The sequence below is a fragment of the Coenobita brevimanus genome, chromosome 107 (assembly GCF_032717465.1).
Source record: "Coenobita brevimanus isolate Jiangsu-jjx chromosome 107, ASM3271746v2, whole genome shotgun sequence".
Lineage (NCBI taxonomy): Eukaryota > Metazoa > Arthropoda > Malacostraca > Decapoda > Coenobitidae > Coenobita > Coenobita brevimanus.
This window is the reverse complement of record NC_137060.1, coordinates 8,599,997-8,669,552: the sequence shown is the minus strand read 5'-3', so window position 1 is coordinate 8,669,552 and position 69,556 is coordinate 8,599,997. Positions and strand designations below refer to the sequence as shown.

Here is a 69,556-nt window from a genome sequence, read left to right as displayed (position 1 = left end):
TCATACCTGCAGAAAATTTCTTCAAAAATTCAGTTTTAAATTCATCATATGTCCTAGCTTTCAGGAGCTTGTCTGATCTCAATAAATTGCTTGTTGGACATCTTTCCTGGCTTATGCAAGATGAAAAAATGGCAATTTTCTCTTGTTCATGTAGTATGTGGCACTTGATGAATATTTGTTCGCACTGACTGACTAATGAAATAATATCAATGCGATCATTTACTGTGCCAGAGAATTTTGGGGCAGTTTTATCTTCCTGGTACACGTACACATGAGGTGGGGTTGTTCAATCCGTGGTATTTGTTTCGTGATTCATTTTCACTGTTTGCTCTGTTGATTTAACTTGGACTTGTTTATCGTTGTGTGAGGGAATGGTGGAATAGGATTCACCTGTACGTTGCACTATATCAAGTATATTCTGATAGGTATGCAAGGCAGAAATTAAGTCCACACTTGCTACGTCAGGGGGGATTTCCCACTCATCATCTGGAACTGACGTATTTGTTTCTTGGTCTTTAGTTTGTGGTGAGGTTTGTAAAACGGGTGTGTTGCCTTGGTGCTCTCCTAATTGTGAACCTGTTGTTGTGGCTAATTGTGTGTCATCTGGTATTAATGTGGGTGGTGGCGAAAATATCCCTGTCATTAAGATATGGTGTTATGAAATACGCCTTTTGTTTATTTATGTCCTAACAAAATAGATGAGTAAATGAGTTGAAATAAATGATAGATAGTGAATGTATAAGTATATATATATATATATATATATATATATATATATATATATATATATAATTACAAAGAAGAATGACCCATGATATAGAAGTATGGCATACCAGTACCATTATCTTTAAATGAAATAATAATTCTTACCATAATCTTAATTTTAAACTATTTTTTTTCTTGCATGTATGCATTTCACTACAATAACCCAAGTACATACTGTATTACAGTTTCATAGTTTACCTTTAATGCATTTATTCAAATATGTATACAACTTGTTTAAAATGTAATATTCCTGAATCATTGCAATTTACTATGAATATTATATGTATACAATATTATAATCAATATTATGTTCTAATAGATTAGCATATGTCAATGATGCCATCAGAGGACCTTCAGCGGCGTGGCTGAGCAATGTTACGAGTCCATATTATAATTACAAATCATAATAGATAGATAGATAAATAGACAGATAGACAGCTCCATGCGAGCCTGGGAAAGGGAAATGATCTTGCAAGTTAACTGAGGAAATGTTGACGACAGATAGGAAGTAGCAAAGTCAGGGGATGATGTAGGTAGTGTGTCAGCGAGATAGCAGGCGAACAAAGCCCTAGTGACATACACACATACTCACACACAGGTTTCTGGAACTTTCCAACCACAGTGTAACACACGTGACACGACCCCTGTTTCACCAGAATTTAGGAAAGAAAGCTCAGAAGGAGGCTAGCATTTGAACCGACAGGTAGTGGAGAGAGTGAACAAGAAAGAGGGGCTCAACTGGACTTACTTATTATATTGTCTCTGTAAGACATACCCTGCTCAACTTAGATTTCTCTGAAGATAATAAATTAAGATCAACTCCTGTATTCATCTTTAATTCCTACTACAAGAAATCGAGAGTGACAACTAAACCACAAAACTTCTCTACAAGTAACTACAAAGTCTTTTATGACATTATTTCTAAGTCACCAAATAATGTCATGAAAGACTTAGAAATAATGTCATAAATGACTTTGTAGTTACTTGTAGAGAAGTTTTGTGGTTTAGTTGTCACTCTCGATTTCTATAGTAGGAATTAAAGATGAATACAGGAGTTGATCTTAATTTATTATCTTCAGAGAAATCTAAGTTGAGCAGGGTATGTCTTACAGAGACAATATAATAAGTAAGTCCAGTTGAGCCCTTCTTTCTTGTTCACTCTTTCCACTACCTGTCGGTTCAAATGCTAGCCTCCTTCTGAGCTCTCTTTCCTAAATTCTGGTGAAACAGGGGTCGTGTCACGTGTGTTACACTGTGGCTGGAAAGTTCCAGAAACCTGTGTGTGAGTGTGTGTGTATGTCACTAGGGCTTTGTTCGCCTGCTATCTCGCTGACACACTACCTACATCATCCCCTGACTTTGCTACTTCCTATCTGTCATCAACATTTCCTCAGTTAACTTGCAAGATCATTTCCATTTCCCAGGCTCGCATGGAGCTGTCTATTTGTCTATTTATCTGTCTATCTATTATGATTTGTAATTATAATATGGACTCATAACAATTAAACTAATGTTATTTTTGCATTAGTCACAAGATATGAGAAAGGAATGTATGATTCCATGTCCAAGAGAATAACCTCCATAATGCGTAAGGCACACGCAGATGGCTGTCGTCCAGGGAAGCAATAATCCTTCCAGGGGAAATCAAAGAAATACTGCCTGAGGGCCTCCTAATCAGCAATTCCAAAGTGCGTAAAATATACGTAAAACATGCGGGGAAGTGCATTATGCATATCATAACACTTAATTACGGTATTTGCAAAGGCTATACTGAAATATTATAATGTTATGAAAAATGGTCAAAGCTTTTTAGTTACGGTGTTTAGAAAAGGATATGGTTCAACAACCCTAAGGAATTATTCTGTCGATTTTCTGTCAGCAACCAGATCTTCACACAGGTTATTTAAGCGTTTCTGAAGGTCCACATAGTTTCTTTTTACTTTCTTCAATGGAAGTTAGCCTTTTCCATATTAAATTTCATTGCGGCTCATTCTGGTTTCGAGTGTTGGATAAGAAGGACCAACCGCCTTCTGGAATGAGGAATTCGAGCATATCTGGTGAGATTTTCTCCTCATTACTGTTTGATTGGCGAGTTGTTGTCCGATGAGTTTTACAGGTGAGTTTTTGTTCAGTGAGATGGGATTTTGTCCAATGAGGTTTTGACCTGTGAGTTTTTGTAGGATGAGTTTTTGTCCAGTGAGGTTTTGTGGGGCAAGTTTTTGTCAAATGAGATTTTGCCCGATGAGTTTTTGTCCATGCTGTGATGTGGGATCCAATGGTGTGATGTAATGTGTGATGGGGCGGGGTGATGTGATGTGATGTAAGATATGGTGAGGTGCGATGATGTGAAATTATGTGGAGTAGAGTCCGTTGATGTGATGCAGTGTGATGTAATGTGAGGCAGGACGATGTGAGGAAGTGAAGGGATGCACAGTGAAATGATGTGGTAATGGTGGGGTGACGTGAGTGATGTAATGTGATGCAAGGTGGGTCGATGTGTGATGATGTGATGTATGGTGGAGTGAGGTGTTATATGATGCTGTATGGGGTGAGGTGATGGTGGTATAATGTGATATGGTGTGAGGCTGGATGATGCGATGTGATGTAGGCTATGGTGGAGAGATGTGATGTGTGGTGGATGATGCGATGTGATGTGATGTGTGGGAGGGTGAGTGATGTATGTGGTGATGTTATGCGTGGATGGGTAGGTGGTATGATGTTATGTGTGGTGGGGTGAGATGAAATTGCGGGGTTGGGTGAAATGAGGTGATGCGATGTGATATGATGTGTGGCTGAGTGATGTGATGTGATATGTGTGGTAGATTATGTTAAGTGATGAGAAGTGGGGTGATGTGATGAGTGGTGGGATGATGTGATGTGTACTGGAGTGATGTGGTATGTGGTGGGTTGAGGTGATGTATGTTGGAGTGATGTGACATGTGGTGAGGTGAGGTGATACGGTGTGATGTATGAGTTGGTGATGTAATGTGACGTGTGTTATGCTGATGTGATATGTAGTGTGGTCATGTGTGATGGGGAGATGTAATGCGATATGATGTGTGGTAGGTGATGTTATGTGATATGTACTGGGGTGATGTGCTGTTACGTTATGTGCAATGCGTGAGGCAGCGTGATATGTTGTTCGAGTGATAAATCTGTGTTGAGGCGGAGTGATGTATCACAAACAGCAACAGACATAATAAGCCCTATTTAATGGACTGAGGTGATGTGATGTTATATGTGATGGGGTGATGTGATGTGATATGTGAAGGTGTGATGTGATGGGGCGATGTGATGTGATGTGATGGGGTGATGCGATGTGAATGGATGATGTGCTGTGATTTGTGGTGGGGTGATGGGATATGTGATGGGATGATGTGATATATGGTGTGGTGATATGTAATGGGTGTTGTGATATGTGATGGGACGGTGTGATATGGGGTGATGTGATGTAATATGTGATGGGGTGATGTGATGTGATTGGGTGATGTGATATGATGGGGTGATGTGATGTGATATGAGGGGGTGATGTGATGTGCTGTGTGATAGGCTGATGTGATGTGATCTATGATGGGGCAATGTGTGATATGTGATGGCATTATGTGATGTGATGGGGTGATGTGATATGTGATGGGGCGATGTGATGTGATATGTGATGGGGCGATGTGATGTGATATGTGTTGGGGTGATTTGATGTGATGTGTTGGGGTGATTTGATGTGATGTGATGGAGTGATTTGATGTAATGTGATGGGGTGATGTGATGTGGTGTGTGATGGGGTGATGTGATGTGATATGTGAGGGGGTGATATGTGATTGTGATGGGTTGAGGTGATGGGATATATGATGGCGTGATGTGATGTGATGGGGTGATGTATTATGTGATGGGGTGATGTGATGTGATATGTGATGGGGTGATGTGATAGGTGATGGGGCGATGTGATGTGATAGGTGATGGGGTGATGTGATAGGTGATGGGGTGATGTGGTGATGTGATAGGTGATGGGGTGATGTGATATGTGATGGAATGGTGTGATATGTGTTGGGGTGATGTTATGTGATATGTGATGGGGTGATGTGATGTGATGTAAGATATGGTGAGGTGCGATGATTTGAAATTATGTGGAGTAGAGTCCGTTGCTGTGATGCAGTGTGATGTGGTGTGATGTAATGTAGTATGGGACGAAATGAGAAGGGATGCGCAGTGAAATGATGTGGTAATGGTGGGGTGACGTGAGTGATGTGATGCAAGGTGGGTCGATGTGTGATGATGTGATGTATGGAGTAAGGTGTTATATGATGTTGTATGGGGTGAGGTGATGATGGCATAATGTGATATGGTGTGAGGTTGGATGATGCGATGTGATGTAAGCTGTGGTGGAGAGATGTGATGTGTTTGTGGATGATGTGATGTGTTGTAGGTGATGTGATGTGTGGGAGGGTGAGTGATGTATGTGGTGATGTTATTTGTCGATGAGTAGATGGTGTGATGTTATGTGTGATGGGGTGAGATGAAATGCGAGTATGGGTGAGGTGAGGTGATGCGATGTGATATGTAGCTGAGTGATGTGCTGTGATATGTGGTAATTTATGTTAAGTGATGAGAAGTGGGGTGATGTGATGTGTGTGGTGGGATGAGGTGATGTGATGTATGCTGGAGTGATGTGGTATATGGTGGGTTGAGGTGATGTATGCTGGAGTAATGTGATATATGGTGAGGTGAGGTGATGCGGTGTGATGTATGAGTTGGTGATGTAATGTGATGTGTGTTATGGTGATGTGATTTGTAGTGTGGTCATGTGTGATGGGGAGATGTGATGCGATATGATGTGTGGTAGGTGATGTTGTGTGATGTGTACTGGGGTGATGTGATGTTACTTTATGTGCAGTGCTTGAGATAGTGTGATGTGTTATTCGAGTGATAAATCTGTGTCGAGGTGGTGAGAAGTATCACAAACAGCAACAGGCATAATGAGCCCTATTTGATGGATTGAGGTGATGTGATGTGATATGATGTGATATGCAATGGGATGATGTGATATGCGAAGGGATGATGTGATATGTTAAAGGGTGATGTGGTTGGGCGATGTGATGTGATGGGGCGATGTGATGTGATATGTGATGGGGTGATGCGATATGTGAAGGGATGATGTGATGTGATTTGTGGTGGGGTGATGGGATGTGATGGGGTAGTGTGATATATGGTGTGGTGATATGTGATGGGTGATGTGATGTGATGGGTGATGTGATATGTGATGGGATGATGTGATATGTTATGGGGTGATGTGATGTGATATGTGATTGGATGATGTGATATGATGGGGTGATGTGATGTGATATGAGGGGGTGATGTGATGTGATGGCATCATGTGATGTGATGGGGTGATGTGATGGGATGATGTGATATGTGATGGGATATATGATGGGGTGATGTAATTTGTGATGAGGTGATGTAATATGTGATATGTGATGGGGTGATGTGATGTGATAGGTGATGGGGTGGTGTGATGATATGTGATGGGGTGATGTGATACGTGATGGGGTGATGTGAGGTGATAAATGTGATGGGGTGATGTGATATGATGCGATATGTGATTGGGTGATGTGATGTGATGCGATGTGGTGATGGGGTGATGTGATGCGATATGTGATGGGGTGATGTGATGCGATACGTGATGGGGTGATGTAATGGGTGATGTGGTATGTGATGGGGCGATGTGATGCGATATCATGGGGTGAAGTGATGTGATATGTGATGGGGCGATGTAATATGTGATCGGGTGATATGATGCAATATGTGATGAGCTGATGCAATGTGATGTGTGATGGGGTGATGCTGTGTGATGTGTGATGGGGTTATGTGATATGTGATAGGTTGATGTGATGTTTGGCGGTGAGATGTTGTGTGGTGAAGAATGGTGAGAGAGGAGCTGCACACACCTTACCTCCCAGAAACAAGGATTCCTCACGCCCAGGAGCATCACGATAGAGGGACGACTGAGTGACGTGGGTGCTGACGTGGCGAAGCATGTGAGGGACTTCTTAATCTATCATGACCTCCCTCTGGCCTCACCGCCGCCCTCCATCATAGCCTCGCTCAGTGATATTGGTTGGTTTTACCTCTGCTTTTCTCTCCATTCTCGTCCCTCTCTTCGTAGCCTCACTCGGCTATGTAGTTCGATATTTATTTTTGATGTTCATCCATCCACTCTTTCCTCCTCGTAGCATTACTCAACGTTATAGGTCTGTTACTACTTGTGCTGCTCCTTCCAGTCTTGCCATCCCCTTTTCTCCACCCTCATAGTCTCGCTCAGCGATGAGAATCTGTTATTAACGATGCTGTTTCATCATTTCACATTTCATATTGTGGCATTGGGATAAGGGGAAGGATTTTATGATAATCAGTCAATCTTATGGAATATCAGTGAAAGTTATACCAAGAAGCTCAAAATTATCAGAGTCTTCTTTTGCATCTGTTCGACTATCTCCCATCTAATTGCCCCTTTTTAAAGTTTTGGATCATCCCCAACCTGTGTTAGTAAATGATGTAATAATTTATTAAAATATATTGTGTTTTGAGCCTAGATATCATTGTTAAGAATTGTTAAAGTGAACGAATTATTCTCACATTTGGAATAGTTGTTTATTGGGGAAAAAACAGTAGTTTTGCGTGCAGTTCTACTTCCCTTTTAACTTAGTCCAGATTCTCCTCCTTCAGTAGGGTATTTCATGCAGGAAAGTGACAGTAAAAGACAGTGCTATAGCTCTGCATTCTTTCCATAATGTCTTTATGATCAGCATCATATTGTAGCATGAATCTGTTGCTGCAGCTTATTATTCACGATGGAAAGATGGTAGTTTTAGGTCAAGTTAGAGTGAAAAGTGTATGTTTGACCTGATACTGTTTTAGAAAGAAGGTAGTTTTAGGTCAAGTTAGAGTGAAAAGTGTATGGTCGACCTAATACTGTTCTAGAAAGATGGCAGTTTTAGGTCAAGTTATATTGAAAAGTGTATGGTCGACCTTATACTGTTGTAGCTCCCCAGCAAACAACTCTTCTATATATACTTGCAATTCTTTCACATACAGATTAACATATAATTCATGCTACTTCTATCCCAGGAGTTTCTGTGGCTACAGTGACACCTTCACTCGTAAGGAAGACTCTACGAAAAGTGCAGACTGTGGAACAACGTTATCGATTGTCACTGCTGGAGTATGTTGTATCAGATGAAAAATATAAAAATCTGGAAGGGCTTCCACTTCTGCCATTAGGATCAGGATGCTGGAGAAACTTTAGCAGGCGTGGAAGGAGGGTGTATGTGTGCTCTGAGGACGAGGCTGATATGTTCCTGGGGCAGAGTGACGAGATCCTGAGGACAGACCTGTCAACTGCTGTGTACAGGAGGTTACAAGAGGCTGCACAGGAAGGTGAGGCATCACACACATTTCTGCAATACAGTTTTGAAGGAAAATGTACAACAAAGAAGGAAAATGTATGATCAGGGAATCGGTTATCTTCCCTTGGGCCTAGGTTAGAGCACCCCAGTCAGAGTGATTGTTTTCAATTTTGCGACCACCTCATGTTTTCAATTTTGCGACAACCTCATATAATTTCTGTAGTACAATCCTATTGTACTATTTTTAAATGCTACAGCATGCTTGCATATGTCAGCCTTTCGTAACCTAATGGTGTCTTGCAACGCTGATCGATCTCTGGCAACCTCTTTATTCAGTTCATTATGCCTGAGGTCACACTCTGTGACCTCATCCCAAGTCTTCTTTGGTCTGCCTCTCGCAGCCCAACCCTTCTGTTCACATTCTTCACCTTCCGCACTCAGTTGTCATCCTCCATCCTCTTAACATGCCTAAACCATCTCGGTCCGTCCCTCCTCATCACAACATTAATACATTCCAGTCCTGTACTTCCTCTCAAGTCTTCAGTTACAATTCAAGCTGCCCCCTCCTCCCTCACAGGCGTCGCATTCAAGGATGCATTACACATTCATCTAATCATTGTCATTTCTGTACTTTTGAGCCTACGAATGTCCTCTTCCTTTATTGCCCAGGTCTCACTACTGTACAGCGTTACACTCCTAACACATGACACATACAAAGATCACTTAGTGTGAAGGGAGAGCCCTCTCACTTTTAGGTGAGGCAACAGCTCTCTGAACTTTCTTCAACCACTCCTTACCTTAGCCATAATAATGGCACAAAATGTAGGGTCGGGGAATCAACCATCCTCCCTGCAGTGTGGTGGTTAGAATGCCCCAGTCAGAGTGATAGCTTGATGTAGGTCTGACCCACAAGAACTGACTGGAGACTTATCGATAATGTAATGCCACCAAGGGAAGTAGGCTGATCTAGAGATGGGCGATACCACTGATTTTTTTTTTTTTTTTTTTTTTAATACTATCCCGAGTATTTTTCAGTCTAATGTCGAAGTATCGAGTACCGATACCGAGTACTTCATCGTCCAGTATCGGTTATTTCGAGTACATTACGGGAAAATAATTGCCTATATACATTATACAGTCAGCCATCCTATACATGGGTCAGGGTGAAGCGACAGGTTTACTGGAGATATAATAGCCTACAGTAGCTTTGTTTCTACTCCTCTCTCTCTCTCTCTCTCTCTCTTTCTCTCTCAGCAGAGTGCTAGTGTGTCTGACTGACAATAAGATGGTCCCAGGTTTAATACCTGGGCGGAGCAAACATTTTATGGACACAAGTGTTATATCACAAGTTCGTCCCTGTTCACCTATAGCAGTAATATAGGTCCCTTGTTGCCAGTCAGCTTTGTGAATCATTTACAAGGAGAGACTGAGTAAAAGAGACTTAAACGAATGCTCAGAATTACGAGAGAAGGCCTCTACGAGGTAATTCTCCACCGTCAGGGTTCCTGCAGGGACAATTTCCCTCCCTCAGGGTGAAAAACAGCAGATCTTCAACATATGTTCTTAGATTCCCTCCAGCCCTTGTTTCCTCTCCTCTCCCTCCCCGATTCATTTTGTTACTTCTGAAATCAATGTGGCATTTGTGTTAAGAAAGGAAAATAACAAGTAAGTATTTTCTTGAAAAAATAAATAGTGTATTTCCTTGGAAATACACTATTCATACAAGGAAAGAGGAAAATTCAGTGGTCAAAAGATTAATTCATAAACATGCATGGAGGACGCTAAGAGTCGACAGTAATGAAGCAGATTAGAGGTAAAACTTTATCACTTGAGTTTCACATCCCATTTGGCTCGTAATTAGGCCTACCCTACAATTTTTTAAACATTAGGCATAAGGGGCATAAAACCCTCCTAAAGTGATACCGATAAGATTTATACTAACCTGGATACTTTCCAGACTGTTTGAAACTTTCCAAGACTGAGGGTTGACTGATCTTGGAGGTACTGGAGGCTTCCTTTTTACGCTTAGCTTCAACACTAGTGAATTCTTCCGGATGCTTAGTCTTCAAATGTTTCAACATGTTACTAGTGTTTCCACTATGTACAATTCTGTTTCCACATATCTGACACAACACTTTGTCAGAGGTTTCATCATCATCAAAGTATGTCCACATTGCACTTTGCTTTCTTACATTTCTTGAAGCCATCATCACTGTTATTTAACCCGCCCCGTCCCGGAGACGTGAATTCACGTCTTCACATGATGTGCACTCATATCCCGGAGACGTAAATTAACGCGGCAACATTGCAATGTCCCTAATTTGCACAATTTTCAATTTTCGCGAGTGATTTTTGGCACGTATACACGGGACACCTTCCTCTACAAGATGCCAGGGAGGGACAATGCCTTACCCAGCATGACCTCCTCCCCCCCCTGCATGACCTTTTCTCAGCAATTCACCTGTTATCAGTGACCTGGCCAGTAAGGCCATGTCATGCCACGGTACGAAATTCAGGGCCAGAGTGATTCCCCAATCGATGACAATGTGGAGGACAAACATTAGAGGAAGAAACAGTCAGAAATGATGATCAGGTAATGTGGCAAAAAAAGGTCAGGAATGGTGATGAGTTAGTGAGTGAAACAATGTATACTCTCGTACTACATATAAATTCGTACCAAATAGATAAATAAATACCATTTATGAGAGGTGTGGAATAGTTATCCTCCCATAGAACTCGTTTTCTTTGCAGCCAGCCTGATAGAAAACCCTGTAAGGTAAGGAGGTACTCCTACCTGGATCGAGTATTTTAAACCTCAGGTGAGCGATTTCTCTATGAATTTTCGATGTTTCTCACCAAAAGCGGATGTTTGAGCCAAAAAAAAAAAAAAAAAGGTCCAAAAATGTCGGGACTGGGGCGTACCACTGCCCAGAAAACGTCGGGATGGTGGGGGTTAATAACTGAATAATGGTTTGCTTTTCGTAATGGTAGGCTACATCAGCTGGTTAACAGTATAGATTAACACGCAGTGCACACGCCCTGCACTAGACACTCATTGGACTGGACATGCTAAAAATATAAAACAAATGGGAATTCGGGTCTGCTATTAAATGATTTTGCTTGCCAAAGTAAACTACCCATAGACTTTATTATAATAATGGGACATATTGTACCTCTTAAAGTAACTGTCATTATTTTCAATATGAAAAATGTAATTAAATTTCTGCTATGAACGCTATTCCCCTCCTCTAATCCACCCATTCACCTAACTACCCGAGACCTTGCAGTAATGTGATTCCGGATGTATGATGGCTAACAGTACCAGGAGAAAGTGGGAGGGAGTAACTAATTAGTCAAATAATTTGTTTATAAAGTACTCATAGTACTCGATACTTCACAATTTGTATCAGTATTTTTTATAAAAAGGTAATATCGAAAGTATCAATACTTTGGCATCGATATGCCCACCATTAGGCTGGTCATTACTCTTTAACCACCTCAAAACTGGTCGACTTTTACCACCGCCATCCTCCCAGTATGGGCAGTTTTCCCAAAATTGCTTGTTTTCACACCTAAATATCTCAGAAAGTGTAGCAGTTAGAGAAGGAGATTAAAACCATATTACTCATCGACTCTTCTTCTTGCGAATGAAAGCATCCCCAGGTCTGTAGCTGGTCCCGTTGATGAGTAGGGACATAGAGAAGACAGGTTACTTGCAGCCCATGAGTCGGGATGTGTCCAACCTGTTGCGTAGAGCCCAGACTTCATGCTCAGCCGCTGCATTGTGGTTAGCGTTTGTAAAACTGACTTCCCAAGGAGAGTGGTACATTTATAACACTGCCTGACCTCTTGCTGTGGAATTTTCCATTTAGTAACCAATCTCCTCCACTCTCCCCACTCACAGCTATGGTTATGAGTCATCACCAGTACATGTGGCTCGCATATATGGTTTTTCGACCATAACAGCATTGCACTTTGCCCAGATTGTGTGTGGAAGAAGTTGAAGGACACAATACTTAACCATTTTTCCCTCACTGTCTTACAACTTTGCACTTTGGAAACACTTTGAGAGGAAATTTCCTTCTTTCCATTTCACTTTTATCTCAGCTAGCACGCACTAGTGTAATGGATACCTTATTGTTAACCATGAGATTGATGTTTGTACTGTTGGTTGGGCTTTTTGGCACATTTTTTTGGCATGGGGCTAATGCTTTTCTCACTAATTTTGTTATATATTACTTATTCTACTGGCACCTCATATTGCATATATGGAGCATATCACTTACAGTAACGTCTCAAATAACGCGAGGGTTATGTTCCTGGAGAGGTCGCATTATCTAAAAACGTGTTATTTAAACATTATTTTCCCATAAGAAACAGTGGTAATATTGGGGGTTACACTTCTGGACTCTGGGAAAGTCTACCCATTTGGGAAGTTATGCTACTTTAAACTAAAAGCAACAATATTAATTTGAAAGAAAATCCACTTAAAGAACAAAAACAGTATATTAGGGGAGAAGTAAACAACATTTGAGCCCTATTTGGGCTGAAGTGTTGTTTACTTTTCACCATATACATACAGTACTGTTTTCGTTTTTACATGGATTTTCTTTCAATTTTGCTTCTTTCATGGCATTGTGAAAGTTCTTTAACATTATTAATGCATTAGTAGGTCATACAAACAATACAGTAAAAGCAACATTTTCATTACGGTAAGTAGGTCACAAACAATAACAACACACAGCATCACTTCATCTACACATCAATCGTCTGCTGCTGTCCCTCCTCACCTCGCTCCCCCACCTCCAGCCCTCCCCCACTTTTGCCGCTCCCCCTCCTCGCTCTGCTGTCCTGATGTCCTGATATGTAAAGACTTAATTTACTATAATGAAACAATATATCTATCTATCTATATCTATCTATTTATATATATATATATATATATATATATATATATATATATATATTTAAACTGAATAAATTAAACCATCCCCGAGAGGGTGTATCAGCTTGGGACCGCCCAAGGCGCACGTGGCTAATTTGAAAACATCACGTACGTGTAAAGTCGCTATAAATCGAGAAATCCTTGTTAGTTAAACATATCTCCTTAAATATTTGCTCGTGTTAAAACAAAAATGCGCTGTTTAAACTCGCGTTAGCTGAGAGGTTACACAAAAAACAATTTCCTTCAGGTTTTCTTCAGTAAGTGGTAGTGTAACTTGACATACAGTATTTACAAGCACTTCATATCAACTTTGACTTATGCAATTATGACAACACACACACACACACACATACACACACACTTTTTTGTATTTGTCTGCTATTTACATACATGCTCCCACACACCTGTGCTTAGAATTCACGTTCACGGTGGTACACGAAGAAACACTTTGGGCAAAGGTCAATCTTGCATTCATGACATTGATTGGCTGTTTCCTTGCGTGCAGTGGGCCGACATTTTGTCATTGAACACAAATGAAAATGCCTGCATGTCACTTGCCCTGTCGGTGTTTGGCCCAGATTGACAAGATAATGCCTTCCCAAGTACTGTATGCTGGCCAACCTATCAGCCGGTGGCACCTTGTGCACTTGCCTCCTTCCACTTGCAGCCTCAACAGTTCCATACATTTCAAGGAGCTACCATGCCAGTTCTTTCTCATACACGTGTAAGGAAAGATTTACCCACAACCTCCTTGTAAGGGATGTAACTGTTGAGCATTCTGATATCCAAAAGGTGCAGGAATGCCTTTTCATACCATCTTCGAGACTTTTCAAGGCACTCTGTCACTTCTGTCTGCCTGTCAAATTTATCCATGAGCTACATGTTGATACTGTAATTATTGATGGCATCTGGCTTCAACAGTGCTTGCCTGGTCCTGTAGTCTATTTTGCCAGTGAGCTGCATAACCCCACAGTGAACTGTCGTAAGCATTATTCACCTTTCGCTTGTTGTACAAGTGAGTGGCCAACATGCTACCACATTTCTGGGTTAACAGGGCACCTTTCTCAGTCTTTTTAGGGAATGATGGATAATTCCGCCTTAGGGCACGAACAGTACCAAGGGAACTAGTCGCATGTTGAAGCAAATGCTACGTCAGTGCCAGAGAAGTGTAGTATCTGGTGTACAGGGTGTGGTTTTTGTGGAAGTACCTCTCAATAAGCACTTTTACCGTAGCAGCAGAAAACCCTTGGGGATCGTCGTTGGGTATATCCATATCCATAGCTGAGTGCACTGTCACGTCTAGCACATATCCAGTCTTGCAGTCGCATAAGACAAAGAACTTTAGTCCAAAGCGACGTGATTTGAAAGGCACATAGGCTACTGAATAAATACTAAACGGCCCCGGAATAAAACAAGCAACTCGTCAATAACCACTTTCTGAAATGGCTGGAAAAATCTTGTATATGACTCCTTCGGCATGGTAAGAAGTGGCCTGGTCTTCTACAACCTGTCATTTGGGGCTGGGCCATAGTTCCTGTAGAAGTGTAGGAACTTGAGGTTGGTCAAGTACCTGTCCCAGGCCATATACTTACCTAAGACTGGTGTGTGTAAGATTTTGTCCACAGACCAATATTTGTGAATGACATGCTTCTTTATGTGTGCCATTATCATCCTCAGTGCATGCCACACATATATTTCCCCCACCTCCACTGCCTTCCATTCTTTTATTTTTGTACTCTGGGATGGGGATATCTCAGGCCGGCGAACAGATATAACCTGGTGAAAGTTTATCTCCTCCCATAGGTACTCTATAATGGTGGTTGTAAATATCGCATGGAAGAAAGGATAGGATGGTTGGATCTCCTGCCTCCAGGTGCTGCCTCTGAACACCTGCCCCTGTCACATCAAAGGCAGGTAGGGTAGACTGGAAGCCTTCACCTTCCATCCACACCAAAGTGTCAAGCCTGCCAGCGCTGGGGCTGTTGGGTGTGATCTCGCAGGAATAAGTCACCTTTTGGCATCACAAGCATGCTCACTGCCACAGGGAGGGGGGAGGGGAAGGAGAGGTGGAGGTGGGGGAGAATGTGGGTGATTATTCACCTGTAGTGGGGATTCCCTGCAGTGATGCTGGCTGGCCATGCTTCCTCGCTGGTGCCGACGACCTTATTATCCTCACATATGAAGTGCCAGGTTGTGGGGAAATGACCCTTCAGGTAATAGGTTGTGGTGATGAAGGTCGTGACGTGGAGGGAAGGCGAACTTCTAGCTCAGAGCATGATGGAGAGATGTGGCAGTGGCATTTATGTAGAACATGACCGTCATTTTCACCAGCATCTTCATTTTCCACAATTCCTGGCACGTCGTCCTCTTCTTCTGTAACAAGAGCATCACTCTCGTACACCTCTCCAGCCGCCTGGAGCACTTTCAGGTCCTTATTCGATTTGTCTGAGGGAGCAGGGATGGGTGCACATGACACATCGCTCTCAACATGATAACTCCCGCCATTTCCTGAGGCAGTTTAACCATTTTCGATAAGGGTGGATGCAGTACCATCCAGTACATGCCCAATAGCACTGTCACTAAGCCCTTTCCTCACATCCTTTGGCAGGAGCTTGGCTAGAGTGGAAGATGCAAGGGGGCCTTGGGCGGCGGGGACAGAATCGGACAAGGAGGCTCCTGAAGACATTGTACTATACCTGGTCAGGGTGCGGAAGAGACTGACTCATATTTCAGTGTGCAGGTGGGAGTATGCCAACACCCTTTGGTGACCATATAATTTGGTGACCACTTCAAACAATGGCGTGAAATCAAGTGTGGCTATAGCCATCAGCTAGTGTTCCCGATCCACAAACACTGGGTCGAATATAACTGTCATCTGTCGCCGAAGGGTTAACGTACTTTACTCTGGTAGCCTTTCTCCTGGCCCTTATATCTCGTAGGATATAAAATGGGATTGGCTGTTACTGTTTTACCCATATTTTAAATTTTAAATGAAATTATGGAAAATACAGTTAATTCACGTTATGTTTGGTGGAGATATTCGTCCTTTTGCACCAACTTCTCGTGGCTCAGTGGCAAAGCAAACCATACACCACGGCTCGGCATCCTTTCTGTTCTACTTCGTCGTGCCTCGTCACTTGTGCCTTAATTTCAGGGTTAACCTCTAGTTACAGCTCAGCATTCAAGATAATGAGATGGCAGTACTCATACATAAAGTGAGCAGAGCATAGGGAAGGAAAGCCAAATTTTAACTTGTGTGATACATGTCCGTGATAAGCCTGTTCTCCGCAATGCTTTCACCAGACTTTAGGAAGATATTCAGGGTCGTATCTTAACACTGGAAGTTTCCTGACACATCCAGCGATGGGCCTAGGAAAAAATGATTAAACTTGGGGCCGGAGCCGGGTCTGGAGTATCCCGCACAATATCTCCAAAAGTTCTCATTGAATTTCAATGAAATTTTGTTGAAAGGTGGGCAATGGACCAAGAAAGAATTGGCTAAATTTGGGGGCAGATCTGAATCCAGATCCGGATCCATTTTAATGGCATTGGCTGAGGTATGTGCTCTCCAAGTGCTTTTAGTTTGGTTGCATTGTTATCAGCGTTATAAATAGTTGCCAGGGTTACAAGAAACTATTAGCCTTGTCTTTCAGTGTAGAATCACCTAAAAGGCAGCAGTACATCGAGAGCAGATGGCGGGTGCCTCCCCACCTACCGTTGTTAGTAATTGGTTATTAACCCACGGCGTCCCATCGACGTAAATTAACGTCCACACATTTTGTCACTGCCAATCCCGTTGACGTTCATAAACACGAATCAATTGCAAGGTCCCTAATTTGCACAATTTTCAATTTTTGCGAGTGATTTTTGGTATATACAGTATACACGGGACACCTCCCTCTACAAGATTCCAGGCAGGGACAATGCCTTACCCAGCATGACCCCCCCCCCCAGCATGCCATTGTCTCAGCAATTCACTTGTTACCAGCGACCTGGCCAGTAAGGCCATGTCATGCCACGGTACGAAATTCAGGGCCAGAGTGATTCCCCAATCGATGACAATGTGGAGGACAAACTTTACATAGCATTAGAGGAAGAAACAGTCAGAAATGATGATCAGGTAATGTCACCAAAAAAGGTCAGGTATGTTGATGTGTTTCATGAGTGAAACAATGCTTATATTGCCCATATTACTGTGTGAAAACCAATATTCTCTCATACTACATATAAATTCGTACCAAATAAATAAATAAATACCGTTTATGAGTGGTGTGGAATGGTTACACTCCCATAGAACTTGTTTTCTTTGGAGCCAGCCTGATAGAAAACACAGTAAGGTGAGGAGGTACTGCTCTCTGTTTCGAGTATTATAAACCTCGGGTGAGCGATTTCTCTATGATTTTTCGATGTTTCTCACCAAAAGCGGAGGTTTGAGCCAAAAAAAAAAAAAATCCAAAAATGGTCGGGATTGGGGGGAGTCAGTGGTGGGAAAGTGGTCGGGATGGGGTGGGTTAATAAGATTAATCCAATCTCTCCAGCTCGAAAAGTTGCTTCTAAGCGGAATGTTTTCGTCCATAAAGAACAAAATATTTAAAAAGTAATGAGATGGAGTGGTTCACCCATTGAATCCGGTACCGCATTTTTTTTTTTTTTTTTTCAGTTTTTGCTGCTTCCACACGGCTTTATGAAATTAGCTAAGTCATCTCACACTGAAGGGGTTAATGAAGGCTACATATAAATCCTCGAGTTTGAAAAATCTCTCCAGAGCTCAATAATGTCGTCTCTGAACTGTCTGTCTGCATCCCTCCACCACTACTGCGGGCATGTAGCATCTGTCTAGCAACAAACTCTCATCCCTTTTCTGCCCAACTCTCTAATGCCATAGTTAACCGTTACTACCAGTCCTTCATGTATGGAACAGGTCAACTCTGGAACTGTCTTCCTTTTTTACCAGCAGCAATAGCGAAGCTGGTATTGTTTTCAGTTTGTCTGTTTGTGTGTCTGTTAGTACGATAACTTCGCAACCACTCAAGATATCATCACAAAATTTTACAGGTGTGTAGGTGGGAAAAAAAATCGATCACGAGTGTGTGTGTGTCTGCTACCACGATAACTTCGCAACTGCTCAAAATATTACAAAATTTTACAAGTGTGTAGCAAGGATGAAAATCTACGAGTATTGTTTTCAGTTTGTGTGTCTGCTTGTCTGTTAGCATGATAACTTCGCAACTGCTCAAGATATCATCACAAAATTTTACAGGTGTGTAGTAGGGAAAGAAATCTACGAGTTCGAAATTGGTGAAAGTAGGTCAAGGTCTGTGTGTCAGTTACCACGATAACTCGCATCCACTCAAGGTATCATCACAACATTTTAAAGGTGTGTAGTAGACGTGAAAATCTCTTACCAGTTTGAAATTAGTGAAAGTAGGTCAAGGTCAAGGTCATATTCCGAACCGCGTTAGATTTGTATCGGCTCGCGGGTGGTGTGATTATCCCCTTGGGGGGCCTCTAGTTGTCTGTATTTCCCACTGCCTATGACCTCCAGTCTTACAAACGCATCATGTCCAGGCATTTCGAAATAAACATATCTTGAAATTTGCTCTCAGTTATCTCGTTTTTTCGTGGAGGGGACAATCTTATGGGCTTCTGGCCTTAGGTTCCTTCTTCCTTGCATAAAAAGAAGTAATAGAATGTAAGATGCGTCATCAGATTGCAGTAGTTTGTAATCAGTAATTGTGAAGCATTATTATTATTATTATTATTATTATTAATGGTAGAACTGTAGTAGCTGTTGCATCCCCATGCTTATCTGAACGTGGATTGCAAGCTTAAGTTGCCCACCTTCTAAGGCCCACCATTTGTCTTCTGCAGGATAGGGAGGTTACTCAGTTACTGAGAAAATTCTGTATAACCAGGCAGTGAAGCCGCAAGGACATATCGGTTAGGTGCACGTCAAGGCGCCACTGCAGCACCTTAAACCACCTGTAAATGGGCTAAGTTGGGCATGGTTTTGTGTCACCGTAAGCCACTTGTATAAAGCTAACGTATGTCTTCGGTTTGTGTTTATCTGGCGGAACTGCACCGCTCGCATAAATTAAAAACTTTATAGTGGTTGCATGAAATTCGAAGAGCCTTTATTACCAGGTAGGAAGTAGTCTCCTTGGTTACTACAATTCCTTCACATTAACTAAGTGGAGATTGTTTTTTTTTTTTTTTCCCCAGCTTATTTCACGTAGTTCAGTGGCAGAAAATGACAATAATATGGCTCTACATCCTTTCCATAGCATTTCTTCGTGACTAACATCATATTCTAGTGATACTCTGTTCCTACAACAAAACATTCAAGATGGAGAGATGGGAAATGTAAGCCAAGTTAGAGTAAAAAGGCTATAGAGAAAATAAGACTGGATGGAAGGGGTTAAGGATGCTGCGTTACGACAATGCCTCCATAGTTTCTCTCTCTCTCTCTCTCTCTCTCTCTCTCTCTCTCTCTCTCTCTCAGTTTCCAGGTGTGGCCCTCCTCCTGCTATAGAATATGGGCTGTGTATAGGCGCTTTGCTTTCAGCTGACAGAACTGGGTCACTCCTACAAGTTAAACACTAAGTCGTGGTTGTATGAAAAGCCATAACCATTAGCTTTGAAGTTGGAATAGGTTCTTGGTTACTAGTCATGTCTGCCTTCCATTCTGACTACACTTGGCAGTCAACTGAGCCCAAAGGAGTAGGAGGTCTTTGTAAGGTCAAAGACGTGATTGGTGCTTTACTCATTCTACGTCAAAGACGTAATTGGTGCTTTACTCATTCTACCTCTCTGCAAAAATAGGTGCTGAGGAGGGACGCCTTCATGCGGTGACATCGATATAATCGGGCGGCTTAACTGCCTGGTTATACAAACGTCCCACAGTTATTTCCTTGAAAGTAGGATGGTGGACTGCAGAAGAATGGCAACTTCAGAAGCAGTCCCTTGGATTCACGTTTCAGATGAACCTTGGGCTATAAATACTACCACTACTACTACTACAGTTATATACTGTATATTTCTGCTGTAGGTATAGTTGTTTAATGACCATAGTTCTGTTTTCAGTTGTCAACAAGTTAAGGAAACTCAAAGAGTACATACTTTCGGCAACGCCTGTACCAGGCAACTCAGATTGCCACCAAAATTTATTTAACTCTTCCCTGGCTCATGATCCACATATCCACAAACTTTAATTGGAATCCATCAATAACTTCTTGAGATATCTTGTGGGCAAGCTAACAAAAACTATCTTGAACCGGGTGTCTAATTCTGGTCACTACCAAACTTGAATCAACTCTTCCTTTGCCCATGACTCACATATTCACAAAATTTCGTTTAAATCCAGTAAATAAATTTTCGAGATATCTTGTGGACAGACAAACGGGTGTGAATATATGAACTCCAACTTTCTTTGGTGGTGGTAATAATAGACTTCTGAGTTGTTTACAGTTATAGTTATTTATATTGCACTTTACAGTTATGTAAAGTTATAATTTACCTTTAAAATCTATTTCTCTGTACAAATATATATTTCTTTTTGCATTTACTTATTTATTTTAGAATGGTTTGCAGTTGATCGGTGGTTATGTTTACGGTTATAGCTCTGTGTGATTAGATCTCTGTAGCTCTGTTTACAGTTAGAATAGTCATTTTGTTTATAGTTTTGTTGTTAATGCGGAGTTATAGTTCTGATTACAGCTATTTATTATTTATAGCATAGTTATTTTGCAGTATAGTTTTTATAGTATTTTACCTGAAGTGTTTGCAAGTCATCAGTTATAATTCAGTTTATAATCAGTTCTGTTCAGTTATAGCTTTGACCGTAGTACTTCTGTTTACAATACTGTTTACAGTACAGCATATCATATAATTTGTAGTTCACAGTTACATTTGTGTGTACAGTGTTCAGACGTGACCTACTTGATAACCACCGCTGAGGTTATGTATTCACCCCTGTTTCTCTGTTTGTCCACTAATATCTCAGAACGCTATTGGTGGCTTCCAGCAAAATGTGTGGATAAGTGGGACATGGGCTAAGGAAGAGTTGATAAAAATTTTGATGATCTGTTTTGTCTGGCATAGACGCTGGTGGAGATATCCCCTCTCTAAGCGTCTTAATTTGTTTTAGATATGTAAACGGCAATTCTGTTCACAGTTCTGTTTACATTTGTAGTACTGTTGTTGTTGTAACCCCAGGCCTATATGGGTGTGAACCCAACAGGCTGTAGTAAGCCGGCCACTTCAACTGGTTGCTTCCAGAGGTCTTTTAAAGTTGAGTTTACGTTGATGGATTACCTGTGTTGTGATAGTGTGGTGCATGAAATTAGGTTGTTGTTGTGCAGGGGCTGCATTGCAGTGTAGCTATATTTTGTGATGGCATTGTACCAAGTCTGGTGAGCCATTGCATATTGGCTTAGTATACTCTTGTGTCTGGGTAGGATAGTTTCAGAAGGGTGGATGTCTGGTGGTCACTCATGAAAGATGCCATTTGGTTGAAGGTTTTGGATGACTGTGATAGCTTTGTATGTGTCTGTAAAGTGAAGTGTGGTGTTGGATGGTGGAGGAAGCGGGTTTATGAGATGCTGTAGGTACTGCTGAGCGGGTGTTCGTTGTTTATGGAGGCGGGTGATGCAACATAAAGTTGGCAGGGTGGGATGGGTTTGAACTGAAGTGATGAACTGTGTGTCTCTCATATTTATATTATCTTTGATTGCGTTCTTTCTTGATGTACAGTAGATGATCAATACATGTCGTCTTATTGCATCATGTTATTTTTTCCTATGGCTTTATTTGTGTTTGTTTGAGGCTTATGAATGTTTATGTTAGTTGAGGTTGGGGCCCTGCTTGGACTAGCTTAATTCAGGCTGTTCTGCTGAACTGAGTAGAGGGTTTTCGGTAATCGTTTCTGTTGACCAGAGATAGTGCCTGGTGCCTTCAAGACACTGAGTTTACGAGATGCCTCTGCCTTGATATAACTTGTATGCCGGGGAAATGTCATGTCTGATATGTCCAAAGTCAGTCCTAGAATTATGGGATGTCTCCTGTGGTAGTTAGTTGGTTAAAGAGGGAAACTTGAGGGTGTGTTTGAGATTCATGTCCACCTGGTATGAGGAGGTAATTGTTGACTAGTGAGATAATCATTGTGTTTTGTCTAAGCCACTTTTCAAGTGGGTTAAGGGAAAGCTGGAATTGGACTGCTCCTTGCTTAAAGGTTAAAAAGTGAGGGCGGAAGGACTGAGCCCTGTGGGATACCATTAGACGTTAGGTAGTATTCTGAATTAATAGCGTTGAGTTTTGGTAGAGCACTTGGCTTTTCTTGAGAGGAAGTTGGTCCTGCCATTTGTTATTTTCCTCCATGTTTGTGTCCGAGGTTTCATTTATTGGGATGTGTCAAAAGCTTTATGTCTGTTGCGGCTAGTGTTTTTGATAATGGTTGTCTTTTGTTGAGGCCATCTAGGTTGAGCCGAGTTTACTTGGAGACGTGGGACGTGATTGAGTGTTTTGGTCGGAATCCATGTTTAGAGTCTGAGAGAGGGATATAGGAGAGTGATGTTAATATTTCCATGAGTTTGGATGCTGTGCAAAGCAGTGTTGTTGTTCTGTATGATGCGGAACTGTTTTGAGGTTTTTCTGGTTTAAGACTGGGAATAATGGTTACTTCCAGGTATCAGAGATTGGGTTCTGAGTTCAGAAGTTTAACATTCCAGTGGGGGCATTTATTGCTTTGGGGCTGGGGTGTTTTAAATGGAGGTTTGGAATATGATCTATTCCTCCCACTTTGTGTGTGTGTGTGTAATCATTTGAAGCACTTCTCATGAGGCGAATGGGGATTGTGTTCGTGTGCTTCCTTTAATTTTTTTTTATAATAGCTCTGTTTTGGGGATTTCTGGTTCAGTACATAAAGGTTTATTAATTTAGTGCTTATTTCTTCCTGCCTGTGATGGTTCAGTTATTGGACTGTATCCTCCTTGGCTAAGGAAGCTCCCTGACACCTTTTCCGAAGAGATTTTTTCGTTTATTACACATTATTGTCATCTTTTGTATTTCATAAATCCTTCAATATCGTCATATTATTAACCAGCAATATCCAAAAACAAATAGCTAAGGAAGAGGTACTAGGGAGCTTTGTTTCTCGACGAGAATACGGGCAACTGTTTGGTGGAGCTTCGTGAGTTGGTGTGGTTTTGGGGACTTGTGGTAATTATTGTTTTTCGGAATTTTGTTGCTGTTTGTCCTATGATTCTTGGTGTCCACATTTTTTTTTTTTTTTTCTTGTGTGTTTGGAAAAGTTTATTTTTGGTGTTGATCCAGTTGTGCATGGTTTCCTGTTCTGTTGACCCGAGTTGAGCTTTACTGATTAATTTGTTTCTGACTTTTATGTGCTGTTTTATATGAAGAGAAATTTGGGTAAAGTTTCTAGCACTGCCACCAGGGGTATGAGATTGCTGTCTGCTTTAATAATTCTGTTAAACGTGGTAACTGCATGGTCAATGTTTAGATAAGAATCTATGTTAAAGCTGTTCAATGCTTGTCGTATGCCCTTAATAAATAGTGCCCAGTTTGCTTGCTAGTAGTTGGTGAAGGTTTTTCCTTCCTTTGGTTGGATCTGCTTTTACTGTGTGTGATATGTTTGTAGTGAGGTGGTCCCATGAAAAATCATGTATCATTTTCCAGGAAATTTGAATTGACTGTGTTGAGTTGCCCAAAGTGATGTGTGGGAGGTGGCCATCTCATTGATTGTGTGTGGAGGTTGTGTTGGGATGTGGTGGTTGTTTAAAATGTATAAGTGTTCAGGATGCTTTAGAACGAGGACATTCAACTGTGTTATTTCTGTGTGATAAACCATGAGAGGTATTTTGCATTTAGGTCACAGGTTATCTCAGTGGGGATGGTCTGGGACGGGTCGAGAGATGAAGTGCCTTCTATGGAGGGGGAGATATGATGTGACTGGGGGTATGTAGATGTTGATAATGTTTGGAGTTTCATTGTGTATCTTGATCTTAACTAATGTTATTTTTGTGGTGTTGTCTTTGGACAAGTTTAAGAGGAGTGAGAGAGTGTTTTTAATTGGAGACATTAATGGCAAAGTCGGGAATGTACGAGTGGATGGAGTGGTTGGTCAGTGGGGTGTGCCAGCTGAAGTAGATGGGAATGGTAGTGCTTTGTTGGACATCTGTGTTGGTAAGGGGTTAGCAATAGCTAACACCTACTTTCGGCATAAGATGATCCACAGGTATACACGGAGGGTTATGAGGAGGATGGATGGTGAACTTGTTAAACAAAAGGCAATAATAGACTACGTGTGTGTGGATGAGCGAATGAGAAGACAAGTGAAGAGAGAACAGCTCTCACCTGAGAGTCCCGGGTTCGATTCCCGGCATATTGGTAATTTCTCTGAGAAGACAAGTGTTGGATGCAAGAGTGTGGAGAGGGTGGGGGAATGGAGTCTCGGACCATCACTTAGTGATGGCCAAGGTAAAGCTGCAAAGAAAATGGTTGAAGAGATGATGGGGAAGACAGGAGGAAACTGCTCCTGTGAGAAGAGTGGAGAAATTGCAAGACTGTGAGAGAATGGCAGAGTATAAGAGCATAGTGGAAGAAAGATTGGGAAGATATGAGTTAGAGCAGATGGAAGGGGTGGAAGACGTATGTAAGATATTCACGGAAGAGATAGGTGCAGCGTGTGAGTTGGTTTGTGGAGTGAGGAGGAGATGCAGGGGTGTGCAAGGGACAGCATGGTGGAATGATGAGGTGAAACAAGCTGTGGAACATAAGAAGAAGGCTAGCGAGTAAAGGTAGGGGAGAAGATGAGAGAGAGAAGAGAGAGGTATATGTGATCAGGAGAAGGGAGGTGAAGAGATTGGTGAAGGCGAATAAGAAGAAAGTGGATGAAGAATTTGGGAGGAATCTGAATGTGAAATGGAGGGAGAGTAAGAAATTGTTTTGGAAGGAGGTAAATAAAGTAAGGCAGTGTGAAAGGGAAAATAGTAGGGGAGTGAGAGATAGGAATAATAGATTGATGGTTGAGAAGAGAAATTGAGGAGATGGAAGGAGCACTTTGAGGATTTGTTGAATGTAGAGAGTGAGAGCAGTGCAAGTATAAGTGGTTGGGGAATGGTTGGGAGAAGGAGAGATGAAGGGAGGGAGGAAGAGATCAGTAGGGCGGAAATAGTGGAAGCAATGAAGATCAAGATGGGAATGGCACCAGGAATTGATGGAGTGTATGGTGAAATTCTGAGGTATGTTGGTGAGATTGTAGTGGAGTGGATATGGAAGTTATGTAGATTGGCTTGGGAAGAGGGAAGGATTCCGGAGGACTGGAAATCAGGTATAATTGTTCCTTTGTACAAAGGAAAAGGGGAGAGAGAATTATGTGGTAACCACAGGGGTATTTGCCTTCTTAGTGTAACTGGAAAAATATATGGTAGAATACTCATTGATAGGGTTAGGCATATAACAGAGGAGCTAGTTGGAGAAGAACAAGGGGGATTTAGGAAGGGAAAAGGGTGTGTAGATCAGATATTTGTTCTAAGATGTATAGTGAAGAAGTATCTAGAGAAGGGAAAGAAAGTGTATGCTGCCTTCATGGACTTGGAGAAAGCTTATGACAGAATAGATAGACAAGGTATGTGAAAGGTATTGAGAATATATGGAGTGGAGGGGAAATTGTTGAGTGCGGTGAAGAGTATGTACGAAGGAGCTAGGGTTACGGTGCGAGTGGATGGTGAACTGAGTGAGTTCTTTGATCTCAGTGTGGGACTGAAACAGAGTTGTGTGATGTCTCCATGGCTGTTTAATATATACATGGATGGCGTTGTAAAGGAGATGCAAGGTAGGGCAGTGGATTTAGGGCTGGCTCTAATGAATGAGGATGAGATCTGGAAGATTCCGGTGTTGTTTGCTGATGATACAGTATTGTTTAGTGAAGATGAGTGGGAGTTGCAAGGTTTGGTGAATGAATTTGGGATAGTGTGTAGGAAGAGGAATCTGAAAGTTAATGTAAACAAGAGTAGTGTTATGGTGTTTGAGAGGAAGTCACAGAATGCACGGTGAGGTTGGATGGCGAGGATATGGAGGAATGGGTAGTGTGATGAATAAGGATGGAACCTTGGGGGATGAAGTGCGTGAAAGCGTACATCAGGGAAGGAAGGTTGTTGGTTCACTGAAAGCAGTGATGAGAAATAGGGAGGTGAGTATGGAAGGTAAAAAGTCACTGCATGATAGTATTGTGATCCCTACCCTGACGTATGGAAGCGAGGCATGGACCTTGCAAGAGGGGAACAAGTAAGAGTGAGAGCAGTGGAAATGAGCTACTTGAGAGGAGCATGTGGAGGGACATGGAGGGACAGGTTGACGAATGAAGAAGTGAAAGAACGTTGTGGGGTGGATGTGGTTGAGAAGATCAGGAGAAATACACTGAGATGGTTTGGACATGTGGAGAGAATCGAAAATGAATGACTGACTAAGAGGGTGTATGTAGGTGAGGTGGAGGGAGGAAGAGGGAGGGGAAGACCGAGGGTGAGGTGGAGGGATGGAGTTGAGAGGTATATGAGGGAGGGAGGAGTGAGTTGGTGGGAGGGTAGTCAAATGGTGAGTGACAGAGCGATTTGGAGGCGTTTTGTCTGCAACCACTCTTTGCGGGATTAGGGTGTCGGGCTATAGATAGAGAGATAGATAGACTTTGGGTGCTTGTTGCTCTGTTTCATGTGCAGGGTTGGTGAATGGATTGTCTTTGGGTGCGAGGGTGATAAAGCTGCCCCTCTTCCATGTGTGTTTTCTCTGTCTCGTGTGACTGTAGTGTAGTCTGTAAAGCATTGAATATGTTGAGTTTAGTCTCTTGTATTAGTGCTATGTCAATGTTTTGTGTGTGTGTGTGTGTGTGGAATATTTTATAGTGTGATCTTTGTGTGTGTGTGTGTGTGTGTGTGTGTGTGTGTGTGTGTGTGTGTGTGTGTGTTCAGAATGTTCGGTAGTTCTGTGATCTTTGTGTGTGCGTGTGTGTGGAATGTTGTATAGTTCTGTTATTTGTGTGTGTGTGTGTGTGTGTGTGTGTGTGTGTGTGTGTGTGTGTGTGTGTGTGTGTGTGTGTGTGTGTGTGTTTAGAATGTATAGTTCTGTGATATTTGTGTGTGTGTGTGTGTGTGTGTGTGTGTGTGTGTGTGTGTGTGTGTGTGTGTGTGTGTGTAGAATGTATGATTCTGTGATCTGTGTGTGTGTGTGTGTGTGTGTGTGTAGAATGTATGGTTCTGTGATCTGTGTGTGTGTGTGTGTGTGTGTGTGTGTGTGTGTGTGTGTTTAGAATGTTGTATAGTTCTCTAATCTTTGTGTGTGTATATGTGTGTGTGTGTGTGTGTGTGTGTGTGTGTGTGTGTGTGTGTGTAGAATGTTGTATAGTTCTCTGATCTTTGTGTGTGTGTGTGTGTGTGTGTTTAGAATGTTGTATAATTCTGTGACTTGTGTGTGTGAGTGTGTGTGTGTGTGTCTGTGTCTGTGTGTCTTTAGAATGTTGTATAGTTCTGTGATTTTGTGTGTGTGTGTGTGTGTGTGTGTGTGTGTGTGTGTGTGTGTGTGTTTAGAATGTTGTATAATTCTGTGATTGTGTGTGTAATTCACCGGGTCGGTCAGGATCACTTGATGGTCGTGATCGTCAGCTTTTACCCTCACGGAAGGGAGCTGAGAGCTCATATAGTCCGATCTAAGGGCAAGGCACGCACACACCCGTCCCCTTGCTCAAGGGGGACAATAACCACCCACTTCGTCAGTGAAACTTTTTCGCAACCTGAGCGAGGCGCGAACTCCCGTCAACCAGTTGGCAAGCGAGAGCGTTACCACTGCACCAGCGAGTGGTGTGTGTGCGTGCGTGTGTGTGTGTGTGTGTGTGTGTGTGTGTGTGTGTGTGTGTGTGTGTGTGTTTAGAATGTTGTATAGTTCTGTTATTGTGTGTGTGTGTGTGTGTGTGTGTGTGTGTTTAGAATGTTGTATAGTTCTGTGATATGTGTGTATGTGTGTGTGTTTAGAATGTATAATTCTAAATCTGGGGAAGCGAGTTTCAGAGAGGTGCAGTTCGGGGAAAGAAAGAATTCTGATAGGCAGAAGTTCTGCAATATGGATGAGTGACATTCCAGTCATGAGCGCTACCAGATGCCCGTGTAGCACGAGGGAAGGCATGGAGAGGTGGCACCATGGACGCAACTTCGTCTGAACATTTGCCAAAAAAATATCTAAAATAATGCAAGGGAGGCAACATTCCTTCTTACTTGCAGGGGAGGTAGTGTATTTGTAATGGCAGGGTTCTTAATAATTCTAACAGTTTTGTTCTGAATATTGTCGAGTTGTTTTAATGCAACCTCTCCACATCCATTCCACAAGGGTGAGCAATATTCAAGGTGAGAGCGCACATGACTCTTATAAATTATAGCTAACTGCTCATCAGTGAAGAAGTTACGGACTCTGTACAATAATCCAAGTTTCTTTGAGGCGGTTTTAGCAAGTGATCTAATATGAGAGGTCCAGCTGAGGGCATTTTTAAGTGAGACGCCAAGATTTTCAATACTTCTGGAGATGGGAGTATTAGTAGCACTGAAGGTAATGTACAAATCTGGCAATATATGTCTATTAGTGGGAGTTTGGACAGCAGGGAACGGTGCCATACTCTGTTGAAAGCTTTTGAAATATCAAGGGCTACTGCATGAGTTTCTCCATGTAGATCAATTGATTGATGGATGGCATGATTTAGATTATGTCAATGGTGGATCTTTCGTGGCGAAATCCTTATTGTCTGTCACTAGTTAAGTTGATGGATTCAATATGTTTAACAGTGTGCTTATTAATTAAAGTTTCAAATACCATACCAAGAGAAGATGTGACAGCTATTGGTCTGTAATCAGAGGGGTCAGAGGAACTTCCTTTCTTCGGAATTGAGTGGATATTGGCTTCTTTCCATGAATTTGGGAATAAAGAAGTACGTATGCATAGTCTGAATAATTTAGCTAGAACAGAGGCAAGTTCAGGGGGACACTTTTTCAAAACAATTTGCGAAATTCCATCTGGGCCTGGAGCTTTGTTGGTAGGTAAATTGTATAGGATGGATTTTACATATCTTGTCCGTATTTTAAGTGGGGCAGCTTCGGGAGAGTCAAGTTCTAGTACTGGGACATTCTGGCTGGTATCGTCTATGGTAGAGTTTCTGGCAAATGTACTGGCAAAAATATTAGCTTTCCTACGCGGGTCATTTGTAATGTTGCCATCTGAAGATTTTAGTGGGGGAAAGAAAGATGACTTGTTAAAGTTGTTATTGAGAGAATTAAGAGGACCAGAATATTCTGTTGTCATTAGGGTTGTTAAGTAATTTTGATGCTTGCTTTTGAAGAAAATTTGATTTAGCTAGATTTAATACAGCTTTTGCGTGATTTCTAGCAATTTTAAATTGAGAGAGTGATTCAGATGTTTTTAATTTTAAGTAAGAGTTATATGCTAATGACTTTTGGGCTGTTGCTCTGGCACAGTTGCCATCAAACCATTTTGGAGAGTTCAATCTCTTAGTGAACTGTTGACTTGGTATGAATAAATCCATACCAGCTAGTATTAAGTCGCAAATGTGCAGACACTGCAGCACACCATCCTTAACTCTTAGTTTATTTGTTTATTTATTTATTTATTCATTGTGTTGTTGTAGGGGATAGGGAATGTTGGGAGCTGTTTGCGGGAGCAGCTGGATTCATCACAGGGGTTGTGACGACTCCTATTTCGGACAGGTCCTTCATCCTGGCTTGTCAACACCACTATGGGAAGGTGGCCCTCTCATGCGGCCTGTAGTACTGTTTTTTTTTCCTCTCTCTCTCTTTATGCAGACGAGAAGGAACCAAAGGCCAGGAGCCCGCAAATTGTTCCCTGCAAGTAAAAAGCATAAACAAGATAACAGAGCCTAGTTCAAGATCAGTTCATTTCGAGATACCTGGACAAACTGCGTCTGAAAGACTGGAGATCATAGGCAGTAGGAAATACAAAGAGAGGGAGAGAGCTACAGAGTTGAACTGTTGCATGCATGAAGGACTGAGAGTAACGGTTAACTCTTGCATTACACAGCTGGACAGAAAAGGGATGAGAGTTTGTTGCTAGCAGGAGGAGGTTACATTTATGTTTTTTTTTTTTCTTCTTCCTTTGTTCAAAACCAATAAATTCGTAATTGTTCCTTTTTATTTATTTTTTACATAAATTTGATGTTTGATTATATTATAGTAGTATAGTAATGATTTACATGCGATGTATAGATGGAAGTATTTGTCCTGGTACTCTCCATATATGCTGATGTATTCATTATTACTTATTGTGTTTCATAATATGAATAGTATTATTGGTATGAAATAGATGGAAATATTTCATATCATTATTTTGGCTTTCATGATTATCTGATTCTTGTTGACCTATTGCCCCTTCAGGGTGATGGCCATTTGAAAAAAAAAAAAAAAAAAAAAGATGGGTGCTACGCGCCTGCTGTACAGTAGTGGTGGAGGGATGCAAGCAGATAGCTGAAAGGAGCAGTGACCATTGAAGTAGCGATAGGAAAGAGAGAAGGATGTAACAGTGCAGCGAAAAGACAGAGGCTGAAGGGAATCAATAAGAGTAGGAGAGTTAACTTGAGCTGAAAAGCCTTTGACTCCACCTTGTTAGGAAGAGCTGTATGTGTGGAGTCTTTCCATACATAGTTGTACTCCACACAAGGGGGGAGGGGGTAATAAAGGCCGTGTGTAAAGTCAACAACTGTGCAGGGGTAAAGAAAGCACGGAATCGGCATAGCACACCTAATCTCTTGGAAGCAGATTTTACAAGAGGCGTTCTCTCCAAGATAAATCCTGAGAGAATGAAACCCAAAGTGTGTTTAACCCTTCGTTAGTCAGACGGGGTGTTTTGGTATCCCATTTATTTTAAAAACTCATATTTCCTAGCCGGTAATTCGAATACTTCTCTCCGTTCCAGTACTCTTCTGATTCAGTGAGGGGAGGGAGCGTGTGGATTGCTTTAGTCCTGCCTTTGCTGTAGTGAGAGAGAGGGGCACTCCCCCCCCCCTTGGGGTGTCAAGTCACCCTATCAAACTAACCATTTAGATCATATTGTGATATATTTTTTTTTTTTTAAATCGTATTTTTGCATATTGTTTATCATTATACTGATTTTTATAAATCAGAAAATGTATTTTCCTTTGCGTGTTTTCCTGACAAATGAGATATGAGTCCATTCGTTATTTTTTTACTGATATTATAATTTATTGTATTTTTTTGTTATACATTAATAAACACCACCTCCTAGGCATTCAATCTTTTCATTAGTGATTACAGAGATATGCTGAAGCGGCAGTATTAGTAACACTACATGTATTTTAGTATTGGGGTGTTGTAACACCCCACCGGACTACCCACGTTTGAATACCCCACGGGACTAACGAAGGGTTAAAGACGATGTACGACTGAGCTGAATAATATTAAGAATAAGAGTGTACTCCTGTGGAAGATTTTGTCTGGTTGATAGATGTTTCCGGTTACAGAAATTATACTGTTGTTTAAAAATCCGTTTACATTTATAATTTAAATTTGCAATTTGTGATTTTCAGGGGTGACCCAGTTGAAGCAGTTTGAGTGGGAGGAAGACTGTGTTGAGGTGCTACGTTCCAGTGTGGAGTACATCCGGCAGGGCCATGTGTCACATGCGAAGGTAGAAACGTGGCTGCGAAGGGTGTGGTCTCTCCTGCAAGGTGTTGATCTGTCCACTGTTTCATCATTACCCCTCGTGCCATCTGGATCTTCACACAAGGAATTGCTTTCCCTCAACTCGGTCATTGTTAAACAGATCCCCAGCCATACTCTCTCCTCAGCACAGGTTCAGGCACTCTCCCACCTGCGTGTACTAGTGGTGCCGTCACTGCCTCACTACGTCAACCACCGGCAACTCCGCCACTATGTATTTGAATCACATCTTAGTGGAGTGACCTTGGCTCTCCTCAAAGTGGCAGAGAAATATTCACTCAGCCACCTTGCTGCTGCCTTCAACAAACATTGTACCAATCCCCACAGCCAAGAGTTCTGCAGCTTGATTGATCTTAATTCACTTCAGGATAAACTAAAATCTTTGTTACGAGAACTAAACATTTTCAAAGCTGCAGACAAGTATAATACAGAGCACTATGTGTGCATTGAGAATGTCAACACTGTAGCACCTCGGCTTGATGACTTCCCAGTTAGGTTACCTAAAACCCTCATAACACCTTTAACTCATCACAGCAAAGACTTGGCTAAAAGACTTGGGGCTCATGTTTTATCAAAGGAGGATTTGTGTCTGGAAGCTCTTGAAAGCACCTATCCAGACAGTGAAATAATAAAATTAGCTGATTACATCCTGAAAGACTCTATAATGCTTCAGAGTGCTAGTATATGCCAAAAGCTGAGGCAGAAGAGGTTTGTAGTTGGGGTACATGGTGAACTGTACCAACCTTGCCAGCTTTATGATCCTGAGCATGGTGATAATGATGTCTTAATTGGTGAAAAATTCATCCCTGCAAAGTCTTTGCAGAAGTATTACCCTCTGCTGCGCATGTTGGGAATGAGGACATTGGAAAATATGCCTCAGCAGCAGCTGATTCAGATTATACGTGAAATGCAGGCAAAACGACTGACGTTAGAAGAAAGGAGAAAAAAATCTGCAGCTGTTTTGAGGGTTCTTAACCATCGGTCAGACTGCCGTCAAGTGTGTGAAGCTGTAGCAGGTGTTCCGTTTGTCTGCGGTGAGATAAACCCACCCAGCCACTACCCTGACAACCTCTCCTGGGCCACAAAGCCGGAACTTTATGCTCCTAGCGATCTCAAAAGCTATGAGAAATACCAAGATATTGTCGGTTCAGTAGTTGCCCTGGTCAGCTGTGCTCACATAGAGCAGGTTGCTCAGAGTTGCGGTTGGAATCAAGACCCAAGCGCAGAGCATTCAGTCAGCCAATTAAAGGAAATAATGAATGGCTGTGAGCCATTGGAAGTTGGCAACATTCAGGTGATCCAAAGTATCTACTTACATTTGTCATCTCTAGTGGGCACAAAAGAGGCCCCGAGTTTGAAATCGCTTGCATCACTAGCTTCAATTTATACTGACTGTGGCTTTAAACACCCAATCCATGTGTACATATCAACAACAGATGATGATATCTCACTGTTACCCTTAATGCATCCTCTCCCTAGTTACCTACACAGATGTGCAGATTTATTTAAATTCCTAGGATGTTTTGAGAAGCAGTCGGTAGCAATGTTGGTGTGCTGTTTGCAAATCCTTAAGCAGTGCAACAGTTTGAGAACTATATCTACTCATAGAGTTAAACAATTGATTCTTTCCATCCTTGAGAAAGTAAAAGACTCTGCCGAACATATTCCTTCATCTCAGCTCTTACTGCCTGTAGAGAGTGAGGATGGTGGGCTGGAACTAGTGGAGCGAGACCTCTGTTATTATTCAGAACAAAATGAATGGCTAGATAGTGAGGAACTTGGAGTCAAACTAGTGGCAGACTTTGTGAGTACCGAACTGGCAGCAAAGCTGGGTGTGGCGCCCTTACGGCGACACTTGGCGGCGGGAGGTGAAGCGCTATTGGAGTGGGGGCAGCAGGAGAACCTTATCAAACGCCTCCACAACCTACTCATCCATCAGTACCGGGATGGGGTGGCCATCTTAAAGGAATTAGTACAAAATGCTGATGATGCTGGCGCAACCTGCGTGTCCTTTCTCTATGATCAGCGTCAAAATGAAGACGCTCATTCGATGCTGCTTAACGTTAAGTTAAAAGAGTGTCAGGGACCAGCTCTGTGGGCTTACAACGACTCTCTTTTCACAGAGGACGACTTCTCAAACCTAAGGGATTTGGGAGGTGGAACAAAGGAATATCAGTCCACTAAAATTGGAAAGTTCGGACTGGGTTTTAATTCTGTTTATAACCTGACCGATGTGCCAAGCTTTGTGAGTGGAACCAGCTACGTTATATTTGACCCTCAAGTGTCATACCTTGACTCGCCTGGTGTTAGGTTTAATTTCAAACACGAGAAGAACTTGTACATGCTGAAGAAGCTGAAGGGACAGTTTCAGCCTTTTCATCAGGTATTTGGCTGCTCAGTTCAGGAAGACAAGAATTTCCATGGCACCCTGTTCCGCTTTCCACTGAGGACGCCAAGTCAGGCAGCAGTCAGCAGGCTCAGCAATATACACTACACTGAGAAGGAAATGATGATGCTGTTGCAGATGTTCAGAAATGTTGTGGGTGAACTCCTCTTGTTTACGCAAAATGTCACTGAAATCAGAGTATTCCATTTGGCAGATGGTGCATCGTCACCTGTTGAGCAGCAGCTTCTGTTCCAGAGTGTTCGTTCTGATGGAAACACCAAGGCTTGTCAGAGTTCTAACTTGAATGATACATTAACACCGATGAAAAGAGCGGCTGCATTATTTGACAGAAATAAAAATTATGAATTGAAGTGGAGAGGGGATATACTCGAGTACACAACGATGCCTGACATTGAAGTTCATTGCACCGAACATGGTCAGATAATGTGTGGAGGAGTGAAGGAACGTAAGACTGTCAAATGGATGATTTCATGGCACTCCGGTCTTGGGACCTTGTGTAAAGTTGCAGAAAAGTTTTCAGGAAAAGCTCTTCCCCTCAGTGCTGTTGCTGTCCCTTTGAGTAGACAGAGTGATGGCTGGCAACCGATACCTCTGAGTGACCTTCCACAGGGCTTTTATCGTACAGGTCATTTCCATTGCTTTCTACCACTGCCTGTCACAACTGATCTGGCGGTCCAGGTAAATGGCTTCTTTGAGGTGGAGTCAAGTCGTAACAGCCTCCAGCGCCAGAATGAAGATGATAGGCATGAGCTGAGCTGGAACAGAATACTCCTTCATGATGCTGTGTCCTCTGCCTTCCACACCCTCCTAGTGTCACTGGCAGAATACGGTTTATGCCAGGAGTGTCCTTACTACAGACTTTGGCCAGTCAAAAATAATATGATGGATGATTTTTTGAAGCTTCTCGTCATGGGTTTCTATGAGGGCATCGTGGACAAAGATCTAAAGGTTTTTCGTAGTAGAGAAGAGTGGCATGGGCTGTCCAGCTGCAGATTTCTTCATGGAAACCTGCAGTCATGCAAAGAGGTTGGAGAAATTGCCTATGAGTATATGGAAACCCTCTTCAAAACATTAGATAATGTGAACATCATAAAAATGCCAGAAAACATTACCTTGAGGTTCAAGCCTAAAACTGTATCTAAGCATTGCATCACTAGTAAAGAATTTTACCAAGAGTATTTCCTGCCTAATCTCTACAAGGAGATTATAGATTCAGAGAAGAGAGATAAGCTGACTCTGCACATGATAGATAATTGCTTTGTGGAAAGCCTGGAAGAAGTGTCGTGTATACCAATCCAGCCACACGGCACACTCACACCTCCACAACAGCTCATTGACCCCAGGAGTGCTGCTGCTCGCATGTTCAGCGAAAACGATCAGCGTTTCCCATTTCCGGCTATTGTAAACAGCCCCGAGAGACGTGAGAAGCTATTGAAGTTAGGTATGAAGAGCGATGACATCCCAGTAGAGTGGGTGTGTGAGCGGGTGGCAAGTGTATCCAAACTGCCTTGTTCACATTGTGCTGTCCACAGAGCTGAAAATATTTTGAAGTATAATAATTCAAAGAGTCATGAGGAACAAGCAGAAATAGCCAGAAGGATAAGTATCATCCCGTTTTTGCCTGTAATGCAGAAACCCAGTGAATGGCCTTTCGCTTGGCATGGTGAAAGTTATCCACTCCATCAAACCAGCTTTTGCAAAGATCATGAAAACAGTAAAATTACAGCTGTTGCATTCGCAGCCTCCTCAGCCATGTACTTGGCAAAATTCAAGATGCTAGTTGGCAGCTGCCATCCACTGCTTGACTACATTTCGGTAGTTCCTTACATAACAGTGCTGAGACAGCTTGGAGTTGTGATGGATTTGACTGATCTCCCTCTTCCCTCAGTTGTCTATCAGCTCCGAGAATATAGCCACAGATCAGTGATTGATGAGAGCACAACAAATGGATGCTATGCCATATATGAACACTTAGAGGGTTGTCTAAAGGACAGTGACTCTGACACAGATGCAATCATCCAATCATGTTACTACAACACATGGCTTTAAGAAACCCAAGTTGTTTGCACTGTCAAGTGACGTGAATTTCAGTCCTGATCTGTTCTCGGCACAAAATGAAAACTTGAACCGCTATAGAAGACTGATGAAAGCCTTAAAAGTCGAACAGAACTTTGCCTACGATGTCGTGAAGGAAATGCTTCTGAAAAAGAAAGAAAAGTATGGGGAAAAGCAGCTCAACAGTCAAGATGTCATCCAGATGTCAAAGCTTCTTGGTGAACTTTTCCGAGTGAGAGAAGCTGATTGTAGTGAATATGGTCGGGCAGATCCCGATATTTACTTGCCGGACACCAGTGGTCGCCTCTTCTCGACTCGTGAATTGTGCACAGAAGACGGGAAGCATTTGAGTTCAGGTCACTTTAAGTGTCTACATAAGTCCATCAGTGTGTCACAGGAAATGCTTGAGTGGCTGGGAATAAAATCTAAATCTAGGAAGAGACTGGAGGAATCATCTACTCGCCTTCGTTTTGGTCAGAAAGTAAAGCTAACAACTCAGTTAAAGAACATCCTGCATGAGTACCTTTGCGATGGAACCATAATGAAGGAATTACTTCAGAACGCTGATGATGCTGGGGCAAGTAAAGTAGCCTTCATTAAAGACTTTAGACAGTTGCCAGAAGAAAGACTCCTCGACAAACAATGGGCTCCACTTCAAGGTCCGGCATTAGCTGTCTACAACAACAAAGGCTTTAGCGAAGATGATCTCCGCAGTATTCAGGACTTGGGAAACAGTTTCAAAAGGGGTGACCCAGCCTGCACTGGTCAGTATGGTATAGGTTTTAACGTTGTTTATCATTTGACTGATGCACCTTCATTTCTGACTCGTGGCCCGTCTCTTCCATACCACGAGACTCTGTGCATGTTTGACCCTCATTGTTGGTATGACCCTTTAGCCTCTCCAGAGGAGCCAGGAGTGCAACTGAAAGATTTGAAGAAGCTGAGAGAAGATCATCCTGACTCCTTCTTAGGATATTTAGAGGAGCTCATACAGGATGAAGGAACCGTATTCAGGCTCCCTCTGCGTGTGCGAGATGATTCCTCGATTTCGGGCAACGTCATTCATCCTCAAGATATAGAAAACATACTGAATGATTATAAAGGGGAAATGGCAAAGTGCTTGATATTTCTGAAGAATGTGCGTGAAATTTCGATCATGAAGGTCACTCAGGATGGCAAACTTCAGGTGGAATATTCTGTACAGTCTTTCATCTCCCCTGAAATTGAGCGCAAAATTTCATTACGGCAGCAGAGCTTAAGGGATCCCACTGACCCATGCAAATATGAAATGGTGAGAGACTGCTATGAAATGAAAATAACGGACACACATGGCCAAACCTTCCACTGGTACGTGGTGCAGCAGCTCGGCACGGACACACCCAACAGTGTACCAGAGATAGTGAAAGAGGCTTGCAGGAGGGTACCTCTTCTGCCTCATGCTGGAGCAGCTGTTCTGCTTAAATACACCACCACTACAGCAAGGGAGAAGTTTTTGCCAGTGGATGATCTGCAGAATCTGCAGATAACCTCATGCTACCTGCCACTGCCAGCGGTTTCAGGTCTGCTCTTTAGTGTCAATGGGCACTTTACTTTGAACTCGTCACGGCAGGACCTGTGGTCAAACGAAGGAGATACCTTGGACAAGTGGAACATGTGGCTGATGGAAGAGGTCCTCGTCCCTGCAGCCGCGCACGCTCTTAACTTCTTAAGAATTCATTTGTTTTCTTCCATGAACGCTGCTGAGTTTCATGTTAGAAAGTCATTTTATGAGGCAAATATTAAATATTTCCATACTTTTTTGCCAGATGCAGGTGCTGTAAGATCTGCCAAGTGGAAAACATTTGTTAATTTTTTCTACAAATACGTTATGGCTAATAATCAGCTCAGATACTTTGATGTTTTTACTCCTGATCCAGAGACCTATACACCTTCACGTGCATCTTTCACACTGCCATATTATCCCAGAGAGAGTAAAAAACCAGAGACAGGTGTGCTGAAGTGGTATACATTTATTGAAGCCGGCCATAAATTTCCTGTATTTTTTCCTGCACAACATGTGGAGGCCAATGTACAGAACACCCTCAGAAGACTTGGTATGAAGGTGAGCAGCCAAGATCTTTGGAACAAGATAAACAGTGCAGACCCTGAACAAAAATATCCTCAAGTCACCCCAGCTAGTGTTCAAGATTTTCTTCTTTCTTGGAATGATGATTATCCAGACAGGTGTGAGCCAGGTGTAGGTTGCAGAATTACCAACACACCATTCCTGGAACCAGAGAATGTGCGTAAGTTACTATGCTTTATCTCCACAGTTCAAGATTTCCCTTCCAGCATTAAACAGCTTCCTCTCTTACTGACAAGTGATGATGTGCTGAAGTGTTTTGATACAGAAGAGCCAGTATTTACATCATCATTCTGGTACTTACTACCCAAATGTGGAAACAAATTCGTTCATAAAAAATTTGTACACGACATGGTGCTGATGAAAATGTTAACAAAGGCTGAAGTGGTGAAACAGTTTAATTTGGAGGACTTCACTGCCCACCTCTCAGAGGAGTACCGTGTAACACAGCTCATTAATACACAGGAAGAGTCACAGTTAATGAAATGGTTGTGTAATGTGTGGAAATTTGTGGTACATTGTGCAGAGAAACTGTTTAAGTTCAAGGAAGGTACTGAAAATGACGTTACCTGGAGGAAAAGGAGAATGTATATAATTGAGACGCTTGGTGAGTGGGCCGTGTACCCAGCCACAGTGGACAAAAGTAATGTAACACTCATCCCAGTCGCTGATGCACAGAAAACTTTAGACATTCGTGGACATAGCAGAGGTTCAGTGTTTCACAAGCTGCTACTTCTTCACCCATATACAGAGCTGCAAAAGATTTCTGGAAAGCCCTCAGACAAGCCAGTCATTCCTTCAGAGTTGAAGCTAGCAACCACTTTGGAAGACCCAGTAGCGGTCCTAGAAGTATTGTTCTCACGGAAAGAACAGATAGGTGACTTTGTGACTAACAGCTCTTTCATGGGTGAATTTTTGGACATGAGTGAAATTGTAGAGTACCTGAGTAGAGGTTCCAGGCAAGCCACACTTGATCTAACTAAAATTTGTTCCCTGTGCATCTTTAAAGACTTGGAGGGACAACTTCGCAGTCTGACACACCGAAAACTGATTTTGTCTGACCCAAATTCATTACCTATGAGAGATATGACTGGGATTGCTCTGGACAACAATTTCTTAATCCTAAGTAAGTTATCCAATGATAATTTAGGAAATCTCTACAAGTCTATTGATCCTGACCTCCTGGCAGATGAATTAGATGTTTTTGCTCTGTTCATATTACCTAATCTAGGTCGCTTAAATGAGGAGCAAAGAATGTCCTACCTGGGTATACTGAGAGACAAGTTGAATCTGACTCAGTCGGCAAAGAAATTTAGCCCACAGCAACAGCGTGTAATAACCACACTTAAGAAAACTCCATTTATTGTTAAGGATGGACAGCTGGTGACTGCTGACAATTTCTATGACCACTCAAATCCTGTTTTTGCTTTGATGACTGAGAATGCTTTGCCTGATGTCTGGGAAGGGAAAAAGTGGAGATACTTTATGGGATTGGCTGGAGTACATCGTGACCTGACGTCTGAGCAGTTTGTAGAGTATGCCAAAGGGTTGCATTTTTCTGATAAGCAGGTTTACAAGAAATCTAAAGCTCTCTTTAATTATCTCATAAAACATTATAAAACGCTGAAGAGCAGACTGAGCGAAATCAAGGAAATCGAGTTTATGGTTCCAGGGAAATATGAAGCATTGGAAAAGCTACTACCTTGTTTTACCACACTTTCTGGTTTGGCCTCTTTAAATAACAGCTTTCACAAGGACTTTGCTGAACTCATATGGTCAAAAGCAAATATCTTCCCAGATTATGTACGGGATTCTGATTTAAGACAGTTGGGTCTGATGCGACAACCACCACAGAAAGACATTGTGGAGCACATAAGACACCTTTGTTGGTCACTTTATAATGAACCAGTCCAGTCCAGCACTGATGTCACCCGAGTGATGGAACACATTTATGAGCATCTTGGCATCTGTGACCGATCTGTTTATCAAGCACCGAGTGGCGTGCCGGTCATCCATCTTCATGACCATGGGGTCTTTGTCACTAGTGGGTCAGTGATCATGAATATTGAGGATGAGATCCAGCCATACTTGTACGGGGCATCAGTGATGTATGGAAAATACTATGATTTGTTCAGGAACCTGGGAGTAGTGACAGATGGAAACTGTGACACTTATGCCCAGATTCTTAGCATGATGTATGAAGATGGCAGCTACGAACAACGTGGGAAAATCAAGTTGGCTCTGCAAGGACTGTTGAAACATGATGAGCATCTTGGAGAATTGACAGTTCCTAAGCTGTATCTTCCTACTACAGGCGGAAGGCTAGAAAGTTCATCGGAAATGATTGTGACAGACAGTCAAGCACTTCTTACAACGACCCAAGAAAATCTTGAGGACATTGTGCTGGTAAATTTTGGAGATCTGGGGATTTTTAGAGATAACATTGACTTTGTAAAGCGTCTGCCCCTGAGACTAAGACCCAAATTCTTGTCTGAAGTAGTTCATGAAGAGCTTCTGTCTGATGAATCACAAGAAGACTCAAGCTCTCTGTACCAGGAAATACAGGAAACCATAACCTCGACGTTTTTCAGAGGTGCAGTAAAGAGGGTCATCAATCACTTCTGTGAGATAGGAAGCTACTCCAGTCCTGAACAGCTAGACACGTTGCTGGATAGTGTGATTGTGATGAGACTGAACAAAGTGAAAACTGTGATGAAGCTTTATGACAAAGAGGTTGGTTATCGACTTATGCCATATTTTGTCTCTGATTGTAAGGATGGCATTCCCGGCCTTACACTTTACATCTCTGAGGGTATTTGTAAGAACATAATCTCAGCTGGACTAAGTGAACTGTACAGTCGGCTTCTTAAAGTGGGATGTGTTGATATGATGCGTGTCCTTGATATGGTTTGTAATTCCTTTGAGAGATCACGAGAGATACACAGAGATCTAAATTTTATGAAGATTAAGGATTTAGATAACAACCAGAGTGAATCACTATTAAGTGCTGAGGACGTGGGCAAGTATCTTGATGTAACATTGCAGGCTTATCTGGAGCATGGATTTTGTGAGTTTAAAAAAGGGGAGGTCGTTTGCATGAAGAAATATACATGTTGTGAGAGTGACGAGGATCATGAGGATACGAACATCTTTATCATTGTCAAAATAATGCGCTTGATATGCAGTTACCCGTTTGTGATGATGAATGAATATGAAGTTTGTACAGGAGGTGAGGAGGAAACTTTGATCACAGTCAGAGCTCATCAGTTGTACAGGTTGGTTTGTCCGCAAGTCAGTGGTGAGTCGTCATCTGAAGCCAGAGATGAAGTGTCGCTCAGTGAGGTATTGCCGGAGATTAAGCAGCAAGTAATTGATTTGTGGAATGTGGAAGATGATGAGATCAGGCGTCACTTGTTGCGTCGCCTACTCCTCAAGTGGGACCCAAGCACTAACTCCGAGAGCACCGAGATATGTAGCAGAGCGCAGCTGTACCTGAAGGTCTTGGCGAGCCGCCTGGAGCAAGGTCTGCCCATACCAGACGATGAGGACTACCACACAACTGCGGCCTGCGACCTTAGTGATGAGCTGGCTGTGGTGTTTAAGCCTCCCCCAAATCGGCTGGGGATGTCCTCGGCCTCTTCAGCTCCCGAGCGGCTGCCCGATCGTAGGGAGGCCAAAAAGTGGTGGCGGCAGGCAACACATGACTACACCGAAGCCAGTGGTTGTCAGCATGGGTCACCTTGCTGGATCATACACATATGCTTCCAGGTTAGTTTTTTATTTTTTTTGTTTTATTCATATATTATTAATTTTTCTGTGTGTTTGGGGCTCAATACATATTCATAAATCTAATACCCACCCTCCATGTTCAGTATATGACAGGGTTGTTTCATTCACACACACACACACACACACACACACACACACACACACACACACACATACATATATATATATATATATATATATATATATATATATATAGATAGATAGATAGATAGATATCGAACAACTAATGTGAGAAAATTCCTTCCTGGGTTTAAGTTAACCATTTCAGTCTAATTTCAAACCTAGCCTTCCCTACCTTAAAACCACTAAATTTCACCAGGTATGTTAGAACAGTTTACTGTGTATTAGACTGTTCGGTTCATAAGTTTGGTTTGTTTGAGTCCGAGTTAAGTTTATTTTTTTTATTTTTATTTTTTTTTTATAGATAAGCATCTACAACACATTAAGGCATTTTTGTCCGATTCCAGCATATACATATATGTGCTTTTGTATGCATTCAAGTATGTATACATATGTATAATTCACAGGTCTATCTATCTATCTAACCATTGCCAGACGAATTAAGCCCGTAAGGGGTGGCCATAAACAAAGCGCCTACATATCGCCCTGTCCCACGCCATTTCACTGCCCTCCTCCCAGCTCACACACCCCTTTCTCATATCCCTTTCCACTCCATCCTTCCATCTCCTCCTTGGCCTCCCCCTCCCTCTCCCCTCGTCCACTTCACTTACATACAGTCTCCTCGTTAGTCTTTCGGTCTCCATCCTTTCCATATGGCCAAACCACCTCAGTGTATTTCTCCTAACGCTTTCTATCACATCCACACCACAACTCTCCCTCACATCCTCATTTGTCAGTATGTTTCTCCATGTAGCTCCATATCCTCCTCTCAAATAACTCATTTCCACTGCTTTCACTCTTGACTTCCGTCCTTCCAACAAGGTCCAAGCTTCACTCCCATGCGTTAGAGTTGGTATCATAATTCTGTTATGCAGCGACTTTTTTCCTTCCCTGGTCACTTCCCTGTTTCTTCTTACTGGTTTCAAAGAACCAGCCATCTTTCTTCCTTGTTGTACCCTTTCAAGCACTTCATCCTCCAAACTTCCATCCTTACTCACCACAGTTTTCAAGTACTTAAATGCACCCACATTTTCCATTTCCTCATCATCCAACCCCACTAAGTTCAGCGACTTCATTTCTCTCGAATCCCAGAACTCTACTCTTCCGCTCATTCACTTTTAGATTACGTTTCTTACACACTCTCCCAGACTCATTCTCCAAGCCTTGCAGTTCCCCTTCGTCCTCAATAATACAGTATCATCTGCAAACAACAATAAATGAAGTTTCCAAACGATGCCCTTTCTCATTAGGACCGCTCCACCATACATTGCTCTGTCTTGTATCTCTTTTATAACCCCACTCATATACAAATTGAAAACCATGGAGACATTACACATCCCTTTTTCAGTCCAACATTCAGAAATATAACTTCACTCAGTTCACTATCCACAGACACTGAAGCTTTCGCTTCCTCATACATACTATTCACGGCATTCAGCAACTTCCCATTTACTCTATATATTCTTGGTGTTTTCCACATTCTTTCTCTATCCACTCTGTCATATCCTTTTTCCAAATCCATGAAGGCCGCATGCAACTTCTTTCCCTTCTCAAGAAACTTTTCCATTAATGACCTAAGGATTAATATCTGATCTACACAACCTCTTCCTTTCCTAAAACCTCGCTGTTCTTCTCCAACTAATTCCTCTGTTAGTTCTCTAATTCACAGGTACAGTATGAATAAATAAATAAATAATATTATATATATATATATATATATATATATATATATATATATATATATATATATATATATATATATATATATATATATATATATATGACAGTAATGTGATACCAACTCTAACATATGGAAGTGAAGCTTGGACCTTGTTGGAGGGACAGAAGTCAAGAGTGAGAGCAGTGGAAATGAGTTATTTGAGAGAAGCATGTGGAGTCACATGGAGAGACAGGCTGACAAATGAGGAAGTGAAGGAATGTTGTGGTGTGGTTGTTGTGTCGGTTTCACTGCACAAATCCCTTTAGCACCTTTTCGTATCCCAGCACTGAACACCAATTTTATGTGTCGGCTTACAGGAATTCCACCACTGGTCACTAATATATCAGCCTATTGGAACCCCACAGTTGATCACCAATTTATATATCAGCTTAGATGTGACTGCACTGCTCCAAGCAAGGTTATCAAGATATAACGTTCCGCCTGGTCGAAGTCACTTCCGGCTGACACACACCACCAAATTTCTTCTCACACACTAGAGATGGTGGGAAATTGGAGTAGATCCTATTGAAGGAATGGTAGAGGTAGCGTGTGCAGTTGAACTGAAAACTGAGCAGATTTATCATTCTTCATTGGCCACAGAAAGATACAACAGCGACACAGAGAGAGCCCAGAGTAAATACGTCCCTCTCGTTTGAATGATAAGTGCGTTCTTCTCTAGCTGGCCGGCTTCCCCGCTGGGAGTGGCCCTGAGGTCAGCATAAATACAGAGGTGCCAAACCCCACAGACAACTGGGATTTATACTTGAATAGAAGCATCACAACTTTATCATGCACTGTATACACCTCAATAAAGTAGTGTTGATTACATTAAAATATACCAACGGGGTAAATATTTCCCCCAAGACTTTAAACATACATACAATTCATATTTCTCTATCGCCTTCCCTTTTCCCTCGTTGTTTATGATAGAAAATGCTGGGCTTTGCAAGTCTAGCGTTCATTTCATTCCCACACCACACCACACTGAAGTGGCATTTGGACTCATCTCAACGCTGCAACACATTTTCTCTAAATATGAATAATATAATGTGTACAGTAGCGAGAGACATGCTCCAATGTGAAAAAAAATGTCAGACACTAGAACATTGTGGATGTGATAGGAAGTGTTAGGAGAAACACATTAAGGTGGTTTGGCCATGTGGAGAGGATAGAGAGTGAGAGATTGACGAGGAGAGTGTATGTGAGTGAGGTAGAGGGGAGGAGAGGGAGGGGGAGGCCAAGGATGAGATGGAGGGATGGAGTGGAGTGGTATATGAGGGGGGGGGAGGTGTGAGCTGGGAGCAGGGCGGTGAAATGGCGGGGGACAGAGCGACATGGAGGCGATTTGTTTGTGGCCACCCCTTACGGGATTAAGGCGTCTGGCAATATATATATATATATATATATATATATATATATATATATATATATATATATATATATATATATATATATATATATATATATATTGTTACATAGCCTATGATTTCATCATCCTTTGTGTAATTTTAACGCACAGTTGCTGCATGTTTGATCACGAGCGTGTTCTGCCTCAGTCCCCCCCTTCTACCGTTATAGTAGAGTAAGTCGTCCTTTCTGTTATTCAGTGCGGGATTGTCGATCGTTTGTCCCCATCGCTTCATTTGCGCGTCCCTCTTACAAGTTGTGTCAGGCTCTGCCGGCCCCTATATAATGAGCTCAGTCTCTGCATCATGGCCACTTAGATCTGCTCCTCATTTTGTTCACATCTCTGTCCTCCCCTGTACAGATATTATTATTGTGAGTGCTCAAGAAGTCTCCAACCATCTAGCAGCTGTGTGTAATTTGAGTATAACTGTTGTTGCATTTTTTCTTGTACTGTATAGCATAAGTTTAATTTGTAGGCCTAGTGAAGTTTTTGTAATTCATGTAGGGTTCTTTGTGTCAGTCATTTTTGATAATAGTTTGTATCTGTAATTATTTATCTGGCATTCACTGAGTATTATCTGGTATCTCATTTTATCAGGGCTGACTTAGATAAATTTTGCTCTTGCTAATTTCGTGTTAATAGAGGCTATTGCAGTTAACCATATATTTAACCTGTTTTTGCCATTACATTATCCTTATGAGTCCTGAATGTTTTATTGTTAGTTTGAGCATTAAACTTTGACTTGTAATTTTACCTAACTCTTTGTTTTGAACCTGGAACTTTACGGGACAGTAGTGATTTTTAGCATTCTCACTGAAAGTGTACGTTATCTTTCTCTGTTCCGTAACATAAATTTGGCGACCTCATATCAGGATATTCAGGATATTATCATAAGGATATTGCTTGATATTTTGTGACTGTTACTTATTCATTATGTCTACTATTACTACACTTGATGAAGCCAAGGACTTTTTGTCAAATGTGCAAACAGTGTGTGATATAGAAAACAGAACAAAGAATGAACTTAAGCTTGTTGCTCAACAATTGGGAATTGTTGTTCGCTCTCATCATTCTAAAGATCAAATTGTTGGCATGATTAATAAAAGCTTGTTTAATGTAACTCCTCCAAATGAGCAAACGCAGATTGAATTAGCTAAGTTACAGCTAGCCCTGCAGGAGGCTAAGGCTAAGGAGGCTGAATTTCAGGCAAAAGCTAAGGAGGCTGAGGCACAAGTTGAACTTGCTAGGATTCAGGCAGACCATGAGTATCGCATGAAACAAGGTGGAACTGGATCATCTAGCTCTGATGATTTTGATGTGGCTAAAAATGTTAAACTTGTCCCTCCTTTTAATGAATCTGATTTAACAAAGTATTTTCAGTTGTTTGAGAGGGTAGCTACAGGTTTTAATTGGCCTAAGGAGTATTGGCCAGTACTCCTTCAAACTGTTCTCACCGGTAAAGCTCAAGTAACTTATGCATCTTTGCCTCAGGATCAATGTGATAATTATGATGTAGTTAAGAGCTTGATTCTTAAGGCCTATGAGCTTGTTCCTGAAGCCTATAGAGTAAAATTTAGGACAACTTACAAGCAAGATAAGCAATCCCATGTTGAGTATGCAAAAATCAAAGAAGATCTGTTAGAGCAGTGGTTAAATTCTAAGAATGTGGATTCTGATTTTGGTAAATTTAAGCAGCTGATTTTGCTGGAGGATTTCAAAAGGTGTATTAGTAAAGATGTAAGCCTATATCTTGATGAGAAAAGAATAGATAATTTGTCTGATGCTGCAGTTTTAGCTGATGAATATGTTCTCACTCACAAGAGATATTTTAGAGGAAAAAGGAAAGCTGAGAGTCAGTACGTTGCCTCCACTCAGAGTACAGGTAACAGGAAAGAGAATAAGGATGATGTTTCTCAGGAAGTAAATACCAGCTCCACCTCTAGATTTCAGAAAAGTAAATGTACTTATTGTAGTAAGCTTGGTCATACTACGGAGAGATGTTTCAGGAGACAGCGTGATGTGAACAAAAAGGAGTCTTTAAATATTCAGTCAATTGGTCTAGTGTCCACTCTTGAGAGTTCCCAGAATTCTTTAACTGAGTTAACTGAACCTGCTTTGAGGGGTAACTTAAATTCTCATGATGGAGCTCCTCTTTTGAGCAGTAACGTGGGTGACACTCTCAAGAGTTCATGTGCTAATTTCCTGTCTGATGGTTTTGTCAGTCCTCTGGACAGTAATGACAGGAAGTCAGTTAAAATATATCGTGATACAGGTGCTTGCCAATCCCTTATGCTGACCAGTGTTCTAGGCTCTAATGTTAATTCCTCTGATGAGACTGTAATCTTACAAGGTGTAGGGAATAATTACTTCTCTGTCCCTCTGTGCAGAGTGAATTTAGAGTCTGGTTTTGTTAATGGTTCCGTTATGGTTGGGTTGGTTGAGACACTCCCAATGTCAGGTGTAACTTTCTTACTTGGAAATGATATTGGTGGAAGTCAAGTGTGTCCAGCTCCTCAGTTGTCTAGTGAGCCAGTGGCTGTGTCCCAGGCTTGTGGTGTCCCTGATGTGTTCCCTGCATGTGCTGTCACTAGGGCTAAGTCTAAAGTTACTGGTGATTTAGAGGATAATGATGATGATGATGTTATCCTAGCTGACACTTTTCTTGCTAATTTGGACCACTCACCAGATGAGGCAGTACCCCGTAGTGTTGATAATTTGTCTCGTCAAGAGTTGGTTGAGTTGCAGGTTGCTGACCCTGAGTTGAAAGGTCTAGCTAACTCTGCTTACAGTGAAGAAGAGTCAGCCGGTGCTTCTACTTGTTATTATGTAAAGTCAGGAGTACTTATGAGGAAGTGGAGACCCCCAACAGCATCAGCCGACTGTGAATGGGAGGTTGTACATCAAGTTGTCATCCCTCGTGTTTGTAGGCAGGATATCATTCGAGTGGCTCATGATTCCAGTTTGGCAGGACACCTTGGAGTGAGGAAGTCTGTGGCACGCATTTTGAAACACTTCTACTGGCCAGGTATCTTCAGGGATGTTTCCTGGTATTGTAAGTCTTGTCACACCTGTCAAGTTGTGGGGAAGTGTAATCAGACCGAAAAGGTTGCACCTCTAGTTCCCATTCCTCCTTTTGAGGCGCCTTTCACCCGTGTGTTGGTGGATATTGTGGGCCCTCTTCCTAAGACTTCTTCAGGATTTTCTTATGTGTTGACCATGATTGATATGGCTACTCGTTATCCTGAAGCCATTCCACTTAGAAACATCTCAGCAAAGAACGTGGTTAAGGAAATGCTAGGGTTCTTCACAAAGTTTGGTCTGCCCAAGGAGGTACAGTCAGACCGTGGAAGTAATTTCATGTCAAATGTTTTCAAGCAGTCTCTGAAAGAGTTGGGCATCACCCAGATCACGTCTTCAGCTTACCATCCCCAGACCCAAGGAGCGTTGGAGAGATATCATCAAACACTCAAATCGATGCTCAAGAAATACTGTTTGGAACATCAGAAAGACTGGGATAAAGGTCTTCCATTCGTTGTGTTTGCTGCAAGAGAATCTCCAAATGAATCACTGGGCTTCTCACCTTTTGAACTACTGTTTGGCCATGAAGTAAGAGGACCCCTTAAGTTACTCAAGGAATGCTGGCTGTCGGAGGAAGATGACGTCAACCTGCTGGAGTATGTGATGAAGTTCAAAGAACGGCTGTCCACTGCTTTACAGCTGGCTAGAGAGAATTTAGGAGCTGCTCAGGAGAAGATGAAGACTTGGTATGACAAGAAGTCCAGGTTACGCCACTTTCAGCCAGGAGATCAGGTTTTGATTCTGCTACCAGTTCATGGGCAACCTCTTCAAGCCAAGTTTAGTGGCCCTTATTTCGTGGAGAAGAAACTCAGTGATGTCAGCTATGTCATCGCCACACCAGATCGTAGAAAGAGCAAGCAACTATGTCACATCAACATGCTAAAGTTATATCACAAGCGGGACGAAAATAATCCAGTCTGCACTGTAGCTGTTCCACCCGAGTCTGCAAGTGAAGCTCTCCCATGCAGTATGAGCCTGAGTGATAGTTTGGGGAAGAATCCTGATATCATGAATGATCTCCAGACTAAGCTTTCTCATCTACCACCCAAGGAAAGGCAGGAGTTTTCGGCATTACTGCAGGAGTACCCGCAAGTGTTCCGTGCCACTCCAGGAAGAACCACTGTGTTGATGCATGATGTCGATGTTGGAGACGCAAAGCCAATTAAATTGCCTCCTTACCGTGTGAACCCAGTGAAAGTTCCTCTCATCCAGAAGGAGCTTGACTACCTGTTGGACCACAAGATGATTGAGCCCTGTCAGAGCGAGTGGAGTTCTCCTGTCACTCTAGTCCCTAAGCCAGGTGGGTCACAGAGGTTTTGCATCGACTACAGACGTGTTAATCAGATAACCAAAACAGACACTTACCCTCTTCCTCGTGTGGAAGATTGCATAGACAAGATCGGAAAGGCTAGGTACATAAGTAAGTTTGATTTGTTAAAGGGATACTGGCAAGTACCTATGACTGAACGTGCTAGGGAGATCTCATGTTTTGTAACATTAGGAAAGACATTTGCATGTTCTGTAATGCCATGTACAGATTGTTTTAGAGTAATAAGAAATTTCCTTTGTAAATTTCTTTTTTCTTTGTGGGGAGGTGTTACATAGCCTATGATTTCATCATCCTTTGTGTAATTTTAACGCACAGTTGCTGCATGTTTGATCACGAGCGTGTTCTGCCTCAGTCCCCCCCTTCTACCGTTATAGTAGAGTAAGTCGTCCTTTCTGTTATTCAGTGCGGGATTGTCGATCGTTTGTCCCCATCGCTTCATTTGCGCGTCCCTCTTACAAGTTGTGTCAGGCTCTGCCGGCCCCTATATAATGAGCTCAGTCTCTGCATCATGGCCACTTAGATCTGCTCCTCATTTTGTTCACATCTCTGTCCTCCCCTGTACAGATATTATTATTGTGAGTGCTCAAGAAGTCTCCAACCATCTAGCAGCTGTGTGTAATTTGAGTATAACTGTTGTTGCATTTTTTCTTGTACTGTATAGCATAAGTTTAATTTGTAGGCCTAGTGAAGTTTTTGTAATTCATGTAGGGTTCTTTGTGTCAGTCATTTTTGATAATAGTTTGTATCTGTAATTATTTATCTGGCATTCACTGAGTATTATCTGGTATCTCATTTTATCAGGGCTGACTTAGATAAATTTTGCTCTTGCTAATTTCGTGTTAATAGAGGCTATTGCAGTTAACCATATATTTAACCTGTTTTTGCCATTACATTATCCTTATGAGTCCTGAATGTTTTATTGTTAGTTTGAGCATTAAACTTTGACTTGTAATTTTACCTAACTCTTTGTTTTGAACCTGGAACTTTACGGGACAGTAGTGATTTTTAGCATTCTCACTGAAAGTGTACGTTATCTTTCTCTGTTCCGTAACAATATATATATCGTCATGACTACATTAAATTCTATACATGCACAGACATATACATATGTATGGATACAGCATACATGCGTACATTCATGCATATAACCAAATACAGATTCATCTATGCACACATGCATACTGATACGCATGCATGCATACCTGTACACATTTATGAATGCATAGATTAGTACACATTCAAATGAGAAGTGGAAGAATTAGGATAGGGGTGAGAGTGAAGATGCTTTGAGTCAATATAAGAAAGCAAATGTATTTGAAAGAGTGAAGGAGTGTAGGTTACGGTGAATGACCTTAAGACACAGTGAATGAGCATAAGGCATGCTGACCTAGGACTCCATATTAACACTGAGGGCGTCAAGACCTAAAAACCCAGCAGGTTTTGACGATAATTTCATAGCCTAATGGTGATGTCATGTTAGACCTTCCTGTATCGTTATGTTTTCTTGTATCGTTTAAGTCTTCCTGTATCATTAATTTTTTCTTCCTGTATCATTTATCTTCATGTATAATTTTTCTTCATATATCATTTATCTTCCTATATCACTTATCTTCCTGTATCACTTATCTTCCTGTATCATTTAGTCTTCTGTATCGCGTATGTCATGTCTTCCGGTATCGTTATGTCTTCCTGTATCGTTATGTCTTCCTGTATCGTTTATGTCTTCCAGTATCGTTTTTATCTTCCTGTATCTTTTATGTCTTCCTGTATCTTTTATTTCTTCTGCCGTTTATATCTTTCATTATCGTTGGTGTCTGATCTTCCTGTATCGTTGATGTCTGATCTTCATCTATCGTTGATGTCTGATCTTCCTATATCGTTGCTACTTACTGTGTGTGTGAGATTCAGGCTCATTACATCTAACAAATACATGTGTCTTAAATACACGTAAAAAATAGAGGTCTGTATCTCCCTCTGCGCTCTCAGTTTTGTTAATGTGTATGAGAGAGAGAGGGGGGGGGGGATGATAAGTGTTAGTGAGTGAGACAAAGTGTTAAATGTGAGTGAGTTGAAGTGTATGAATCAATGATGCGAGGAAGTGAGCAGTGTATGAGTGAATGATGAAGTGAGCAGTGTATGAATGACTGCCGAGAGAAAGTGCACAGTGAATGATGTGAGATAGTGATCAGTGTTTAAGTCAATGAGGAAAGTGAGCAATATATGAGTGAATGATGAGAGAAAGTGAGAGAAGATTAAGTGAAAGTGGAACCACTATTACTACCACAGCACTGCCACCACCACCACCACTATAACTAGTACTACAGGCTCGTACTACCACAGCACTGCCACCACCACCACCACCACTATAACTATTTATAGTACTACAGGCCCGTACTACCACAGCACTGCCACCACCACCACCACCACAATAACTAGTACTACAGGCCCGTAGCCAGACCTTTCCATAGGGGTGGGGGTCGTTTTCTGCTGAATCTGGACTTACGTAGCGTCTGCTGCCTGCTTGCTATGGGGGTCTGGGTGTACAGTATGCATATGCTACGTTGAGAAGCAGCGCAAAATTTATGAACAACGGAGAGTGACTCTTTTAGCACTGATGTTTAAATATAAAAAAATCGTGAGCAAGTAAACCTTTAAGCAGGTGGGGGGGAGGGGGTCGTCCGACCGTCTCCACCCCCGTGGCTACTGGCCAATACTACTACTACTATTACTGCTAACTACCACCACCACCAAAACCTCCACCTCCGCTACTACTACTACTACCCCCACTACTACTAGCAACAACAACTACCACCACCAACACCATTACTACTACACTCCTTCTACTACTACCACCACCATAGGAGCAACTACTATTATTGCTGCCATTGCCATTACTATGACTACTACTACAACTACAACCATCACCACCATCACCAAAACTTCCACATCCACTACTACTACTACTGCTACTACTACTACTTCTATACTACTACTACTATACTATACTACTACTACTATACCATACTGTACTACTACTATACTACTACTACTACTCTACTATACTACTACTACTATACTATACTACTACTACTACTATACTATACTATACTACTACTACTATACTATACTACTACTACTACTATACTATACTATACTATACAATACAACTACTATACTACTACTGTACTATACTACTACTATACTATACTACTACTATACTATACTATACTATACTATACTACTACTATACTATACTACTACTATACTATACTATACTATACTACTACTATACTATACTACTACTATACTATACTATACTATACTATACTACTACTATACTATACTATACTACTACTATACTACTACTATACTATATTTTACTACTACTATACTATACTATACTACTACTATACTACTACTATACTGCTACTATACTATACTATACTATACTATACTACTATTATACTATACTATACTACTATTATACTATACTATACTATACTATACTATACTACTACTACTATACTATACTATACTACTACTATACGATACTATTCTACTACTATACGATACTATACTACTACTATACTATACTATACTACTACTATACTATACTACTACTATACTATACTACACTACTGCTATACTACACTACTACTATACTACACTACTACTATACTATACTACTACTATACTATACTGCTACTATACTATACTATACTATACTATACTACTACTATACTATATTACTACTATACTAATACTATACTAATACTATACTATACTACTACCATACTATACTACTAGTACTACTACTACTACCACCACCACCCTGCATCATTTTCTACTATTCACAAGTCTTTTTCACACTTAGCACTGTCTGAATTTAAGTCCACTGATTGCCTGGTTGATCAGCAGTTCCACCAAACTACCAAAATATCTGTCCTCCTCATACCAGACTCAGCCGTCCCCACAGCACACAAGATAAAGGGCAGGTTTATGAGCCACTCTGTATATAAATCGAATTATTTCATACAGTCGTTTATATAAACCACTGATAAAGTGTACATAGTCTCGTTGGAACAGGAGATATCTCAGCACCTCTTCTCCAGCGATTTATTCTGCACATGTACAGTCCTCTGCAAAAGTTTCGTTCCTCCCCGACTTTTAGTAACTCACATCACATTAGTTTGGGAAGTGTTGCATGTAGTCTCTGGTTAGTTAAACAGTTGTATTTTGCTAACTTTATTTATTTTTTATTTTTTACAACCAAATTTAATAGAATGTTATAAACCACTGACAGAAAAGCAGAGGAACTTTTGCGGGCAACTTGACACGTGGATAGCGTCTTATATTTTACTGATGCCAACTATCAAAGATAATACGTCATCCATCGTTTAGTCCCTTGTTGTCCCATCAGGAACGCAGGGAAAGGCTACTTAGTCCCGACAGAAGTGATTATACTCGTATTACTCTTTAATTAACCTAAAATTGCCATCTCTCTAACACTTGAAAATGATCCTAGTTATGAAGAAGTGCTATTAACAAAAAGGATATACAGCTATAGTTATGTGTTTTTTCTGCCACTGGGCTACATGAAATAAGCCGCAAAAGAACGAAATTCAAGACCAAGGTAATATAAAAGACCCACAATTGCTTGCTCCTGAGTGGCTTTATATGAGCAATGAACCCTAGTCACCCTTCAGTAGAGCACCTTAACCCACTAGACCACAGGGCTCTGTTTGGATATGTGGATCCCATATTAATTATGAAAAGGATTTCTGGAGTCCTGGGAATCATGTGGCATTTCAATCAGTGTAGAGTCACCTAAAGACACAGTTATTTCAAAGAGTGGATTGTGGGTACTCCCACTCATCAATACGCAGTTGACGCTATTTCAAACTTCACTTCATCCAGTTTTGATTACTCGTCATATAAATTAAATTGCCAAAACATTACCAAATATATCTGTGTAGTTTATCGTTCCCTCAATGCTTCTTCGGAACCCAGTGTATTTGATTCCATATCCACTCAGTTGAGTAACCTTGACCTTACCCTTGGCAATGAAATTACCATTTTGGGTGATTTTAACATACACAATGTTGAATGGTTATTGCATTCTGCCCGGACTGACGACACTGGTCTAGAATGCGAGCTGTTTGCGGAATCGTTTAATCTCACCCAGTTGGTAAAGCAACCAACCAGAATACCTGATAATCCTGACCATAATGCCCATCTCTTGGATTTATTCTTGACAAATAATCCAGATCAATACAGGATAGAGGTGCTGTCACCACTTGGATCCTCTGACCACAATGTCATCAAAGCCTCATTAGTTAACCCTCCTACACCTCCCCATTCTGAATCTGTCAGGGTGACCCGATGGCACTTTGACAGGGCGGACTGGGATGGATTTAGAAATTATCTTGCTGATGTTCCATGGCAGTCTTTCTTCTCTAGTGATCCCAATTCTACCCAGTCCCACATTTGCGACTTAATACTAGCTGATATGGATTTATTCATACCAAGTCAACAATTCACTAAAAGATCAAACTCTCCTAAATGGTTTGATGGCAATTGTGCCAGAGCAACAGCCCAAAAGTCATTAGCATATAACTCTTACTTAAAATCAAAAACATCTGAATCACTCTCCCAATTTAAAATTGCTAGAAATCATGCAAAAGCTGTATTAAATCTATCTAAATCAAACTTTCTTCAAAAGCAAGCATCTAAACTACTTAACAACCCTAATGACAATAGAATATTCTGGTCAACTCTTAATTCTTTCAATAATAACTTTAACAAGTCATCTTCCATTCCCCCACTAAAATCTTCAGATGGCAGTAATACAAATGACCCACGTGGGAAAGCAGATATCTTTGCTAGTACCTTTGCAAGAAACTCTACCATGGATGATACCAGCCAGAATGTCTCAGTACTGGAACTTGATTCTCCCGAAATTGCCCCACTTAAAATACAGACAAGATACGTAAAATCCATCCTAGACAATTTACCTACCAACAAAGCTCCAGGCCCAGATGGAATTCCGCCAATTGTTTTGAAAAAGTGTTCCCCTGAACTTGCCTCTGTCTTAGCTAAATTATTCAGACTATGCATACGTACTTCTTTATTCCCAAATTCATGGAAAGAAGCCAATATCCACCCAGTTCCGAAGAAAGGAAGTTCGTCTGACCCCTCCAATTACAGACCAATTGCTGTCACATCTTCTCTTGGTAAGGTATTTGAAACTTTAATTAATATGCATATTGTTAAACATCTTGAATCCAACAACTTAATTAGTGATGGACAATACGGTTTTCGCCACGAAAGATCCACCATTGACATACTCAATCTCTTAACTCATACCATCCATCAATCAATTGATCATTTTGGAGAAACTCATGCAGTAGCTCTTGATATCTCTAAACCTTTCGACAGAGTATGGCACTGTTCCCTGCTGTCCAAACTCCCTTGCTATGGACTAACGTCTTTTGTTCCTTTGATTTCTTCTTATCTTAGTGACAGGAAAATAAGAGTAAAAGTAGATGATGTATATTCGAATTTCCACTCAATTAACACCGGCGTGCCGCAGGGATCAGTTCTGGCGCCAACCCTATTTCTGGTTCATATTAATGATCTCTTATCTGTCACTCACAATCCCATTCACTCATATGCAGATGACTCAACATTACATAGTTCATTCACACTCAGACATCCATTTACAAAGTCTAATATCTCTACCTCTCAACTCAGTACAGCCATCTCGATAAATCAAGATCTATCTACAATCAGTGAATGGGGACAAAACAACCTTGTCTCTTTTAATGCTAGTAAAACTAAATATATACAGTTTACTAATAGACAGATATTGCCAGATTCGTACATTACCTTCAATGCTACTAATATTCCCATCTCCAAAAGTATTGAAATTCTTGGTGTCTCACTTAACAGTGCCCTCAGCTGGACCTCTCATGTCAGATCACTTGCTAAAACCGCCTCAAAGAAACTTGGATTATTGTACAGAGTCCGTAACTTCTTCGCCGATGAGCAGTTAGCTATAATTTATGAGTCATGTGCGCTCTCAGCTTCAATATTGCTCACCCTTGTGGAAGGGTTGTGGAGAGGTTGCATTAAGACAACTATACAAAATTCAGAATAAAGCCGTTAGAATCATTAACAACCCTGCCATTACATATAAACTACCTCCTTGCAAGTAAGAAGGAATGTTGCGTCCCTTGCATTATTTTACAGATATTTTTTTGGCAAATGCTCAGACGAAGTTGCGTCCATGATGCCACCTCTCCATGCCTTCCCTCGTGCTACACGGGCATCTGGTAGCGCTCATGACTGGAATGTCACTCAACCATATTGCAGAACTTCTGCCTATCAGAATTCTTTCATTCCCCGAACTGCATCTCTCTGGAACTCGCTTCCCCAGAGTTGTTTTCCTCCAAATTTCAACCCACAACTGTTCGAGTCTAACTGTTACAGATATTTTATGAACAGAGGACACCAGTAATCTGGTGTATGGATTATTTTTTTTACCCATTTGTTTTTCCTTCCTCCGTTCTGTTATTTAAAAAAAAAAAAACAGTTAATAAATAAATAAATAAAAAGATAATATAGCATACAAGAAAACTTTAAAGAGTAACAGGCAAAATGTGTCGTTAAGAATGAGGTGCTGCGAAGTCCCTTTTGCCAATAAAACAGTCGGGTTAAAGTGAGATACACTCGCTGATCAAAAAATACCGTATCTGAACTCATATTTTGTAACAGTGGACGAAGCATTTGAAAGTAGTCTATTGTAACTTTTTATGAGTGTGTATGCATGCTGTTTTTATTATTGTACCATGAACAGTTCTTCTGGTGTTACCTCTGGCATTTCCCTTGTGTGTGGGGGCGCTCACCATCCACTCACTCAGTGTAGTGCTACTGTCGGGTGTCTGCCCTTTCCTCTCCTCCATCCATCTTTCCATCCATCCTCATTTGCCTTCCTTTCCATCATTCTTTCCTTGTCCTTCTGCCTACGGGTAACTTTACACTCCCTCCTCTGTCTTTCTTTCCTTCATTCTTTCCTCTTCCTTCTGCCTGTGGATGACTCTACACCGAGTGACAAGCCAAATGGTTTCCTGTACACCAGGAAACCATTTACTACGCTGGGTGGTAACCATATAACCAAATTTTGGCGCCTGGTGGTCTAGTGGGTAATTATTGCGCTCCAGTCGGATTGAGCCGGTGAAGTTTTATATCCAAGGGGTGGTTGGGGTTGATTGCTCATGTAATGCCACTCAGGGATGAGTGAGGCTGGTCACTCATCTTAAATGTCGGGACCAACCGCCTAGCCCCGGGCTCCTACGCTCCTCGTGGGGCAATGTAGGATTGGATGATGGATGGACCATGAAAGAGAGGGTTTAGACAACATAAGAAATACGCGTCCATTTAATGATATTTGCTTTAGGAGAAAAACGTGAAAAGCAACAGTGGTTATTGTGAAACCATTGAGCACTAAGTTGATACTTTTTTTTTTTTTTTTTTTTTTCCCAGTGTGCAACCAAGGAATCAAGTACCTTCTGAGTATTTGTCCAGTGATTTTTTAAATTTAGTAAAGTGTAACCAAAGCCTCAGATTGACTAATGTGTGTCTGTTATGGTTCAACTTTCCCACAATGTATTCACTAGTTCTTAGGAAGATGCTTATAACCATATTATGGCGGCAAAGAGAACTTTGTTAACACCAGTTCCTTAGGAGTTTTGCATATTACTCCATATCATTGTCTTCGATTTTATTCGTGTCTTTGTAATGTTGACATAGGTTCCATCAGTAACGTACAAAAAGATACTGGGATGCAAGTTGCAAAACAGATCATTGAGGAAGAGTTGCTTGCACTAGGACCCTTAATTCACCGAGTACTTCACCATCACATGCTATAGAGAAGGGGCTAAAGCCAATTATAATACTTTACGACACTTTATACCAGATTATACCACTTCCACAGGCTGCAGAGAGTATGCTGGAACCTGCTGTTTACTTAGAGGACAATAGCATCCCAAGAGTGCCAGCAGAATGGTGTTACAAAATCTCCAAAGGTACTTATAATTTCACTCTTAAAGCCACTAATAATGTGAGTCTTAATTCTCTGACTGCACCACTTCCACAGGCAGCAGAGAAGATGCTGAAGGCTGCCATATACCTGGAGGACAGAGTAAGAGCCTTGGAGTACCAGCAGGGCGGTGTTGGCCACAACCTGACAGCAGTGTCGTCCTCGCTTCATTGTGCAGATGTAAGCAACCTGGCCTGCACACTGCAAAACATTGCTGGAAACTACAACGACCTGCGATACCCATCCTTCTCTGGCTGCCCGTGTGATCGCTACAACAATGAGCAGGCACGTGAGGCTGTTGATGTCACCAAACAGCTCATGGAACTCCTGTCTCCTCGTTTCCCCCAACTGACTTCATCTGTTGCTCTGCTGTAAAGACGTCCACTTGACTCACTTCATCCACTACAGTAGAAGTGTTCATCTAGACCTCATCTGATACACTAGAAATATTCAACAAGATCTCATCTGATGCATAGAAATGTTCACCTAGACTTCATGAGATTAACTAGAAATATTCACCTAGACCTGAAACTGATGCACTAGAAATATTCACCTTGACTTCATCAGATGCACAACATTCATCCACTTGTCACCACACCTCACCTGAATCAGTACCTGTTTGATGACGCATTTTACTTCAGTTTCATTTTAGGTGCCCTGGTGGTCTAGTGGTTGGAATGTTCGAATCGGAGTGATGGCATTGCATAGGTTCGATCCCAATAGGTGACTGGAGTTTTTTTTTTTTTTTTCTTCTTTTATATCATACTACCACGCAGGTGAGTAGGTTAGTCATTTATCCTTCCATTTACTGGGTTGCGGTAGCCTAGCCTTGGACTCCTGCACATCCAGTGAGGCAAAATAGGATTGGCTGTTCCGTCTAACACTTTTTATGTGCCAGCTTATTCAGAAGTGATATGATGGTGTTAGAGAGGTGTTTTTATGTCAGACTGCCTTAGTTTTATGTTACACAGAATCATCAGAGTGTTTCCTGCCCCAGTCTGGGATATAACTTGTGCCCTTTCGGAGAGTAGATCATTTCTCTAACCACTAGGCCTTAGCTTACTATTGATAATGGGTAGCATGTAATGTGGGTAACTTGCGAATGTCTTACTTTGTGATTCATAACATTACTCCGCGCCATCTAACTTGTCCGTAGATCCGCACCCTCTCAGTCACATCCGAAACTCATAGAGGGTCAGTGTGGTACTTGTAAATAAATATGAATGTAATGTGTGGATCAGCGTTATATCAGAAATGAGAAAATTACCGTAGCCAGTTAGAGGCCTGTTAGGAGGTGTGAATCAAGGGATAAGTTGGCTGGTTCTGAGTACAGTCAACTGAAGATTTTTTTTTATTTTTTCCTTACAAAACTGTTAATGACACGTGGGTAGTATCTTATTAATTTTGTACTTAGAATTTAGCATTTTCAGTCCGGTCTCTCTCTCTCTCTCTCTCTCTCTCTCTCTCTCTCTCTCTCTCTCTCTCTCTCTCTCTCTCTCTCTCATTTTCTTGCTACCTCCAGTCGTTTTTACTTAGCTTACAAAGGATCTCTTCCAGTGAAAGGGTTAATGACTGCTAGGTCTGTAACTCCTCCAGTTTCAAAAGTTTCTCCTAATCAGAATAAAATCGGCCGAGGACAGTAAGAATTTAAAAAAAACAAAATCACCGGAATGGAAGGGTTAATGGTGTAGATTGTAATTTTAGTGTTAAGTGTGGATCTTGTTTACCCTGTGATTATGGGCATAATATTGCAGTACTGTATTTGGAAAAGGGAGAATATATTCGTGATATTGACTCGATTTTTTTTTTTTTAAGTGAAGCGATTAAGTGTGAATATGTACTTCGGGTAGAATAAGAATTCCTAGGCTTCATTAGTGAGTGAATGACAGCGTAGCCCGTTTAAGTGCACTGCCTTTGCTGTATTTTCCTTTATCGTATTATCTTTTCTTGGTCTTTGGACCCTTCCTCACCTTAGTCTTAGATGGGAAAAGAGGTCTAGATGTTGATGATGATGATGATTCCCTCCCCCCCTCCCAGGTGGAAAAATAGATGTACAATGTAGATGATGATATTATACTTTGACTTATATATATATATATATATATATATATATATATATATATATATATATATATATATATATATATATATATATATATATATATATATATATATATATATATATATATATATATAATCCACGCCCTTATTACACCATCAGGATCGGTGAAGGTCTAGCCTGCTTACTACAACTTTTAAAGCGAGTGACCTGTTGCATGGCTATGCGAAGTATTATGTAGGTAATAAGCTCCAACCTGCCAATGATATAAATCTTTATGAACTTCATTCGGAGTGCCTTAACCTACTAGACCAATATGCTTTCATTTGGCTGTATGGTTACCCCCAGACTTAGTAAATGGCTGTCTTGCATCCATCGATCCTTCCATCATCCAATCCTATGTTGCCCCACGAGGAGAGTGGGAGCCCGGGGCTAGGCAAGTTGGTCCTGACATTCACTGTAAGATGAGTGACCACCCTTAATCATACCTCAGTGGTATCATGTGAGCAACCCCAACCATCTCTTGATATATAAACTTACACAGGCTCAATCCGGTTGGAACGCCTTAATTATCCACTCAACCACCAAGCATCATAATTTGGTTTTATGGTTACCACCTAGCGTAGTAAATGGTTTCCTTGTGTACAGGAAACCATTTGGTTTGTCGCTCAGTGTAGAGTCACCCATAAGCGGAAGGAAGAGGAAAAAATGAAAAGACAGAAGAGGAAGTGTAAAGTCACCCGTAGGCAGAGGGAAGAGGAAAGAATGAAGGAAAGAAAGACAGAAGAGGAAGGAAGGAAGAGAGGAAAGTGCAGACACCTAAAGCAGGAGTACATTGAGTGGATGGTGGGCGCTGTCTTACATACTAGGAATAATTCGACTACTTGCACTATGTGGTCACGTGAAGGTAGCACCATAACTGGTACATGGTGGGCACCTCCACCTGTCAGTATATATGTCTGTGAATGTTTTCACCAATAAATATCTTGCTTAGGTACTGAATATTATAGGTAATAAATGCATGTATATTCATACTATTGGAGTTTATATTTGTGCCGTGAATATTATAATATGCCTTGATTATGTATATCTGTCTGTCCATAATGTAACTGCATATCCATTAATTTAGTGCTGTGATTATAGTAACATACTGTATTATCTTGATTTTGCATGAATGTTATAATGTAGTGTGATTATAATGTACCTTCATTATGTATATCTGTCTATCTGTCTATAAAGTAATTGCGTATCTCTTAATTAAGTGCTAAGATAATACATACATCTTGATTTTGCATGAATTTTATAATAAACCGTGAACATCATAATTTACCTAGGCTGTGTATATCTGTCTATCAGTTTGTCTATCATGTAACTGCATATCCATTAATTTAGTGCTAAGAATATAATACATAATTATATATTGATTTTGCATGAATGATATCGGCAGTAGGTTACGTGACCACTGTGAATAGTATATATATTGTGAAGAATATACAGTGAATATAATGCTTTGACTACTGTACTGCAAATGTTATACTGTGAATATTACATTGTGAATAATCTACTCTGAATATTATACTGCAAATATTATACTGAATACTGTGAATGTTATACTGTGAATAGTTTACTCTGGATGTAATACTGAGAATATTATACTGTTAACATTACAGTGTAAATATTACACTGTGAATAACATCCTGTGAATGCTATTTTGGTTTAGGAGGCGTTCTAGCACCTTCATAGAAAGATATTCTGAATATTACACATCAGTATTATCATTTATACTATTTACTGTATATCATCTTAGTACCAAGATAGATCGCAGATACATGAGAATAAAAACTAGTCATGTCAACAAATAAATTGGTAAGGAAGCAGTGCCGGGGAGGCTCCTTAGCCAGCCAGAATACGGGCTCATATAGCCACTGTGTGCTGGTGAATATTATAGTAAATTATTTTGTCCACCGTGTATTTAAGTTTTGTCATATATATATATATATATATATATATATATATATATATATATATATATATATATATATATATATATATATATATATATATTGCTCTGCTTATTTACAGCTTATGTATAAACAACACAAACCCTCGTTGTGTGGTAACCATATAATAAAACAAATGTCTGGTGGTCTAGTGGATTGGATGAGGTCCATAAAAGGTGTAAATCCATGGAGTGGGAGGGTTTCATTGCTTACATTACGGAGTTAAGTGGCGAACATCTGATCTACTTTTCCTTTCAGTATCGGAAGTAGCCTAGGCCTGGGCTTCTACGCTCATGATGGGGAAAGGAACGTGTAGCTGATGATGATGATGATGAGTATTGTAGCCTAGACGTATCAGCAATATTTGTAACGAGAACAGTACCTTAAATATTTTTATATACATATACAATGCCTGTACTGATCATTTCATATATATATATATATATATATATATATATATATATATATATATATATATATATATATATATATATATATATATATATATATATATATATATGTGTGTGTGTGTGTGTGTGTGAGAGGATTTTATATAATTGTATCACAACATAGCGTAGACTACAGCTTTGTTAGTCATGAACTGTAGTGATAAGTAGTAATACTAACTGATAAGGTGCCCTTTTTGTCAAACTGATTGTTAAATGGTCATATGACAGCGTGTGTGTATTTCATTGCTAAATCATATTTATACAAATGTGTGCATTTTAGTTGGATTATCACTAACTCTGTATACAGCTACAGTTAGTAATCATGTTGCGTGTCTGGGATTTCGAGCATGTGAAACAAGATTAGAAATGTTACTGTGAGGGTCTGGGAGAGTATGATCAACGAGTGAAAAATCTTCAGATGCGGATTGGGTTTATGCAGGGTAAGGGTAGAAAAAATGCTTGTTTTAATAGCCAGTAAGATACAAGAGGCTGTTTGTTGTTTTTTGAAACACTGGCCATGGATACATATAGAGTACAAGCCTTTATTCGCCTACAGATGACAGCAGTGATGTTGGGTGCTGTGTTGCTCCAGCCGGGTTGACAAAGGGAGTGACAAACTTGCCTATGTCATTACGATAATTGTCTCATTTCAGTCAAGACAGGCCTGACCACGTGTTTTTGCAGATGTTAACCGTCTGTATTTTTTGTGGAACAAAACTAACGACAACATCAAAGACAAACGTCCTAGCATTCAGGAACTCAAGTTGTTGTGAAGTTTATGTGGCTCATCTCCTTTCTCATTTGCAGGAATTCGATGCCCATTTTCATTGTAATAGAGAATGCTTACCTGAAGTGGCATGGAACACACAATGAACATATTTCTGACATACCTACATGCCCATAATATCCTGATTATTATAGGTAATATATGCATGTATATTCATACTACTGGAGTTTATATTTGTGCCGTGAATATTATAATATGCCTTGATTATGTATATCTATTTATCCATAATGTAACTGCATATCCATTAATTTAGTGCTGTGATTATAGTAACATATTGTATTATCTTGATTTTGCATGAATGTTATAATGTAGTGTGATTATAATGTACCTTCATTATGTATATCTATCTATCTGTCTATAAAGTAATTGCGTATCTCTTAATTAAGTGCTAAGATAATACATATATCTTGATTTTGCATGAATTTTATAATAAACCGTGAACATCATAATTTACCTAGGCTGTGTATATCTGTCTATCAGTTTGTCTATCATGTAACTGCATATCCATTAATTTAGTGCTAAGAATATAATACATAATTATATATTAATTTTGCATGAATGATATCGGCAGTAGGTTACGTGACCACTGTGAATAGCATATATATTGTGAAGAATATACAGTGAATATAATGCTTTGACTACTGTACTGCAAATGTTATACTGTGAATATTACATTGTGAATAATATACTATGAATATTATTCTGCAAATATTATACTGAATACTGTGAATGTTGTACTGTGAATATTGTATTGTGAATAGTTTACTCAGGATGTAATACTGAGAATATTATACTGTTAACATTACAGTGTAAATATCATACTGTGAGTAACATCCTGTGAATGCTATTTTGGTTTAGGAGGCGTTCTAGCACCTTCTTCAAAGAAAGACTTCCTGAATATTACACATCAGTATTATCATTTATACTGTTTATATCATCTTAATATCAAGATAGATCGCAAATACATGAGAATAAAAACTAGTCATGTCAAGAAATAGATTGGTAAGGAAGCAGTGCCGGGAAGCCTCCTTAACCAGCCAGAATACGGGGTCATATAGCCACTGTGTGCTGGTGAATATTATAGTAAATTATTTTGTCCACTGTGTATTTAAGTTTTGTCATATATATATATATATATATATATATATATATATATATATATATATATATATATATATATATATATATATATATATATATATATATTGCTCTGCTTAATTACAGCTTGTGTATAAACTACACAAACCCTCGCTGCGTGGTAACCATATAATAAAACAAATGTCTGGTGGTCTAGTGGATTGGATGAGGTCCATAAAAGGTGTAAATCCATGGAGTGGGAGGGTTTCATTGCTTACATTATGGAGTTAAGTGGCGAACATCTGATCTACTTTTGCTTTCAGTATCGGAAGTAGCCTAGGCCTGGGCTTCTACGCTCCTGATGTGGAAAGGAACGTGTAGCTGATGATGATGATGATGAGTATTGTAGCTTAGACGTATCAGCAATATTTGTAACGAGAACAGTACCTTAAATATTTTTATATACATATAGAATGCCTGTACTGATCATTTCATATATATATATATATATATATATATATATGTGTGTATATATATATATATATATATATATATATGTGTGTGTGTGTGTGTGTGTGGATTTTATATAATTGTATCACAACATAGCGTAGACTACAGCTTTGTTAGTCATGAACTGTAGTGATAAGTAGTAATACTAACTGATAAGGTGCCCTTTTTGTCAAACTGATTGTTAAATGGTCATTATGACAGCGTGTGTGTATTTCATTGCTAAATCATATTTATATAAATGTGTGTATTTTAGTTGGATTTACACTAACTCTGTATACAGCTACAGTTAGTAATCATGTTGCGTGTCTGGGATTTCGAGCATGTGAAACAAGATTAGAAATGTTACTGTGAGGGTCTGGGAAAGTATGATCAACGATTGAAAAATCTTCAGATGCAGATTGGTTTTATGCAGGGTAAGGGTACAAAAAATGCATGTTTTAATAGCCAGTAAGATACAGGAGATTATTTGGTTTTTTGAAACACTGGCCATGGATACATATAGAGTACAAGCTCTTATTGGCCTACAGATGACAGCAGTGATGTTGGGTGCTGTGTTGTTCCAGCCGGGTTGACAAAGGGAGTGACAAACTTGCCTATGTCATTACGATAATTGTCTCATTTCAGTCAAGACAGGCCTGACCACGTGTTTTTGCAGATGTTAACCGTCTGTATTTTTTGTGGAACAAAACTAACGACAACATCAAACTTAAACGTCCTAGCATTCAGGAACTCAAGTTGTGTGAAGTTTATTTGGCTCATCTCCTTTCTCATTTGCAGGACTTTGATGCCCATTTTCATTGATACAGAAAATGCTTACCTGAAGTGGCATGGAACACACAATGAACATATTTCTGACATACCTACAGGCCCATAATTTCCTGATTTAATTATTTCCTGACATTTCATTGCATATGTAATTCTAGAGTACTTATAATGTATTTGCTTTGATTATTATATATATTTTGTTCACAGTAAAGTACTGAAATAGACATCAAGACATTTTAAATACGTGTACCTTCTTGTAGTCTTCTGGCAAAGTCCCATAAAGGTTGCACGAGGAAAGCATAAGTGAAGAGAAGGGTGATAGGAAGACAGAATGATCTAGGTGCAAGGATAGAGTGGAGAGAGAGAGAGAGAGAGAGACGTTTGAGCCTTCCTTTGGTCCTAACACAATGATAAATGGATCAAGAAGTGCATGACTTTCAATCATAGTAGCTAATGTTACTTTTTTCTGTGCTCAACCTAGGGGGTGGGGATTAGAAATGACAAAGCCTCATATGCCATAAAAACTGTGAGATGCTGCTCCAGCGAGAAACTTCGTGGTGCGTTGTTAAAAATCACACATATGAGGTAGGTCACATATCTCCAGAGCTGACACATATGAGGTAAATTGCATGCCACATGATAATCATGTTGCTGCATACTTTTGATAATGCACAGTAATTTGAAAGTAAATAAGGAACGAATGAATGGACAATTTTGGATACTGAAGGAGAGTAGCAGCCGTGGCTCAGTGAGTTTGAGTGCTCCGCTCAGGCCGAAAGGTCGGAGGTTCGAGTCCATTCATGGATCATTGATAGACATCAGGAAGGGCATCTGGTCATAAAATGCTACATGCTCTAAGCTTAAGTCCTCTAACCAGGGGCAACGCCTTAGCCTTTGCCGAAAAAACGGGACGTGGCATGAGCAGCGCTTTGGTAAAGATGACTGAAATGGGTGATGCACAACAACAGAATGTGGTGCCTAAGAATACCATAATGACAAGTAAAAAGACTTTGAATATGATGAATAATGAGGAGGCAGCTGATGCTGACGAGGTATATACAGAAATGATAAAATGTAGTGAACTGTAGTTGCTTCATACTCCTCAGTTCTCAAAAGTTCAAAAGTTGCATCAGAACACCTATTATGTGACCATTCATCTAAGCTATTTTTGCAAGATTTTTATAGCACAGTGACTTGCTTCACCTTGAGTTTTGATATCATCAAGTTAGTTGGCGAGCGATATTCCTATCCTTCTGAGGTCCAGACACCAAATGAGTGATGTCATCTATTACCAAGGTGGATGCCACCAGCTTGGTTGTCGCCGAGGCAGGTCCGCTGCATTAGTCGGCACCGAGGCGGATTGCATATCAAACGTAGATGTCATCTATTACAAAGTTAGATATGCCACCAGCTTGGTTGTCACCGAGGCTGGTCCGCAAGTACTTTACGCTAGTCGGCACCATGGAGGTGGCCTGCAGTCCTGCCGGACCCAGGTTCAAATCACGGCTGGGGTAGGGAACAGCTTAAGGATTTGAACTTCATAAAATCAGACTTTACTGATCTACCAGAAGACCCGCCGACATGTCGTAAAAATACCCCCTCTAATACCAATACACCAGTCCTGTATGAGACAGCCCTAGCATGTATTCAATATGGACGGTGGGTGTTAGCGCCGAAGTGGTGACATGTAGAAGTGTATGGTATGTAGGAGGACTACTGGGCCTTGGGAGCAGGCTATGAAGCCTATGCCCAGAGTCGGATACATTAAAAAAAAAAAATGACATTTTACCATGGAAGAGTTATCTGATATGGAAAGAGATGAACAGTTTGGTAAGTACGTGATTAAACTGTTTAGTTGTATGTTTTTGTTACTAAGCCCCAGTCTGTCTGATCACTCACACCTGTCAACCACAGTTAAGCAGCCGTCCCTACGGGATTTTCCCATAGGTTTCCCACACCACTAATGTTGTGTCTGCATATTATTGTGGCATGTGCTATGCAGTGCTCCATTATTTGTGTTATGTTGTGTGGGCGTATTCTACAAACTGGGCACTTATCATCAATGATTCCACCCAACCTAATTCTTCACTGGCAGCTGAGGAAGACTGGGTGATGTCCTGGTCTAAGCCTAGCTAGATAAGCTCGATCATCGCTGTTTAATGACACCTCTGATGGGTGGATATCAGGAGGCAGAGTTTGTAATATTGTGCTGTGATGGAGGTGTTGTATTGCCCTGTGCATGAAGTGAGTATGTTAAATGTCTGGAGGGGAGATATTGTTGAAAAAGGGTTTGATACTGTTTGGTTAGTGGTTATTTTATGATCCTAGGTATGTTATATGCCTCTGTCATGTAATGACAGGGATGTTGTGTACAGTCACAGGGTGCTGTATAGAACTGTGTGCGTCTTGTATTAAGGTAATCTCTGACTTGGAGGGCTTTGCTTTAAGTGTGTAAATGAGCTGTGGGAATAGTTTTAGTGCAGTCAGTGGTGATGCACAGGGCATTGTTCTTTATGCTTGCAGGGTGTTGTACTGAGTATTAGATAGGATGGGAGCCCATACACGGGAGGCACAGGACATACCTGATGTACTGTCTGTAGAGTAAAGGAAGTGTTTCATTTTGTTGCCCAAATTCTGGCTGTGTAGTTGCCCTGGGTGCTTTAGAGGGGTGCACTGCCTCTTGATTGCCTTGTGTACCAATGGTGTTCAGTGCCAACAGGTCCTGATGTGTGAGAGTTATGGTCAGGTGAGGGACAGGGGGAAGGGGAAAGAGTATCTGGGTCCTGGACATTATGACGTGGAATACTGTACATATCGTTCTCACAGCCGCCTCTTTGGATTCTAGCAAAGGAAAATTGAATATATGTAAATTGATTATACCCCTGGGGGTAGGGGTTTTTTCAAGAATACTCCCC

At 40.9% G+C, this 69,556-nt stretch overlaps 1 protein-coding gene across 1 annotated transcript; it reads left to right on the top strand.

The window, feature by feature from the left end:
* Positions 1-19,776: 19,776 nt before the first annotated feature.
* Positions 19,777-59,369, top strand: LOC145416692 (sacsin-like). The gene is made up of 4 exons (XM_080285629.1): positions 19,777-19,840; positions 31,733-35,760; positions 36,281-42,217; positions 59,052-59,369. Exons 1-4 carry the CDS (start codon positions 19,777-19,779, stop codon positions 59,367-59,369), a joined length of 10,347 nt encoding a protein of 3,448 aa, XP_080141755.1.
* Positions 59,370-69,556: the final 10,187 nt, after the last annotated feature.

Bases quoted from the DNA above. Each gene is read 5' to 3' on its own strand.
- LOC145416692 (XM_080285629.1), top strand. From the start codon at position 19,777: ATGTCTGCCTTCCATTCTGACTACACTTGGCAGTCAACTGAGCCCAAA. The intron at 19,841-31,732 runs GTAAGGTCAAAG...TGTGATTTTCAG, and splicing joins CAAAGGAGTAGGAGGTCTTT to GGGTGACCCAGTTGAAGCAG. The intron at 42,218-59,051 runs GTTAGTTTTTTA...CCACTTCCACAG, and splicing joins TCATACACATATGCTTCCAG to GCAGCAGAGAAGATGCTGAA.